This window comes from Diadema antillarum, unplaced genomic scaffold (assembly GCF_040938485.1).
Source record: "Diadema antillarum isolate AM-2024a unplaced genomic scaffold, OU_Dant_1.0 seq00000507_RagTag, whole genome shotgun sequence".
Classification (NCBI taxonomy): domain Eukaryota; kingdom Metazoa; phylum Echinodermata; class Echinoidea; order Diadematoida; family Diadematidae; genus Diadema; species Diadema antillarum.
Genome location: NW_027271462.1, coordinates 259,876 through 317,144, shown reverse-complemented (window position 1 = coordinate 317,144; position 57,269 = coordinate 259,876). Strand labels below are relative to the sequence as shown.

General features: G+C 38.4%; 2 protein-coding genes across 2 annotated transcripts; one reads left to right on the top strand and one right to left on the bottom strand.

Annotated features, from left to right (window-relative positions):
- Positions 1 to 11,784: 11,784 nt before the first annotated feature.
- LOC139733954 (ATP-binding cassette sub-family F member 3-like) lies at positions 11,785 to 38,099 on the bottom strand. The gene is made up of 19 exons (XM_071644767.1): positions 38,026 to 38,099; positions 34,791 to 34,935; positions 32,728 to 32,804; positions 30,543 to 30,598; positions 28,656 to 28,753; positions 28,237 to 28,356; positions 27,783 to 27,887; positions 26,686 to 26,847; positions 25,529 to 25,618; positions 24,545 to 24,604; positions 23,611 to 23,746; positions 22,484 to 22,684; positions 18,925 to 19,001; positions 18,005 to 18,049; positions 17,477 to 17,609; positions 16,382 to 16,562; positions 15,888 to 16,020; positions 13,703 to 13,790; positions 11,785 to 12,014 (listed from the first exon to the last, which is right to left on the bottom strand). Exons 1-19 carry the CDS (start codon positions 38,096 to 38,098, stop codon positions 11,862 to 11,864), a joined length of 2,133 nt encoding a protein of 710 aa, XP_071500868.1. The 5' UTR covers position 38,099; the 3' UTR covers positions 11,785 to 11,861.
- Positions 38,100 to 38,411: 312 nt separating this feature from the next.
- LOC139733953 (lysophospholipid acyltransferase 5-like) lies at positions 38,412 to 52,685 on the top strand. Its single transcript, XM_071644765.1, has 12 exons — positions 38,412 to 38,523; positions 40,742 to 40,849; positions 41,688 to 41,794; positions 42,892 to 43,023; positions 43,643 to 43,750; positions 44,398 to 44,580; positions 45,512 to 45,598; positions 46,454 to 46,620; positions 47,864 to 48,011; positions 48,827 to 48,985; positions 50,551 to 50,660; positions 52,376 to 52,685. Exons 1-12 carry the CDS (start codon positions 38,412 to 38,414, stop codon positions 52,398 to 52,400), a joined length of 1,446 nt encoding a protein of 481 aa, XP_071500866.1. The 3' UTR covers positions 52,401 to 52,685.
- The last annotated feature ends 4,584 nt before the right edge of the window (positions 52,686 to 57,269 follow it).

Genomic DNA, 57,269 nt, shown 5'->3' with positions numbered 1-57,269 from the left:
CTTGACATATTGCAAATATTTATAGACAATGGGACAAGTAAAATGTACATGAATGTGATGATGATACCAAAATTCTAAATCATGCAGGATTACACACTTGTACTTAGCTTTTTAAGGCCACCGCACACTACACGATCAGACTGGTCTTAAAGTCTTGAGCCAAGCTGGGTCTTAAGACCAGTCGTACGACCGGACACCGCACACTATACGACCTGACTGTAAAGCGTGCGCAGTGCGCACTGCATGCGCTTGCATTTTACTGCATTGTGAATGGCTGGAAGCTCATGACTGGTCGTAGAAATTCAACATGTCAAATCTCTACGACTGGCGCTAAGACCCAGTCGTACGACTGGAAAATGGCAAGACTGTGACGTCACACGTACTTCTAGTCTTAAGGTCTAAAGACCGGTGAATCGGGGCAAAATCGTGTAGTGTGCGGCGGGCTTTAAACACTGATTTTATTACACACCAATCACATTCTACCGACCACTTTATAACAAAAACATGTGGTTTTCATTTAGTAAGACCAAAGAAGATTATACACTTTGATATGCTGGATGTATGCACTGAAATTTTAAAAACATGAAAAGTAGCTGTTTCCTAGAAGTACAATGGTTCTGTGAGTCCATGGGAATTAAATAAAGTACTCATATTGAGCTCTTGTCAGCTATTGACAAAAGTGGGAATAAAAATTTCAATATTAATCCTTTACAGACTGAATGTCTACTTAATAGAAATACAAACTTCTTTTGGGTCAACCTTTTTAAATGTAGATGTATGTATATGAAGAATGTGACAGCTCACAACGATCCCATAATCCTGCATATCAGCCACACTTTTATACCACTACTCTTCCTTGAGCAGAATTGGGATTGAGTTTGGAGGCTTACAGGTGTTTCAAACACGCAACATGGAGGGCAACACAAGGTGAATCACATTATGCAAAATTACCTCCCCCCAATTTCCTGAATGGTTTTTGTTTGATTGTTTGTTTGTTTGTTTGTTTGTTTGTGTATCTGTTTCTATCCACCCCTACTTGTAAGTGATGTAAGCAGCAAGAAAAGGTGAATGTGGAGATCGGGATGCTGTACTTCAAACAACTCGTAATTGCTCGTCCAAAGCTGTGTAGATGTTTTTGTCCAACCATTTCCACCAATAATACATGTTCCTTTAAAGGTGACCACTACTCTGCTTTAAAATGCATTTTGGAATAACCAATGAGAAGGAAACTACAGAGACTTGTTAAACATTTTACAATGATGCCCTTGGATGTGATGCATCTTGTACCTTAGACAAGTGAGTAAAGTGGCATGTTTCCCTCTGAAATTCAGTCCTTGCAAGTTTTACGGGGAATGATATTTGAAAGATTGATGCTGAGAATGATTGCCAAATCATGTCTTTTGAGACCAGTTACAATTTGCTTTGGAGCAGCAAATTTTGTTACCTCTAAATTTCACTACCTTGATCTGGTATTTTCTCTCAAAAAGTGTACTACACAGATTAATTTTTCAGCTAATCATGAAGGAGGCAATTAGACGTGTGGACTAAGTGTGCTAATTCACATCATGGTGATCATTTGTGTGTGGTTTGAGTCTCAAATGTTATAATCAATATTTATCTTGTGGCATCATATTAGTCTTGTGTGATGTCACAATCATCACTATTTTTTTTCTATTTGATTAGATACATGTCAAGAGTGAGATTTATTGTAGAAACAAAGTTTGATTATTTTAGATGGAGCCTTTGTCAGTGATGTGCCATCTGCAAAGATAGAGTGCTTGTTAGATACAAATCAGGATTGTGTTCATTGTGTTTGAAAAATATTATGCCGAAGTTAATCATTCTGGCATGAAGTCAGTGAAATGTTCGGTAATCATGACAGAATGAAATTCTCTGGCCTAGTGAGTAGACGGATGTATGATTAATGTCTACGTTGTACACAAGTATATTTCATTGTTCTTGAATTTTGATGAAGAAGGCTAGCACTTTTAGTCTACTCTTTTTTTATTCTCTGCCTTGAAGAAGAGTTGATCTGCAGCGAGCTTTTGATTTGTAACTTCAATTTTGTTTTCTCCCCTTTGTTGTTAACATGTGATATGCATGCACATTATCGTGCGTAAATGTAAACTGTACAGTACGTCAAGTACAGAGGCTGAAATACTATTTTATAAAGTATGCAAGAGATGTTCTTATGCTGAGATCTTTCAGATGTGCATCCAGTGATTCAGTGCTTGTTTGTCATCCCATGATTCAAAGTTTGTATTCAAATTCATCTATTCTTCATTCACCTTGATTACTATTGATTTACAAAGAAAGAGGAATCAGATTTAATCATATCAAGTATGAAATTTGCAGGACAGTATTGTAAGATGTGTATAAACAATGATCAAATCTTGCCCAGTTGTAGAAACACTATTTATTGATTATGATTGTGACAAATTCATAATTGTATGCACAGACTGCTGTATAGAAATAATAAGCTATTTTGTGAGATATTATGCACATTTTCATTGTTCTAACTTTTCTTTTTCTCAAGTGTGGTATAGCATAGCAATGAAGCAATTATGTAATTAACATGCAGGTACATGTACAGCTTTGGCCACCATTACTAGCTTCTTTAGCCAGCAGTCGTAATAATTTGTGGACAATTGATTTGTGGACAATTAGCCCTCTTCATTGTAACAGTAATCCCTCTTCATTGTAACAATAATTTTCTCTCCAATCAGTATCTTTGATCATGCTGAGAAAAAGTGTATTTGTTGCATAACAAAGTGAGTCTGATTTGTTGTCATTTCTTCTCACTGCCAGATAATAGAGTCAACACAATTGAGGTTAGTATTTTCGCTGAGTCTGTTTTATGGTAAAATGCGTGTATTCTTCCCCATTCCTAAGACTATGATTCCATGTAGGATATGATGAGTAATGAAATCTTGGGGAGAAGATTCATAGAAAAAAAATCATCAGTCTCATCATTTCCCTGAAAACAGTTTATTTGGATGAAATTTAAATCTGGTTAGAATGAATTTGCAACCAGCCATGTGGGAGGTGAATTAGAGTTAACTTTAGGAAGAGTTACATTGAGACCATTAGAGGTTTGTATTTCCACATAAAACTGTCAAGAGTTGAATTTGATATCATCTTGATTTAATCGTGGTGAAATGATCAAAAGGATAATTACAGCAATCATGAAAACCCTGGTTGTCCATGTACAAGAAGACTATGCAGTTTTTCGTTTTCATAATAGTAAAATTTCAGTTACAAAATGCATGATTTAGTTCTTGTATCAATCAACGCAATTGAACTGAACCTTCTGCAAATGAATGGATCATCATAATCGTATTAGGTGTAGCTGAACCTGCATTTTTAAGTACAGTCCAGCTTAATTTGTTGGAACATTAATTTTGTAATTAAGTTTCATGTACTTAGTTTTTAGTCAAAATGCCAACGAACAAATGAGAAAAGTCCATGCACCAGCGGCGCTGTGATAATGGATTTCTACACAGTACAGTACTTGACTTTAAAAGTTTCGAATGAGCTTCATAACATGCAACTAGATTCAGATCGCTATGTTACAACGTATCACCTTGACTTCCACATATTGCATTGTTATATTTACAAGATACGACCAGACGGCTTTTGTAGACTTTAAAGTACACTGTATGTAGTGGAAAGCTATCCTGTTTGTCCTTGATCTTGGTCAGTTTGCCTAACCAACGAAAAAGCAAGAGACAGGCGACTCCCATTATAACAAAGTCTGTGGGACTGGCAGTTTTCTTGTGTTAATTCGCAGTTAAGTTATGTAATCAGACAACACAGTCATATAAAGTGGAGAAAGGATGGAAGATAATTTTTGGACCTGAATTTTTACTTCACTGTAAAACAAAATTTTTGTTAAAACCATGCTTGTTAAAACAGGAGTGCACTGTAATGATGTTAATGACAGTGATGACACTAATGAAACAAAAGTCTAGAGCAGCCATCTTGTTGCTCTGTTTAAGAAAATCATTCAGAATTCTGGGCAGTACGACCTGTGACATGCAGACAGAAATTACACCAATGGTTATCAATTTCTTTATCAGTTGTATAGTAGTGGATTCATAATTTAATTTGGTTGGGAAAATAAAGACAGCCATGTTCTTTCTCCCCCTGCCCCCAAGGGTTGCCATTTTCGAGATTTGCCGCATATAAGCAGGCATGTTTACAACAGCAACATGATGGTCCAATTAATTCACATCGTGATATCCTAAAGCTCTATTTATCCCAATGTATTGTTTCTCTATGCAAGCTTGTCCAAGAGCCACTTACAGTCTACTTTGAGAGCAGGTACTCTACCGTATGTCCAAAAAAAAATTACAACGGGACCCTCCGTAATGATAACTTTAAAAAAAGAGAACCAATCCAAATACAATTTCAGGGTACGAAACTATAACTCATTGCGCATATCATTTAAAGAAAACCCCATCCGATTTGCTTCAGTGGTCAAAGAGAAATGAGGAAATTTGTAGAGCATGTCAGGAATCTCTTCCCTCCAAGTTCTATTGTGTACACACACAAGAGCATCCAAGTGCTAAACTTTGAAGAATCAGACTCATGACATACTTTACAACAATCCACATTTCTCTGTGACCGCTTAACCAAATTGAATGGGGTTTTCTGCAAAATAGAACTAAGATGTTATATTTTAAGACCCTGAAGTAGCATTTAGACAGTTTAATCATATTGGGCGTTATCAATGCGAAAATCTGATTGTAATTTTTTGGGGGGACATACTGTATACCCCCTTGATTTTGCCAAATTATCTTTTGGAAGGACTGTGGTGTCAGATTGGAAAAAGCAGTGAAGCAACAGAACATATTTTGTGTTAAACTGTTAAAGAGACGTTTGCAAATGTCCTGAACGTAGCAATGATGGCATACATGTACATGTACGTGTACGTCTGTACGTATCACAGCTTTCAAATCTAAAGCTACAGACTTTGTAGGGATGTGTAGCTATGAATTGTTTTACACAGAAATATGCCCTTGAGTATTTTTGCCCTAATTGAGCCCATACCAGTGAAATATTAAAAATTGAGTGCCCATTGCAGTTACGGTTGTGTGGACCCCTGCAATGGTAATTGTGCAAATTTTTGCAAGTTACTGTGGACATGTACAAAACAGCTTCTGTCCAAGTAGACAGATATTTATGAAATATTTTGTATGTTTTGCTATGAGTAGCAATAAAGGCAACAGAAATTGCTAAATGAAGAATAACTGTTTGTATTGTCATTGAGTGTGTTTTGTTGAGTGTTTGTATGTAAGAATATTCTGCGATCATGACTAGCATAATCATATGAAACATAATACAAATGTATATGTCTCTCTTTAATATTTACAATTATAGGTATCATCATCATTAAAAAATAATTGGCAAAATAATCACCATCGAATCCAAATCATCATCATTTATCACTATCACCATCATCATCATCACCACCATCATTACCGTCATCGTCACCATCATCATCACCATCATCATTACAATCATCATTACCATCATCATCATCATCATCATCATCGTCATCATCATCATCACCATCATCATCGTCACCATCATCATTGCCATATCATCATCATCACCATCATCAACAACATCATCGTCATCCTTGTCAAGCCAACAGATATCAACTTTGTACTCCTTGGCAAAGAGTCTCAAAATGTGACCCTGCACCTCAAAACAAACAAAAAGTCGCCAGACATGAATTTTTAGTTAAGACCATATTCTGAAAGAGCAGACTTTAAGCTTTAAAATGATGTTTAACTCAAATCAAGTGGACTCTCCTAACCTATCTAAATATTGGAAAGAAAGCACAAACTCAGAAAGTGCGAACTGAGAAAAGAGGCTCTGAAGTACAGTGTCTATTCAAGCGCTTAATCTTTACCAAACCGTGCTGGCTGTGCGATGAATGGGACAAAAAACAGGAAGTAAACCACCAGAGTATCAACAATGAAGGGATTATCAGATTAAACTGAAATTAAGCATGCCTCATTAACACATTCTGTCCATAATTAATGCCAACTTTCAAAGCAGTAGCGCTATCCTTTCAAAAGTTATTAGAGTTGAAAGTGAAGAGTGTGGACAAGGTTTTTCAGAAATGAAAAAGGGATTCTAAAGACACACCTAATCACACTATTCTACCAAAAATGTTCGACATAAACTGCTAAAAAAGCACACTTTCCTGCCCGTCTTATGATACCAAATTTTAGCATAATGTAAAAGAAGACCCGCTCTTTCAGAAAATATGAAAAAGTCAAGTTTGGCTAGGTTGACCTATTTCACTTATTTTCAGTCCTCACACAAAATCAGTGTGTGCGACTTTATGTTCGTTTTGAGGTGCACGGTCACAAATATTTGTCAGATATGTGACAGAGGAACCTCGTTATAATGAGCTGCTTCAGACCACTAAAATTTTCTCATCATATTGGGGATAAAAACGAATGGGTATGAAAGGAATGGGGCCTGTGATAGATCTGCAAAATTTCCTCATTATATCAGGTATCTCGCTACACAATTGTACATGTATATCCGACCTTGTTATAACAAGGTTCTTCTGTACTTACAGTATGTAAAAGATTGATTTCAGAAAATAAATTGAAAATCAGGGACAAGTGTCACAAGTTTTACAAATCTACACAAAAGTGTGATACAGTACAGTCAACCTCACAAGGGTTGATGTCACATAAGTCAAAAAATTTGCTAAGTCAAAGAACAGTTCTACCCTGAATGGATAGAACTACAGGTGTATGTATTAAGTTCATTGTATACATGTACGTTGAAATTCACCTCATATTGTAAGTCGAAGGATTTTCTCATGTGCTTTTTGGAATCAACTTGGGCCAAGTTGACTGAATACGGCAAGCCTTTGTGTACACTGATCTTGCAGTTAATATGTTCATTCACACAATACACATCAGGGTAACTTGCATTCAACAAAAGTTTTCTATTCCCACATCATCTTGTCCAACACACACACAAACCAACACAGAAGCTAGCATCAAGGATCATTCCACAAAGAAACACATAGACATTTATGTTTTAAGACATTGCTATTTTATAATTCTATTCACTTGTAAAGTAAATACATAAAGTAGTCATACAGTACATATATATCTTTTTATATACGTATGCAAAAGATGATGGATAAATATGCTAGCATTAATTCTATCATCCCATTCTGTCAGCACTAGAATTTAATGCCCCACCATCCTCTCACCACCATTTGCTCCATAATGCAAACAGCCATCAATTTCAGAATTTAGAAGAAGATCAAAAACATAAAAATTAAACAAGAGACCCGCGGGTCTAGCGCTCACCTGAGTATCGCAAGTTTACCTTTCACGCAGTCACTAATCTAAATTATTCACAGCTCTACTAAAATTTGACCAGGCATTCTCAAGAAGATGAAAACGTACAATAAGGGCCCAAATTTTAAAGATTCCTTAATTTGGGGGGATTGGGGCCCCCTCCACGGGGCCCTCTGGGTGGGGCATGGTGCCCATTTTGATAAATTGAGATCCTGACCCCCTAGGGATGCTACCTGCCAAGTTTGACGAAAATCCATCAAGAGGTTTTCAGGAAGAAGATGAAAATGAACAATTCAGGCCCCTATTTTGACCTTCCCAATCTCTCCCGCCCCCAAGAGGGGCACCCCTGGATCTGCTATGAACAAACTTGAAACTACAGTCATTAATGTACTCACTCATAGTATTATCTTAGCTCTATAACTTCTGATTCTAGAGAAGATTTTAAAAGATTCCTTCATTTTGGGGGGTTTGGGCCCCTGGGGGCCCCCTGGGTGGGGCATGGTGCCCATTTTAACAAATTGAGTTCCTAACCCCCTAAGGATGCTACCTGCCAAGTTTGGTGAAAATGGGTCATGGGGTTCTCAAGAAGAAGATGAAAATGTACAATTTAGGCCCCATTAGGACCCCTCCCCACCCCCCTCCCCTGGGTCCCAAGGGGGGCACCCCTGATTCTGCCATGAACAAACTTGAAACTACAGTCATCAATGTACCAACTCATAGTATTAACTTAGCTCTATCACTTCTGGTTCTAGAGAAGAAGATTTTTACAGATTCCTTAATTTTGGGGGGTTTGGGCCCCCCTGGGGGCCCCCTGGGTGGGGCATGGTGCCCATTCTAACAAATTGAGTTCCTAACCCCCTAGGGATGCTACCTGCCAAGTTTGATGAAAATCGGTCTTGGGGTTTTCAAGAAGAAGATGAAAATGTAAAAAGTTTACGCACGACGGACGACGGACGACGCACGACGCACGACGCACGACGGACGCCGGACGAAGGGCGATCGCACGACTGGGACATCTTTTAGACAGGCATCTCTTATATTTTTGTTTCATAAAATTGAACAGACACCCATTTCAGTACATGTATTAAAAAAAAATGGACATGCTCTATCATGCGTCTCTTGGATCTACTTTTCGATTTGAACAGCCACTGTTTCAAAATGCGCTAGAAAAAAAAAGAGTGACATTTCAGGACATGGTAACAAGGCAACCACTCCCTCAAGCTTGCATCTATATGCAGGATTGATTTCAAGCGATTCAGAATTGCATTGGCTGCCTTCAGAGAATGTATGAAACTGTTCATGGCTGTGCAGCTTCTGGGACTGAAGTGAGCCATGAACGTGCATGGAAGAGAGTTTGAAAGCTGCTTTGACTCTTACAATGTACTTGAAGTCAGAAATGTTTTGAGTAACAAGGAGTGCTTCAAGCTTCCGTAAAGAGGAAATCAACCACCAAAACAAATAAATTTAAAGAGAAAGAGACAAAAATTCTCCACAGACATTTCAAACATGACAAAAATCAGATAAGAAATAGAGAAGATATGATGACATTTGAAATTTAACATTTCTTCGGAAAGCATTTCTTGACCAGTCGTTATGAATATTCCATGAACAAATTGATGATGTCATGCCCTCACAATTTTTTATCATGTGTGTTATCTATGAAATTCAGAAAAATTGTTATTTCCAGCTCATACAGGTAAAAGCATATTCCCATACCAAAATATATCAGTTAACATTTTTGTTCTTTTTTATTTTGGGTGGTTTTAAAGCAAGTTTTATATTTATACAGCTGAAATATGAGATCTTTTTTGTCATTTCTGTACATGAAATGAATAAGGAATTGTGAGAGCATGACATCATCAACTTGCTGATTGAATATTCATAACGACTTTTCAAGAAGTGTTTTCCAAAAAAAAAAAAAATCAAAATGTCATAGCTTCCTTCTTTCTCATCAAATTTTGATTGTTTTTGCACTGTTCTACAGGGATTTTTTGTTCTCTTTCTTATGAAATTGATAAAATTCTGGCGTGGATTTCTTCTTTAAATCCATTTCCTGCACTGGCTGATTCTCGTCTTCTACAGAAGATGGGAAAACAAAATTAAGTGTTAAAGTAAAGCGCTGTATAGGCAAGAACAAGAATTCAATGGGGTTACCACATACCGAAGTTGGCATTACTCCTTTTAATCTGTACAAAACTAAATTGTCTTGTACAAGAAAAAAGGATTTAGACAAAAAGGGGAAGGTGGAAAGTGATAGTGAATTACATTTAGAAGTTGGTATTTTGTGCTTTTGGGGGAATAAGTCGCTGTTCAACACCAATTTCAGTCAGTGTAAGAGTAAAGCTGTTCTGCTGTATAACCACTGATTGATTGCATCCTTACAAACAAAAAAGAGGGGAACAAGCAAAGGGAAGTTTAAGTCATATAGTTTTGAACAGGATGCATATTAGCCTTTTGACAAGGCCTCGTGGCTGAAGATTGAGACTAACTCGCCACACCGAGCACTGTGAGAAAAGGGTGAACGCCAGACCGAGTGGCGCAGCCATGAGGCCTTTTGAAACCTGGGTTTTTTTCCCTACCGCCTCCCAATGAAGGCGAGTATGAATCATTCATATATTCGTACGTCAGATCACAGTTGGTATACTAATAAGGATGTGTCAACACTGCCAATGCAAGGCAGGCAACGCAGGCTGGATACGGATGAGCGAGCTGCCGACATGCATACTTATGCGTATTCATTAGATGCGACGGCGTGGTGAGCAATGCGGTCGCTGATTGGCCGCTACCTTTTTGGTAACAGAATCGGCTAGAAACAACGCTCAAGATAAGAAATTCATGTCAGGTTTCAAAAGGCCTCGCGGCTGTGCCGCTCGGTCTCGCGTTCACCCGTTCTCTCGCAGTTAGTCTCTTTTTCAGCCTCGAGACCTTGCCAAAAGGCTAGATGCATATAGATATGTGAATTAAAGAGTACACTCATCTGTCACGATCAAATCCAGTCCAGATTCTTTGGCTGTGTGTGTTCTTACATAGAGATCAGAGAACTGTTCACTATTTCGAACAGGGATTCCCAGATTTATTAGCCTTTCTATCGCATGGTAACCCCATGATACCTGGTCTTTAATATTTTTAAGTCTGTTTCTAATGAAATGTCTACCTTTCCTTTTGTTTAATTTCATTCAATTCTTCAAAGCCAACATGGAGAAGAAGGGCAGCCCCTTTAACAATTATTTGTTCCGATAAAGTAGCTGCATCCTAGAAATGAATTACAACATATCAGATAGAAGCAAGTCAAATGTTTCAACAGAATGAATTAAAACTCCTAACCAAGGAGCTCAATGTCTTCTTTTTTCACATTTCCATCCTTCAAGAGGAAAATGAAATACATAGTGTAAATGCTGATGGAATCAGTTAAAGGCATACGATCGTCATCCCTTATGGTACGTAAACTCCAAACGACCGAAGTTTGTGCATGCAATTGCGCAATGCCAGACTCGGTGCTATATCCATAAACGTGCGGGACAATGCTGCCACTGAGACACGTGTGTGTGTGTGTGTGTGTACGCATCATACACAAACATTGTCACCGCGAGCTGCGGTGATTGGAGGAGAGAGGCCAGAAGACGCGTGGATCTTTTGGCCTCTCTTCATGCGCACGCGCACTGAGAGTGTGCGTCCATTCGGAAGCTCTCGTGGCTCGCTCGGACAGCCATTTTGGGTTAGGAGATTTGTAGCACAGAGCTCTCATAGTCTAGAGTGTTGTTCACTGACCCATTGAGACTGCACTATTCTCATTCTCACTACATTTGATACAGAATGGGGGAGGCAGCGTGTTGCGTTCGTCTCTGTGCCGCACAAACCACTCGCCATGATTGTATGCCTTTAAGTACTCTCACAACCAATATATTATCATTCTGACCAGTCACTATTGCACTGAATCACAGGAATTATGATTGTGCTATTATTCCACGATAAATTTGGATCTGGTATCTTTGCAAGACCCCTAGATGTTCATGAACTTTCACTTGAAGCCAATACTAACAGTAGTCTTTAATATAGAGACAGCTTTTTGAGACAGTGGTCCAAGGTAAAACTACATTGTAACTGAAAGGTGATTTCCTACCCTCATTTTAAATGTCCTAGATATATCTCCAGCTGCTCTAAGATGATTGTGGCAGGTTAAGTCACTCCTTACCACATTCTGACATCCCCATAGCCATTACACAGGATTAAGCAGATTTCTGTCGGTAACAGGCTAACTGTTAATAATGGCAATGTGACATATGTAATAAATCAGATTGTGATATCTTTAACAAATGTCATGACTTCAAAGCTGACATGAACCTATTTCTTTTCAGGCATTAGCATTGCAAATAGAATTAAAGCACAACACTTAATATCCTAAACAGAGCATGGTATGGAGGGGAGGGGAAGAGGATGATGTTGGCTGTAGTCCCATCCATAGCATTATGAGTTGGAACGGCTAGGCACGGTTCATGATGGATGACTCCCCATCATTTCCTATCTCTGCTGCTCAAACTCCTTCTCCACCATCTTCTTGTACTCGTCCAGACCACCCTCCATGGCCTTCACCGTCCGGTCCCCGCATACCCACAATTCCTTGCACACCATTCGGATCAAACTCTCGTCGTGAGATACCAGTATAACTCCACCCTGCGATGGGTACGAAGGAGGAGAAAAAAAGTCATGTGACAACTGCAATGCACTTTAAGTAACCCTATTCTGAAAGCTATTTAAAGGTCTGAAAAATCACAAATATGCCACAATTTTTCCCTCTGGCCATAGTCTTTCCTGATACTGACGGTAATACTTGAAATTTTAGCGTGCATGAAATTTTCAAAAATTTCACAAGGAGAAAAAAAATTGTGAAATTCAAATGCACATGAAAGTTCTTGTCTACACTATATGCAATAAATGCCAGGAGCAATTCATGAAAATTTTGTGCTGCGAAAAAAGCCATCGTCTCCAATAAAAGTTAAAATTTCTGGTGTTACAGTCATCTTCCAGTGGATGTCATAAAATACTAGCAGAAAATGTAAGATGCAGAAATGTGGCAATGACAGACAGTAATGGACATAGGCTATCAGTCTATGCTGGAATTCTAACATGTGAGTCCAGGCCAGTGGAAATCCATTGGTATGGTTTTAGAGATACTGTGATGACAAAGTCCAAGTACAAGTGCAGTGACTATGAGACAAACACTATAAAGACAGATAACAGCACACCATATGTGACCCTGCACCACAAAACAAACAACATATTCTGAAAGAGCAGACTTTAAGCTTTAAAATGATGTATAACTCAAATCAAATGGACTCTCCTAACCTATCTAAATATTGGAAAGAAAGCGCAAACTCAGGATAAGTGTGAACTGAGAAAGAGGCTCTGAAGGACAGTGTCTATTCAAGCACTTTAATCTTTACCAAACCGTGCTGGCTGTGCGATGAATGGGACAAAAAACAGGAAGTAAACCACCCGAGTAACAACAAAGAAAGGATTATCATATCAAACTGAAATTAAGCATGCCTCATTAACACATTCTGTCCATAATTAATGCCAACTTTCAAAGCAGTAGCACTATCCTTTCAAAAGTTATTAGAGTTGAAACTGAAGAGTGTGTACAAGGTTTTTCAGAAATTAAAAAGGGACTCTAAAGACACACCTAATCACACTATTCTACCAAAAATATTCGAGATAAACTGCAAAAAAAACACACTTTCCCGCCCGTTTTATGACCCCAAATTTTAGCATAATGTAAAAGAAGACTTGCTCTTTCAGAAAATATGAAAAAGTCAAAATTGGCTAGGTTGACCTATTTCACTTATTTTCAGTCCTCACGCAAAATCAGTGTGTGCGACTTTTTGTTCGTTTTGTGATGCACGGTCACATATAGACAGGTAGTAAACAAGGGAGCAAGGGAGAGAGACATACAGACAGACAGACATACAGATAAGACAGACAAATAGATAAACAGACAGATACATTGTGGATAGATAAAATACAAGATAGATAGATAGACAGACAGATTAACAGACAGACAGAAAGACACATAGGCAGCCACACACATGTACAGTTACACTGACAGATAGATAGATGAATAGATAGACAGACAGGCAGACAGATAGATAGAGATGGACAGATGACCGGGCAGATAGATAGACAGATAGACAGAATGACAGACAAGACTATGAACATATCCACGAGAGAACCTTCCACAGCAAGAGAAACTTAAAACTTAGGTACCACTCCTAAAACACAGTAATCACAAATATGGACTACTACAAAATGAGATGCTTTTGACAGTACGTTCAAGAATGCTGCATGTTCTAAAACACTTTTACCTTGAATGCAGTCAGGGCTTTTCCAAGGGCTTCCACTGTTTCAATGTCCAGATGATTTGTAGGTTCGTCAAGTATAAAGAAGTTGGGACTGCGATGCAGAAGAAAACCAGGATCAGCGTTTGAAAGAAAAGACTTCATCTATATTTGCTTTCACAATGATCTGGCACACGTGTTTAATACAATAACCACATGCAATGGTCATTGTATTAGATTACATTTCTACTCATAATTAGCTACAAGACTAGGTGTGACTAGAAATATTAAAGGTGAAAAAAAAATTCTTTAAAAATGAATTTGTATAATAGTTTTGTCAGTATTGCAGCAATAAAGACCAACTACCAGGAACGATTCATGAATAATACTATCACAGCTTCATCAAACTGTTCTTGAAATTCATCCTAAAGAAATTACAATATTTTGGAAGAATAATGTAACCACTGCCTGAAACTCATCCTCTATCCACACCATGCCAATCAGATGAACTAGATTCTTCTCAAACTTGGTGTTGCTATCAAGTTTGATGAAATTAAACACTCCTCAAAGTTTCGTGCAGGAAAATAATTGGTAAATAGAAAGATGGAGACATCACCGCCACAATAAAATGTCTTAGCAGTGATGAACCATATTGCAAGACAGAACTATTGAAGTCCCATGCTATATATGTCATAATACAGAGATACTCCTGTAGGAACTTTCAGTGTTCTAAAGCATCATACCACAAGCTACCAGTTGTCACATATCTACACATACGTGTATTTCCTGCCATAGTAAGTAGATATCCTAGTAGTACAGCTGCTGCAACCAAAGAATAAGTTTCTCATTGAAGGAGTTTGCAGTTTGCAGTTTGCTGTTTTGCTGTTATATGTGTTTATCGTCCATGCACAAACAACAGTGTTCAACTCATTGTTAAATCCATCCTATGAAAACAGGACTAATACATTATTAAATAAAATAATAAATAAATAAACAAACAAACAAACAAAGAAATGAATGAATAAATAAACATATAAATAAACAAGTAAACAAACAAATAAATAAATAAACAACTAGATATATCGCTACGGCTACTGATATGCCTCTGCCATAATGCATGGTTCTCCTAATAGGTCTATAGTACAATGTCTTGACAATGTGTGATGACAGTTTCACACAATTGGCAAAATATTAAAATGACAGGTTTGACACAAATGTGCTGAATGTTCACTTTTTCTAGAACTAGGTTCAATTGGATGAATGATTAAAATGTCAGAGTGCAGGTATTTGGGGAACTGATGATTTTTACTTGACTTTTGACCCTTTTATAAGTCTATGCATTGAGTAATTTTCAAGGTATTGAGAAAAAGCATAATTTCAGTATCAAATGGGAAAATAGCATTATCTAAACCTGGTCTTTGACCTTTGATCTCACAGTTCCAAAGAGAATCACTGTTAGGTTGAACATGCATAAATATGTACGTTTCATGACGATACCTTGAGTTACTTTCGAGATATGGAGGAAAAAGTGCAATTTAGCACTTTCACTTGACCTTTTACCTTTTGACCTTTGACCTTTTGGCAAGAAACTTCCCCAAAAATATATATTGGGTAATACATGCCATACATCAAGTTTGAAAAAAAAAAACCCTTCAGGCATATTGCATTTTAAGGAAAGTAGTGATATTTTGAGGAGTTGACCTTGACCTTTGACCCCCTGACCTTTGACCCATGACCCCAACTTCCCTAGATAATCACTGCCCATCGGTACAAGCATATATACTAAGTTCCATGAAGATACCTTGAACCATTTGCGAGATATGGAGAAAAACATGAAATTTCAATTTTTTTTTCCACAAAATAACCTGTGACCTTTGACCTTTGACCCTGTGACCTTAAAATCCACACAAAGTATCATCCCCCAAGGATATACCCTCATACCAAGTTTGATGTAAAACCACCACACGGTTCTTGAGATATCGACAAAAACAAAACGGGACGGACGGACGTACGGACGGACGGACGTACGGACGGACGTACAGACGTACGGACGTACGGACGTACGGACGTACGGACGGACGGACGGACGGACGGACGACCCGAAAACATAATGCCTCCGGCCACTTCGTTGCGGAGGCATAAAAAACAAATAAATAAACAAATAAATAGATAACTAACAAGCTCCTTAAGGAAGGGGTTTCCCGACACTCACTTTCCAGCACACATGAGGGCAAAGACCACCCTGCTCTTTTGACCTCCTGATAAACTGGACACTGGACGTGTGGCTAGGTCTCCGGTCACTCCAAACGAACCGAGCTGCTGCCGATACTGCTCTACATTCTTCCCTAATGAATATGAAGATCAGTACAGAAATGGTGGATATTGTGGAATTTGGTACTTAAATTCAGCATGGATCTGAATGCACATTTCATCCTGCTTTAGATCCATCCATCCACCCACCCACCCACCAATCACTCACTTAATCACTCAATCAATCAATCAATCAATCAATCAATCAATCAATCAATCAATCAATCAATCAATCAATCAATCAATCAATCAATCAATCAATCAATTTATGACTCACTCATTAGAAAAAGAGCTGAAATCTCTTGCAAAACTGCTTACTTATGCCACGAACAAGTTCAAGCTCTATGGGTCCATGCAAAAGATATAAAAGACAGAATAACAAGTAACGCAGTCTACCTGGAAATCTCTGGGCCATGACCTCAATGGCCGTGAGGTCAAAGTTCATGGTATCTATGTGGTGCTGGCTGAAGTAGCCGATCTTCAGGTTGCGGTGACAGTGTCTCACCCCCGAGGTGGGACTGAGCTCACCCAGGAGAATCTTGAGTAGGGTGGTCTTCCCTGACCCATTCTCTCCCACCTGTGTTTGAGAGGAGAGGGGTGAGAGGGAGGAATGAGGAGTCAAAGGTCAGATTTTAAAAAAAAAATCTGAATGCTTTTCAGACTTTTACCATTTAACACTTGTGAAATAATTGGTTTTCCTAGGTAAATAATTTCAGAATTTTTTTTGTTTGGGATGCGGAATAAGAATGTTTTCAATATTGATAACAAATCACAATGAACAAAAATGATGACATACATGTAGCAGCTTCACCATAAGAATGCATGATTGGGTGCTCAAGGAAGCAGAACAAAGTGTGCATAAATTCTACCACGACAGAATTTTCGAGTAAGTGATGCTGTCATGGAATTACCTTGCTACATTACTGAAATATGTGAGCCTCATATGTCATCATCTTTGTTCAGTGTATCATATTTGGGGTTTTCAGAGTATGGACTTGTCTGCTTTGGGACCACAATAGATTCCACATATCTATACAAGGATCTGTCGGTTAATGTACTACATGATGTTAAATTATATAAATCGTCCGAATGTTGCTTTAACTACTGAGTAAAAAATCTCAAAACTTAGGAATTCTAAACTGCCCTACTTGAGCAAATAGAAGCAAAAGACACAAGCGCTATTTCTTTGATAAAAGCTAAATATGGACAAGTTATTTCCATCGATGTCAGTGTAAATGTTAATTTGTCTTGACACAGGTATCTCTCAATCTCAAATGTAACCACTGTTGAAATTGTATTTACAGTTTAACGACACGTCCTGCTTCCAAAATGTTTGCCATACAGATACAATAATTATAGTATGCCAATATGCGATAGGCACTTTCTTTTAGTCAAAACTATTCACAACACTGTGGGAAGGGTGGAGATATGGAGGTTTCTCATGCCAAAATCCATCCTAAAGCTGCTACTACAGGCAAAGGTTTCACCTACTATGCATATTCTTGATTCCATGTTGGCTGAGATGTCGACCTTGCTGAAAATCCGGGCATCGGGACCGTAATTAAAGTCCACCTCATCCAGCTGGAGGATTGGCGGGGAAAGTTTCTGGATGTCCGCCGGAAACCTGGTCAAGAGGTCCAACCAAAGCAGGTAATAACGTGATTAATGCAGAACATCAGTGTGCATTTGACAAGGCAAAGTGCAGTCCTCTTGTACGAAGGCTACTACTATCAATCCAGTTCAATTTTAGATTTAGTTCTATTCTTTAAAAAAATTGAATAAAAAACATTTGCACAATTGTAAAATTCATTCCAAATGTACATACAATTATTTGCATGGGTGACATTCTATGTAGGTTTTATATATGCCTCAATCTCACTGACATGTAAGCTGTAAAGTGTTTTGAAGAATGTAAGGTCTTAATCAACCGGAATCAGAATCAAATCTTTTGTTTTCATGTATCAATACTAATTCAAAGTACAGATAACACATATAGAGTATTTCATACATTGGTCTCACCTTAGTATAACATCACTCTCCTTCTCAACAGGAATCAGCTTAGGTCTGACGATGATAAATGCAGAAGGAAAAATAGAAATAATTTGTGACAAACATTCAGATGGCAAGACAATGCAACTACATATCTGTAGCATACAATGTGTAAGTCAGCATTCAATTCACCTTGACAATGTGAACAAGTCACGCTTCAAGTTTCTAGTATGCCAGGAGACTCCGCACGCAAAATTTGCAACATAATTCAGCCAGATTCTCTGAAGGCCAATAATGTTCAACGAAAGACGGAATTAGAAATTTGAATAAGTAACAATTGCTACTCACCACTACTATATTATGCTTTGGATATACCATACATTGGCTCTTTTAAATATGCAAGAAATTGTAATGGAAACAACTCTCATATAAAGACACGAACATGAATATGAGACACGAACATGAATCTCTGGTAAACAAGGAGTTGCCTAGGTAGGAAATTGCCATTTATATTCAGCAAAGATAAGCATATACAAGATTATATACTCTTTTGGATAGATACAGGGCTCCATATTAGTGGTGGCCTGGTGGCCCAGGGCCACTAAAAACTGATGTTGGGCCACCAAATTTTTCTTTTGGTGGCCAAATTGGGCAGCTAAAATCGAAATTGAATTTTTATATTTCCTATTACATCAGCCCACTGCATTTCTTTTTCGGGCCACCAAAATTTTACAATTCAGAGATTTAAGTGGCCCGAATGGGCCATGAGAGAAAAAAAGTTATCGTCAAGCGCTGTAATGAACACACATTGGTAACCAAAACCACCACCTTTTTTTAAGTCAAAGAGACCAGTGACTCTAAATACAATGTCCTACATGTGATGCATACTAGAGCAATTTACTCAGAATGAAATCATTAAAGTAAAAATGACAACGAATACCATAACTCACAGTTTTTCAAGTTGTTTGATTTTGCTCTGCACCAGGGCTGCTCTATTGGCATTGTACCTAAATCTGTCGATAAAAGTCTGTCAAGAATAAACAAGGAAAAGTAGAAATTACGCGGTGCGTAATATATGTCCCCGCCTGAAGTAGTATTTTGTAGCAAAATGTGCAATATAGGTCAAAAATCAAGGTCAATGGTCAAAGAAGTCAAAGGTCAAAATTCTGTGTAGAAGTTTTGAAGCCCTCACCTAGTGCCATCACATTAAGCAAACGGAATCGAAATCGGGTTAGAAATGGTGAAGGAGTAGCATTTTGTAGCAAAATGTACAATATAGGTCAAAAATCAAGGTCAAAGGTCAAAGAAGGCAAAGGTCAAAATTCTGTGTAGCAGTTTTGAAGCCCTCACCTAGTGCCATCACATAAAGCAAACGGAATCGAAATTGGGTTAGAAATGGCGAAGGAGTAGCATTTTGTAGCAAAATGTACAATATAGGTCAAAAATCAAGGTCAAAGGTCAAAGAAGTCAAAGGTCAAAATTCTGTGTAGAAGTTTTGAAGCCCTCACCTAGTGCCATCATATAAAGCAAACGGAATCGAAATCGGGTTAGAAATGGCGAAGGAGTAGCATTTTGTAGCAAAATGTACAATATAGGTCAAAGGTCAAGGTCAAAGGTCACGACTGAAATACTGTGTAGAAGTTTCAAAGCTCCCATGTAGTGCTATCATATAAAGCAAACAGAATCAAAATTGGCTCATAAATGACAGAGAAGTAGCAAATTGAAGATTTTGATCACACACGGACGCACACACGGACACACGGACGGACGGACGGACGGACGGACACACGGACGGACGGACGGACACACGGACACACACACGTACGGAGCCCGTTTCATAGTCCCCTGCTCGAACTCGTTCGGCGGGGACAAAAATCACAAACCTATAAAACTGAACAGATATCAGGTTATTTGACAGAAGGTTTATTCATACAGTGCACTTGCTGAGGAGTTGAGCAAGATCTGATATGACATCGAGGGTGACTTCTGAAAAGAGAGAGACCTTACAGGCAGAATTTCCATTAAAAAAAAAATCATTTATTTAGAATATCTTCTTGTAAGGACTGAAGAAAGACTACATTTCAAATTCATGAATTTCTTCCGTCGAGAGGTTTGTTTTTTTTTTTTTTTTTACACAACTGATTGACAAACTGCGCTACATCGATGTAAATAAGCACTAAATTAATCAGTGTTTTAATAGTAGCCATGATAAAAGATCACTGGTCACTGATCAATTTAGTGCATATTTACGTCAATGTAGGGCAATTTGTCAAACAGTTGCACATCTTATCAAACTTGCACAACGGTGATCAATATAATGGATTCACAGAAACATACATACATTGTAACTTTAGAATTCCAAAGCATTTATCATTTTCTCATAAATCTTGTAGTGACATTTCTTAGTGCTGTTTGATATTTTGTACACTTTTTTAATTGACATTAACTTGAATATGGAGCTGACTTCCCTTTCTCAGGATTTGTACTTCGGTGATAAATACACACAACAACAACAAAAAAAACAAGAGACCCGCGGGTCTAGCGCTCACCTGAGTATCGCAAGTTCACCTTTCACGCAGTCACTAATCTAAATTAAAATTTGACCAGGCATTCTCAAGTAGAAGATGAAAATGTACAATAAGGGCCCAATTTTTTTAAGATTCCTTAATTTGGGGGGATTGGGGCCCCCTGGGGCCCTCTGGGTGGGGCATGGTGCCCATTTTGATAAATTGAGATCCTGACCCCCTAGGGATGCTACCTGCCAAGTTTGACAAAAATCCATCATGAGGTTTTCAGGAAGAAGATGAAAATGTACAATTCAGGCCCCCATTTGGACCCTTCCAACCACCCCCCCCCCTACCCAAGAGGGGCACCCCTGGATCTCCTATGAACAAACTTGAAACTACAGTCATTAATGTACTCACTCATGATATTATCTCAGCTCTATAACTTCTGATTCTAGAGATTTATAAAGATTCCTTCATTTGGGGGGTTTGGGACCCCTGGGGGCCCCCTGGGTTGGGCATGGTGCCCATTTTAACAAATTGAGATCCTAACCCCCTAGGGATGCTACCTGCCAAGTTTGGTGAAAATGGGTCATGGGGTTTTCAAGAAGAAGATAAAAATGTACAATTTAGGCCCCATTAGGACCCCTCCTCACCCCCTCCCCTGGGTCCCAAGGGGGGCACCCCTGCTTCTGCCATGAACAAACTTGAAACTACAGTCATCAATGTACTAACTCATAGTATTAACTTAGCTTTATCACTTCTGGTTCTAGAGAAGAAGATTTTTGCGGATTCCTTAATTTTGGGGGGTTTGGGCCCCCTGGGGGCCCCCTAGGTGGGGCATGGTGCCCATTTTAACAAATTGAGTTCCTAACCCCCTAGGGATGCTACCTGCCAAGTTTGGTGAAAATGGGTCATGGGGTTCTCAAGAAGAAGATGAAAATGTACAATTTAGGCCCCATTAGAACCCTTCCCCACCCCCCTCCCCTGGGTCCCAAGGGGGGCACCCCTGATTCTGCCATGAACAAACTTGAAACTACAGTCATCAATGTACTAACTCATAGTATTAACTTAGCTTTATCACTTCTGGTTCTAGAGAAGAAGATTTTTGCGGATTCCTTAATTTTGGGGGGTTTGGGCCCCCTGGGGGCCCCCTAGGTGGGGCATGGTGCCCATTTTAACAAATTGAGTTCCTAACCCCCTAGGGATGCTACCTGCCAAGTTTGGTGAAAATGGGTCATGGGGTTCTCAAGAAGAAGATGAAAATGTACAATTTAGGCCCCATTAGAACCCTTCCCCACCCCCCTCCCCTGGGTCCCAAGGGGGGCACCCCTGATTCTGCCATGAACAAACTTGAAACTACAGTCATCAATGTACTAACTCATAGTATTAACTTAGCTCTATCACTTCTGGTTCTAGAGAAGAAGATTTTTACAGATTCCTTAATTTTGGGGGGTTTGGGCCCCCCTGGGGGCCCCCTGGGTGGGGCATGGTGCCCATTTTAACAAATTGAGTTCCTAACCCCCTAGGGATGCTACCTGCCAAGTTTGATGAAAATCGGTCTTGGGGTTTTCAAGAAGAAGATGAAAATGTAAAAAGTTTACGCACGACGCACGACGGACGACGGACGACGGACGACGCACGACGCACGACGCACGACGCACGACGCACGACGGACGCCGGACGAAGGGCGATCGCAATAGCTCACTTGAGCCTTTGGCTCAGGTGAGCTAAAAACATGTTAAAAAATCAGAGCGTAAAGAGGGCATGAAACATGTCTTGCAAAAGGCAAAAACTTTTGTGCAGTCAATTTTTGCACTGAATGAATTTCAGTGAACCTCACTCATTGATAATTGGAAGGTGTTTCAGTGTACATATTGATACCTATCCCCTAAAATAATGCAGGCCTTTTTGTTTTTGTAGTAGTTTGCAACAGCACGAAATTCACTCAAACAAGTCCTACACTCATAAAATCTACATCTTTTACATTTACAGCAACCCCCACCTGAGCGTGCGCCCTGAACTGCATCTGTGCTTCATACTCTCTCTGCTGGTTCTTCAGCTTCTCCGTCTTGGTTTTGAAGAACTGGTCGTAGTTTCCCCGGTAGGAGTCAATTCTCCTGGAGTGCTGGTGGAGCATGTCGGTCGCCACTTCGTTCAGGAACTTCTTGTCGTGGGACACCACCAGGATGGTGGTTGGCCAGTCCTGGTAAGGTACCAGCAAAAATTTCATTTCATCTCTTCATCTGTCCTTTGTTTTTTTCAACAAATTTTCGTAGATCATACACATTTCAGATGTTGCATTTGATCGCACGTCAGAAAAACAATGTACAGATACGGAAGAGTCGATGACAATGTGATTGTTTTGTTTGGAGCGACAGGAATGCACACAATTAAAAATGACAGCACAAAGGGGAGGAAATGTTGGACAATTTGGGGATAAACAGTAAGAGAGAGAAAAAAGATAAGGGATGGGTAGGGCACATTCCAGGGAAGAATGCCGAGGATGCAGGTAAGGAAGGTGACACTACAAATCATAAAATATAGTACATACTTTAAATGGAATTGCAGTTTTGAAAGTTTGTCATCCGACGGTGACACAACACTAGTGAAAACACACTGCAAGGCTGCAGCAAATTCATTGCACACACCAAGGAGTCTAATAACTCCTTGCACACACACAAATGATTTAAACACGTGCAGGTCTGCCAACGCTCAAACTTTTAAAATCAAGGAGATTCCTTGGGTATTCTCTATGACATATTGCAACATTGCCACAGGCAAAACCTACTCCTAAATCAGGGAGGCTTCCAATATCCTTTTGTCATGACATGGAAAAAAATTTCCAGTTTTCAGGAAGCCCTCCTGCAGAACTGGGAGACTTTGTAGCTCTGTGTTATTTTATGCGATAGCGATTCTGATTCATTAGCCTTACAGCATCATACCAAATCCCATCATTACTTTCACTTGGGAACTTCCATCTCTTGCTTATTTCCTGGTATTGTTTTCAAGACATTTTTGCACACTAAGAATATACAGTACATACACTACAAGCAGTTAACAGCAATCACACTTCCTCTTTGAAACACACACATGCATTTTATCTTTCTATGTTTCACACACTACTCTCACCTGTAGGTAATTCTCCAGCCACAAAATGGCTTTGATGTCCAACATGTTGGTGGGTTCGTCAAGGAGCAATAAATCTGGCTTGGAGAACAACGCCCTCGCTAGTGCTATCCTCATTCGCCATCCACCTGAAAATTCCCTGTAGGATGAGAAATATGGTGAAGAAATGTCTTGAAATCATACATCGTTTGATAGACATGAAAATTCCCTGTGGGATACGAAATATGGTGAAGAAATGTCTTGAAATCATACATTGTTTGACAGACATGAATTTATGCAGAGGTGTTGAAACAGGACATGATTTTTCCTTTGTGGGGAGTTTAGAAAGTTCCAGCTCGTTTACTGGCCTAATGGCAAATCTTGTTACTTTGGCTTCTGGATGATCCTTTAAGTCATAATATCACATTGAGGGTCATCTTTTCGTTGGTACAGAAAGAGCGGATTGAAGGTGTCGGTCTGCATTGATACAGACAGGGATTGTGACAAATAGAGTATGGTTTACTACTTGTACTCAAAATTGCTCAATAGAATACGGACTTAAATCAACATAATCTCTACTGCTGGCACATTTTATCTTGCTTCAATGACCTGTAGTGTGTATAAAGACCACATGTCCAAAAAAAAAAACCCATACATTTTTTGTGTGCAGATTTTTCTGACCCCACAATGCATGAGTGCTGTTTGAATACATTGTGACACATTACTTGCCAACTGTAGTATTCAAGCACCACACAGACTGGACTAGTTTGAAATCACATACCAGTCCACATCTTATAAATCTGGAATAATTTGATTCACTGAAACATTAATTCACTCAAACCACAGTAAGAATGAATGATAAATCAGCATCAGGTTGCTTTTGAAAAAGCCACAGGCTTGAAATGAACATTCCTTTACAAAATATTCATAGTGCAAGAAATACATTGTATCTTCTTACTTTGTACTTTGGCTCTGCATGCTGGGGGAAAACCCAAGACCATTCAGGATCATGGCTGCCCTGCACAGAGGAGACAAAATTTTAACGGAAAAACAACAATGTAAAAGAGGTAGCACACAGTCCTTGCACTCAGTTTCGGTTTGGAGCACCATGATGCCCTATCACAGCAAGTGATATGTACACGCACAGCTGAATACATGGACAGCACTAATCATGCCATTCCTTTGGTTAAATGAAATGTATGTACTGTAAAAGTGGAAATTTTCGCAGTGTTGACATTTTCACGCATTTCGTGCAACCAGAAGGTAGCTCCAGCTATGTTCCATTCCAGTTAGCTGATGTCTTGACTCCGCAGAATTAAAACATGCGAAACTCTTCTTGCCTGGCCAAGCGTGAAAAATTAGTCACACGAAAATATCCACTTTTACAGTATAAGAGATGTCAGAAGTTTTCATATAGCTTCCAGCGAAGTCTCATAGCTTTACACTGACCTCCTACAACTTTGTACATTTCCACTGGACACACAGTTTTGGTAAGATCAATAGTTTCATCTTATTTCATAAAACCCTTTGATGTCAAAAGAATCATATCATATCACTGCTACAGTAAGATTAAAAGGCAAACTTAATCTGTGAATTAGAAGAAAAAAAAAAAAACATTGCAAATCAATTTCTGTGATGACATGTTAATTAATCTTAACTCTTAAGGTATGAAAATGAATACTACAGCTTGGTCCACTTGCTAACTTGCCTGATGTATAGTCTGCCATATAGTTATTTCCTACATGAAAGAGCATTGCCCTTGCCGCATTTGCTTTAGAAACTACACAGTCCAAATACAGTTTATGTTCCTATCACTGACATGTAACATCATACAATGTACACACACAAGCAAACTACTGGGTACCTTCAATGCTTCATATGTAAATGGAGATAAAGATGAAGCATTTTGGCCATGGAAATGAGAACAGTTTTTTTAACTTACTTTGATGGTGCTTTGTCTGCCTCAATCTCTTCCAGCTGGGCATAAACCTCGGAGAGCTTGGAACCAAGACTAGGATCACTAGAACCAGAGCTACAATACAGGCAGACCAAAAAAACCAAACAAACACAAATCAAAACATTGGAATGCATGAAAATGATTTAACAATCCATCATTCATATTTGGTAACAAATGTCTAGGGCAGTCTTACATTTCAATTTTAACCACTACTTTGTACCTACTGAATAAAAAAAAAAATATGTTTATGAGGTTTGTACAGTGTATTCCACTTATCAACTGCACAATAATTCATATTTTACCTTCAGTTCAAAGAGATGTGCACAAAATTGCAGAACACCGTTCCTTAATTTTGCTTCATTACAAAGCCCAAAGTATGTTAGCATACCATACTGGATCAGCTGGCCTCACTGGGCCTTGAACCAGGGACTTCCACGTGTGTGATGTAGACACACTGTCCATCGAGACAGTCCATTGAGACAGTCCATTCCCCTTGGGTGAAAGACAAGGTCCCCATTTCATTACAAGTTGCTGTGACAGCATCCCTTGCAATGGCAAGTGTTATAGTAATGACAAGTATTCTGCTTCCTGAATGGCTGTTGCCATTCTAGAGAGCTGCTATCAGGGGGGCATTTCATGAAGCAGTTTGCCCTACAAATTTGTCGGACAAATTTGCTCTCAGCCAATCAGGTGCAAGGATTTCAGTAGCTTATAACAATTTGTCAGGACAAATATCTGACAAAATGCTTCATGAAATGCCCCCCTGAACAGCTTTCATAAAATGGGACCTAGAAGGTTACAAGCTACAGAAGCTGTCTCTCTCTCTCTTTCTATCTATCTATCTATCTATCTATCTATCTATCTATTCATCTATCTATATGTATCTATCTATTTATCTATCTATCCATAGAAGGTTACAAGCTACAGAAGCTGTCTCTCTCTATCTATCTATCTATCTATCTATCTATCTATCTATCTATCTATCTATCTATCTATCTATCTATCCATAGAAGGTTACAAGCTACAGAAGCTGTCTCTCTCTTTCTATCCATCTATCTATCTATCTATCTATGTATCTATCTATCTATCTATCTATCTATGTATCTATCTATCTATCTATCTATTTTTTATCTCTCACTGACCTGTTACCATGGAGAGCATCATTCAGCTCCTTCTCCTTCTTGAGTAGTCTTGTCCTCTTCTCGTCACACTCCAAGACGCTCTCGAGGGCGGGCGTGTCGTCACCGACCACCTCTTGCTCCACATGCAGGATGGAGATGTGAGACTGGAACTTGAGCTCCCGGCTGAAGAACATATTAATTTATTTCTTGGTCAGATAACCAAATACAGTGGAATCTCATTAAAAAGAGGTCAGATATAACAAAAGTATTTTATAAGAACATGATTTTCCAGGTCTCAACTCTTTCCAATTATTTTTTTGTTTTTGTTTTGTTACCCTGATATAGTGAGAAACTTGATACAAGGCAATTGTTATGACTTTCAGGTCCTCACTATAACAAGTTTCCCCTCTGACCACATAATGAAAACAAACCGGCAAGTAGGAATGCTCCAAAATCGTCTCTCTTCTGTGCTCAATGTATATATAAAACCACATTTTTATTCACATTTTGTAGTGCCATCGCAGACAGTGAAATTTTGATGTGACCTTTACGAAATAATATCTAATTTCATTCCTTCAGATGCATAATTGAAGAATAAACTTTGTTGTCCAGGCAAATCTCCATTTACATATTTTTCACCCATATCATCTGATACTTTTTTATAATTTTGGGATCTGAAATTTCATCACAGTCAAATATGGTGATGGTTCACATAACACAAAGATGTCATTTTCTATCACAAGCAAAAAAAAAGATGTGCATCTGAAATGAAATTGGAACAGAATATACTGTACATAGTCTCAATAGATGACACAATTTGTCTTTTCATTTTATCACTGGGACTGGTTGTTGTTCTCTTTTTTTTTTACAAAAAGAATGAACACTGAAATTTACAGCATTGTACGCAATGCAAGATTTAAACACTCATCAGGATATGTCGTCGCTTGCGGGCAGAAAAGCCTTAGCATGAAATTTTACCCCAAAACCGAATTTTTGTTCCTGATATAAATTGACAGTTTTGAAAGCTTGTTCACATATCAAGCAACCATTATTTTCTGTGATTTTTTGAGTCCACAAGCATTAGGCCCCTTCTGCCGGGCAAGCAACAATGTTTTTACCTTCCAATCATCCGTAGTAATGTACTCTTTCCAGCTCCATTCCTTCCCACGAGGCCATAGCGCCTACCAAATGCCAATGTGAGGTTTGCTTCCTTCAGCAGAATTCTACATAAAACAGATAGGAAAAAAAAAAAGAAGACACAAAAAAAATAGAGAACTTTGGGACAAGCTAAAGAACATCACCATATACAATCATCTGCCTTCCAATCTCAAGAAAAAGTTCAATTCAGAGCTGTAACATCAAGATCATCACACACAAACACACACACACACACACACACAAATGCAAATGCACACTCACAAATTTGACTCTGTACAATACAGAACTCCAATAAAATCATGTCACTAAAAGCTTCTGCTCTTTGCACAAGTTTCTTTACTACGTTATTCTTCATTATGATAAAAAAAAAAGAAAAGAAAAAGGGAATCAAGCAGCCATGCGGTCAAAACTCACTTTTCGCCAAAGGCCACGTCAAAGTTCTCTATCCTGATGTCCGTCGCTTTGGACGCCCCCGCCTGGTCAGCTTTGACATCTTTCCTGCTCACCGCCTGGCTGGCTGATGCACTGATCACACTGTAAGATGAAGAAAGGGATATATACAACAGGTTCATGGGAATAGCAATTGGCAAAAACAATTACTGGGCACCGTGCCATGCATTCACTTTCACCTCAAATGCATTTGGTGTAGGAAGTCCAGTAGCACAACCACAAATCAACCAATGGCATGTTTTTTCTTCAATGCGTTTGTTGATCAGATCATACCCACAGAGATAAAGACAGACAATGGACAAAGAGATAAAAGACACAGACAAACAGATGGACATAAGGACAAACCAGGAGACAAACAGACACAGCCACATGGCTTCTCTCACCCATTCTGTTTGCTGGACTGCTCAGGTTGTTGTGACCTTCTTTCCTGCTTCGCCTTCAGCTTTGCTTCTGCTTTTTCCAGTTTCTTCTTGTCCACTTGCTGATTTGGGAAGAAACACATCATTATTAAATGCCAGTACTCGACAACACTTCCGACTCCTAGAACACTTCATGAGGACATTTAAAGGACAAGTTCACCTTCATAAACATAAGGATTGAGAGAATGCAACAATATTAGTAGAACACATCAGTGAAAGTTTGAGGAAAATTGGACAATCGATGCAAAAGTTATGAATTTTTAAAATTTTTGTGTTGGAACCGCTGGATGAGGAGACTACTACAGCTTGTGAGTCATATGCGTACAACAGTATAAAGAAAATGTAAAAGAAAATTCAACATATTTTCACTTTTTTCGCATAATAAAAGAGCTCTTGACTTGCCTCTTTCTAAAGGCATTGGGAATAATATTGCCCATAACATTTGTTGGTAACGAGTCAGGGGAATGTGTACTTTTTTCAAAAGATGGAATTTTGTGAAATTCTCTTTATATTTTCCTTATATTGTTGCACGCAAGTTATTCATACACTGCAGTAGTCTTCTCATCCAGCGGTTGCTGCACAAAAATTTTAAAAATTCATAACTTTTGAACGAATTGTCTGATTTTCCTCAAACTTTCAATGATGTGTTCTACTAATATTGCTACATTCTCTCAATCCTTATGTTTATAAAGGTGAACTTGTCCTTTAATATACCTTATGTACAGCAAGAGAAGCGAGTCAAGGAAAGCAGTACGCACACATTAAAGGACAAGTTCACCTTTATAGACATGTGGGTTGAGTGAATGCAGCAATATCAGTAGATCACATCAGTGAGAGTTTGATCAAAATCGGACAATCCGTTAAAAACGTCATGAATTTTCGAAGTTTCTGCTCAGTCACAGCTGGATGAAAAGACTATAACTATAGCTTGTGATGTTACACGAGTACAACAATATAAAGAAAGAATTTATAAAGAAAATTCAACATATTTCCATTTTTCTCGCATAACAAAAGAACACTCGACTTCTCTCTTTCAGAAGGCAGGGGGAATAATATTACCCTTAACATACGTACATCAGTAGCAAGTCGAAGAAATGTGCACTTTATTCAAAAAGTACAGTTTTGTGAAATTCTCTTTTTATTTTCCTTATATCGTTGTACGCATGTGACATCATACACTGTCAGTCTTCTCTTCCAGCAGTGACTGCACAGATACTTAAAATATTCGTAACTTTTGAACGGATTGTCCAATTTTCCTAAAACTTTCACTGATGTGTTCTACTAATATTGCTGCATTCTCTCAATCCTTTATGTATATGAAGGTGGACTTGTCCTTTAAATCTAGAGGTGTGATGCACAAGATAACCGAAGCTTTCATGGAAGGTGAGAGAAATTGAGCCTATGTGTTATCATATTGTAGTAATCTTTCAATGCAGCCAAATGTTTTAAATTTTAATGTTTCCAAGATCCTCATAAAAGTGCGCAAAAGCAGTGCAGCTTTTAAAACTAGAATTTTGCAAAGTAAATCTGATGACTTGCATCTAAAAAGTTAAAGAAGACAGAGGTGTAACTGGGGCACAAAATTAAGAACATAAGTTGGCAATATGTAAAAAAAGAAAATGTCGGACTGTTGAACATGACGGTGATGATTTCATTTCAGATGTGTTAAAGCGCCATGAGCATCATTCTTGATGGACTTCAGCGCATTATAAGAGGCCACTTTATCAAGACTGAAAGGGTAACACCCAATACATAATTTCCTCTTCCACAAGTGGCAATACATGCAGTGTGCAAAAAAAAATTGACTGTTATTTAAGTGTTAATTCCCTGACAAGGGATGGTGACACTCACCGACACATTCTCACGAGTTGTCATCCATATCGATCTGTCATCATTCCCTTTTATATCTGCAGAAAAAAATACAAAGCAGCAGACATAGGCACATAGACTTTTGTAAAAGGAACAAAGGATGCTCAAATAAACAAAAAAAGCACTCAGAGAGCAAAGATCTCTGCACCAAGGAGCTCATTTCCACCCACACACGCATGATGAAAATCGCCCAATTTCCCAATAGAAGCCTTTTGTAAACATCATCAGCTTCCAGCTGTGCAGTGCTTCTCTCTAGTGTGCGCGCATGCAAACCTCAAATACAATGTACGTGCAGCTTGTATGAACTCCCAAGTTCATTGACCCATTATGCCATTAAAAAACAAAGTCCGTTAAAAGTTCATAAAAGCTCGCAGATCCCTACCAAAATTTAATCGTCTGTTCTCTGTGTCATTATCAATTTTTCCTGCTAGTTTCATCCAAATCCGTTCCCAACTTTTTGAGTTACTGTATTTCGAACATAGACAAACAAGCAAACTAACACCAATTACCTAACTAGGCCGGGCTATTTAGGTAGTTGATAGAGCCAGGGGGGGCCTCCCAGGCCCCCCCTCCAGATCTCGGCCGTCGAGAGCGCAATTGCGACGAAAATTGGCACACACATTGCCTATGATGTAATTTAAAATATCATGAAGTTACAACTTGTAATTTTTCAAAAAATTATCATTTATGCTAAATTATGCTAATTTATGCATAATGATGCATGAAAACAGACTATTTGGTATAAATCACAAAATAAAGCTCAAAACAGGCACATCTTTTGTGTAAATATTCTTTTTAGTGTCCTTAGCAAATGTTGTTAAAAAAAATTGTGATATCAGAAAAAATTCTAAAGTATTTTATTGTTTTTTGAATTTCTTAAGTATTTCCCTGTTTTTTCGACTTTATGTTTTTCATTGTTTTTTCGATGAAATTTGTCCACGACATCGCTCCGAACAAGAAAATACGTTATTCATTGATTTTAATCAATAAAACACCAAAATAATTATGCTTTTATGAAATTTGCCTGTAAGCACAGTTTGCATTAAAATTGTACACGAATTTACGTTTTTGAGCAATTTTTCGTCCGACATGCATGTACATATTTATGCGTAACTTCGGAACAGCGCGCCCGGGCGTCGCAAATTTAGTGTCAAAAGATGCGGGAGACTCGAAAGAAAAAAGTCATGAAACGTCACGGCGATAGCTTTTTGCGATTGCGATACATCGCGCGGAACGTCGAGGGGGGGGGGGGGCCTCGGAGGCCCCCCCCCCCCCCCCCCCCCCCCCCCCGGCCTAGTTAGGGTCAAAAGTTCATAAAAGCTCCCAGATTACTACCAAAATTTAATCATCTGTTCTCCGTGTCATTATCAATTTTTCCTGCAAGTTTCATGCAAATCCGTTCACAACTTTTTGGGTTACTGTATTTCGAACACAGACAAACAAGCAAACTAACACCAATGAAAACATATTAAATTCCTTCCTTGGCGGAAGTAATAATTCACTGTGCAACATGTGCTCCATCCATATTCACTACACTGTACAAAGATCAATGTTCACTGCACATTGCACATTGCACATTGCACTAGCTATCCAATCATATCAAAGTACAGAGCAAACAATGGACTCTGAAGACAGAGCTTTGTGAAGGGGGAGAGACAGATTGGTATAAATGTGGAGAGAGAAAGAGTGACAAAGAGAAGGAAAGAGGGAAAATTGCACCATTTTGTGCAATCTTCTTGTTGACATTCATCGGTAGAAATAAGAAATTAATATTTCTGGGCTGATGATAGCATGGCTCTTGAAAAGGTCCATGGAAAACAACACACACACAAACTGTAGCATTGTTACTTTTTCTGTTTCTGTTTTTGTTTCTTGTGTGTTTTTCTTGGGGTTGAAAATACAACAAAGAAAAATATCCCTTCAGATGAAATACCATAAAGCAGTGAAGCAGAAGAGAGTTACGCGGTGTTTTAATTCTGAAGGTAATACATGTATCTCATAAGATATTGCACTCAAAGGAAATTTATCTGTTTGCAATACCACAGGCCTTTGCTTTGGAATACACCATACATGTCTTAGCCCCTCATGGCCCTCACCCCATTCTTAGAGGTTTACGTGTATATACATATGAATCAACACATATGCATTGAATAAACTTGTCTCTAACCTGTGTCCAGTTGTCTATCGCTGAGCTGTACGGGAGCATCCAACAGGATTGCATTCTGTTGTGTGTCACCGCCGCTTCTACAGGAAAATTGAAAAGCGTTTGGGAAGAAGAAAGATAATCCATTATGATCGAGTACATGTATCTAAACAGTAGAAACTTGAAAATGTTTAGAGACCCATTGTCTTCAGAGAGCTGAAGGGAAATGACAACTAAAAGGATGTTGCCATATTTGAACAACAGCTGAGCTAATTATACAATGGAACATGGAAGAAAAAGTATGTAAAATGAAGTATGTCATTACATTATGTCATTACATTACTCCTTAAGGTTGCTGACTTGTTTTTATAGAACTTAGGCACACTTATGTTTCAGTTATCAGCCAACGGCTTGCCTGACGTATTTACCCACATGTTTCAGAAAAACTATGCCGTCCATGCTTACCCAACAAGACAAAGAGATTCATTTCACCTTCCACGTACTCGTACACTCCTTGCTCAAAAAACAATTGTTTTTACCGGACCTAAATTCTATGATCTTCCCACCGACTTAATCAATTGCTCTAGTATGTTTATATTCAAACAAAAATTGAAATCAAAGTTAATAAATGAATATAACCTGTCTGATTAGAATTTTTCTTTGATATGTTATCTGCAGTATCCTTATTTAATGTATGATGAATCAACCTGCAGTTTATGATTGTTTGCTTCTGGTTTATGCTCCCATTATATAATCACTGCATCCGTACCATTGTAGTAACATATTGAACTCGTTATGAATTTGATTCTAGATATGTGTGTGTATATACTTGTGTATCTATATGCTATATTAACTTTTTTACCCTGTTGTTATTCCTTGGGTTCTTGGTTTTTTTTTTCCTTTTCTTTTTCATTTCTTTTTTCTTTTTCCTTTGTACCTTGATAATTTAGTTTTTATATAGTTTCGTCATTATTACTTTGTGTCCCATCTCCATTAAATGCATATCAAATTTACACTGGTATATTTTCTTGGAACCTGCGTTTACAAGCTTTGCTTTTGCGGTTCCATCATATTTCACAAGTTATAGAGAATTGTCTTATGTACATTACATACGCTGACACACTTTCTGTCCATGCCCCGATTTATAACATATTTTGTATCTTGCTTGGTTTGTATTCTTTTTAGTGTATTTCGATGAAATGTATATCTCATGTGAAATATGAAAATAAATATGCTGGAACTGTTTACTGTGTCTCGAGTGTAAGACCAGTGCAGTTTCAGTTATTCAATTCAATTATTGCTGTTAGGTCAAGGTCACCCAACTGATTCATCATTTATCTGAAGTATCTTTTCATCAGTTTATCCATGTACTTCTCCAATTAATCAAACATGTACGTGCCTACAAAATACAGGAGCTCGCTGAATTTAAACGTATCTTTTTTTACTACCTTGCAAAATGTCATCCAATATGCCAAATGCTGATACACAAATTTGTCAAAAAACAAGAGCACTGGAATGCAATTATGACAAAGAAATAAGGACTGATATCTGAGATGTGTGGAATGTTTGATATGTAAACACTGGTGTTAGATCCGCTGGTTTTAAATCAATCTTCAAGGATAAACATAAAATATGACTATGCAGTGATGTTTATTATTCCAATTGAAATTTTGCCTATGGCATGGCACCTTGACCAATGTTACAAAAAACACTGTGACACCGGTTTGCCAATTTGACATGCTTCTTCATTCTCTCTATTCTACTTCTACGTCAATTAAGTATGAGAATATTGCTTAATTTGATCTCGGTATTGTCTGGGGCGAATTGTTTTCAATAGGGTCCCATTCACTTTTTCTTTTCATAAACAACAATGGATAAAAGTCACACATTAGTTTCTGATGAGATGTACACTGTACACATTTGTATATCTATGACAATGACAGACGTATGATAGAACTAGCATCCCCAGAGACAATTACAATCCATATTCAACTTTCTCATCCAAAAAACTGGATATGAAAGTGATAACTGTCTGCCATCCGGACGGACAGAAAAGAGGTTTGCCGCACTGGGCAAACTTCCCTTACATTTGGAGAGTTTTGAAAAGCTTCTTGCAGATCTTCCGGATCCCATCCTCATCTCTGTCGCTGTCCACTTCGTGGAGGAGACATCCGACCGCATCATAGACATCATTCTGGTCCTCAAACTCTCCACTACCTCCATCCAGCACTCCTACAGAGGGTCATGGGTTTGGAGAAAGAGAAGAACTTGTTAACTTGGTAACTTTTTATGTGGAACTTACTGCAGCCATTCGCAGACAAAATTTTCTACACACAGGCTGAAGACCACCTTTCATTCATGAAATTGGTCAAAAATCAGCCATTTATCACGCATGTGAGATTTATCCACGCGCGTTCCTAATTCATTAATTAATGCACTAATTGCAGATCAGAGCACGACCTACATTGTAACTTCAGCGTAAGTACACGACTGATGTGATTTTTTTAGCAACATTTTTCAGGTAAGTTTTTGCACTGTTACATGTTACAGTATGGCTTCCTGTAGACTCCAAAGCCAAGGACAACTCAATGATGATTAATGCTGGTAAGGTCTGGAGTAAAACCACCAGTTTTCGGACACTTACAAAGCTTTTCTGCAATATTTGTTCAACTCAATGTGTATACAAAACTATATTTCATAAATTTGAATAACAAAAGCAGTACCCGCTGCACGCTATAAGGATTAGAACCAACACTTGCTGTCGGGCGAAAGCTCGGTGGTCTAGTGGAGATGACGCCTGTCCGGTGATCAGGAGGTCGTGGGTTCGAATCCTGCTCGAGTATGTGAGCCCATGATTTTTTATCATGGCTACTACTAAAACACTGATCAATTCAGTGCTTATTTACGTCGATGTAGGGCAATTTGTCAATCAGTTGCAATGAAAACATCACGACGGAAGAACTTCATAAATTTGAATAACAAAAGCAGTACCCGCTGCATGCTATAAGGATTAGAACCAACACTTGCTGTCGGGCGAAAGCTCGGTGGTCTAGTGGAGATGACGCCTGTCCGGTGATCAGGAGGTCGTGGGTTCGAATCCTGCTCGAGTATGTAAGCCCATGATTTTTTATCATGGCTACTACTAAAACACTGATCAATTCAGTGCTTATTTACGTCGATGTAGGGCAATTTGTCAATCAGTTGCAATGAAAACATCACGACGGAAGAACTTCATAAATTTGAATAACAAAAGCAGTACCCGCTGCATGCTATAAGGATTAGAACCAACACTTGCTGTCGGGCGAAAGCTCGGTGGTCTAGTGGAGATGACGCCTGTCCGGTGATCAGGAGGTCGTGGGTTCGAATCCTGCTCGAGTATGTAAGCCCATGATTTTTTATCATGGCTACTACTAAAACACTGATCAATTCAGTGCTTATTTACGTCGATGTAGGGCAATTTGTCAATCAGTTGCAAAAAAAAACTATATTTATCACAATGTAGGTTAGATATATCAAGCTACTTTTTCTCAATGTTGATTTTGTTAAAAACATCATAAAATTTCACAAAATCCCCAAATATTATCACCTCGATAATTCCCCAGAATCCGTCCGGCCTGTCAAGAATTCGGACGTGTTCAATGTCAATGCATATACAAGGCCGCTGAAAAATGCCCCGCACCATACCTTGCTGGCGCAAGGTTGCATCGGGGACGTTGCGGCGCCCGTTGGTGTCCGAATTCTGGCGAGTCAGCACTTTCATTCAACCCCTGTACACTTACAAATAGTCACTGCATCGGCATGTACGGAGATTTTGTTTTGTCTTTTGTGTTTTTGAGGATACCATCACACTCTGAGCTTGCGATAAGCAAAAAATCTCGCAAGAGATCGGCATATTTCTCAATTTTTAGCACTTTTTTTTTTACCCCAATTCTTAGCACGGGACTTAGATCTAATTCGCGCGCCTTGGGGAAAAGTTGCACCGATTTTGCGTTTTTGATGACAAAATTTGAGATTTTACTCATTATAGATGGATTTTGGGGGTGACTATTACAGGCAGTTTCCTGTTGTGAACAATTGTGCCAGTGTGTGAAACGATGGGATATGCATGTGTTGTGACAATAGAATTTGCTGGCTTGTGATGGATGATACTGATTGGTGTCCAGATTCTGGAGGCCGGCCGAAAACTGGGAGTTTTACTCTATCTCTAACGTTAGTGAGAATTGCAACCTGTAAATATTCTTGCAGACGTATTGTCATTACCAGGCCATAAGCAGAGACTCCAACCCCAAGCACCATCTGATCTGGAGATTCTCCCGCCTGCACCCCTCACAAACGGGAGACTCCAACTTGATGTGCGCAAAGTCCCTTGGGTTATAGGGTTCTATAGATGCTCTCTCATGCTATCTCAGGCTATTTTCAACATACGATGGCACTAACGTGACTAAGTAAGTAATAATTCAATGAATCAAATCATATATTTTGGCTTAATAAAACTTCATTTCATATATATCATGTGCTGATGCTATACATGCATGTGTATTATAAAATTGACTGGCATCTACAAAACAATACAAGCGGGAGACACAGAGCCAGGGCGGGAGAAATTAAATCTCAAGCGGGAGAAAGGGAGATTTTGTGAAAATGGGTTTTCGGCGGGAGATCTCCCATCGAAAGCGGGAGAGTTGGAGTCTCTGCATAAGGATAGGATAGTTTCAATTTTGACTCTGACAGTCTCAATTCCTCTTTTATTGTGCCATTTTAACATTTCATCTCGAAATTCTAACCTGTGCTGTGCTTGCTTACTTAATGTTAGACCAACAATCATTGACCAAGATTACAAGAATGAATGAACACTGATCATGACTGTTGTTGTTGTTACTCTTAGTGTTACATAGTAAGTTTATCTTCTTGCATCTGGAAGACTGTTTTTGTTCATTTAAAACCATTAACTGAATGATAACAACCTGCCATGATTAGGAATTCTGAGTACAATATGATACTTTCTTTTCACGCTGTTGAGTGTTGCCACACGTACGCAGCTGCGCTGGTGGCCATGGTTGGCAGACAGACGCACCGCAGACTCATCTCACCGCCACCTGCTGTGTGCCAGTGGTGGTGGATCAAGACTCAAAGAAGATGCCACGGTGCCGGTGTGATGGTGCAATCAATCATGCAAAGCCAAACACGGCATTTCCTATCAAAAAGTCGCAACACGTGGAGCTGCGAGTATTTCCTTGGTAACATACCATAAATCTCATGTTTCTACAAACCAAGATTGTCTTTTTAACGTCATTAATTGTACAGGCTAATCAATGAACTCACCAGTAACGTATTCCAATAATTCGGTATCAATGGACGGAAACTCTGACGTGAGGATTTTTCTGTAGGCTGCCATCTTGAAGTGAAGATTGTAGCTCAAGTACAAGACGTTGTGTTGATAAGGTTTTGTCCCAGCTGTACTAACTCGTCTCGCACGTGGGACAAGGTTTGAGAGCCTACCGGAGATAAATATATATAATTGAATAATAGTACTGGTATTCTTTTCTTTGTGGCTCAACTGCTTTGTTTTCAATCTCGTTCCTTTTTGTTTTGACCACTTTGGAATAAAAGTCACAAGCCAATACATTAATCAAATGTAATCAAACAACTTGATTGCAGACTACATTTACACGCGTATCGTACCATTCTCACACTGCGAAATCTACGAAATGGCGTCGGCAGAAACATCACAAGATACGAGCATTGGGATTGTGGCGAGTATAGCAGACAGGGTGGGCATTGGTGAAGCAGCACTGCGATTGCTTATATCTGTCTTTGTTGGTAAGTTTGCAAAACTATGAAAGTATGGTTACATTTTGTATTGACTCCATCAGCACCGAAAGACGAGACTGCGACTGTCGACTGTTGACTACCATGTACAGTACTGTACGTACAATTGTACGTAGTGGGCCTGATCCGCCGGCGGATCAGGCCACATAGCACAATACATGGTACCGCCGCCCTCCGATGCCGGATCGGCATGATCGGTGTTACCGTACCGTGTTGGGGTGAAATTCTGCGGGCAGTGGGACAGAGGGCAACATGCAGACTAATCGCTGCCGAACATAGCGAAAAGGAGAATCTGACATGGTCAAACAACACAGAAGAGTTCTCTGTTTGATATAAAGTTCTACCTCATTTCAGTTCGGGAAACCCACTCACAAGGCGGCCCCTCCTTATAAGTAACCCGTCCCCCTTATAAGTAACCCCGTCCCCCTTATAAGTAACCCCCGGGGCACCCCTTATAAGGAGTCTCCACGCTTTTTTGCAATGCAACGCGAAAATGAAAGGACTGCGGCAATTCGCTTGATTATGTCCATAAAGCTTCACAAGTTTCCTAGTTACTCACGAAATTTGAGCAAAATCGGTTCGAGGCATCATATCTAAAATCATGGATTCAAATGCGATGTCAAACAACCCATGCGAATGCTGAAATGCGAGCGATTACTGACGTGAGTGTCGCCAGGCGCGGCCCAGCTGAAAGCCACCTGAATGAACGAAAGTCTCCGTACTCAGTCGCCACGTCTGCACTCAAGCATTGCCGCGCCGTTCATTTTTTTTTTTTTTAATGAATAGAATGCCTCCAATCTCATTAACAGTGAAAATTGAATAATAGACTCACAATGTTGTCTCATTAAAAGAGAAACTGTTGAAAAAAGTGGGGAAAAAGGCAGGATAACAAAAAAGGGGAAACAAACTAGAAGCAGGAACCGTTCATATAAAAAAAAAAAAATGAAAAGATAGGTGATCATCTAGAATTTGAAACTCTGTCAAGCCACAAACAGTAAAACGATAACTCACCTCAGAAGCAGTATGGTTCTGTGAGTCTTACCAACAAATGATTTATCCATGTTTAGAGAAGTCCATCACATCATTCTATCATTGATTCATTTCTTGTGTCAAACATCATGGATTCACACTTCTCCCTGTGAGCCCTTAGGTGTAATCATTGATGTAGTCAGGGCTGCACAGTAATCCATTTTTTTCTTTTTTCTGCTGGTCCAACCTGTCTATCGGACTAGTGGCAGTAGGTACCCAGTTTTTTCCATTTTTTACTGGTCCATTCCTGGAAAAGGGCAATTCTGCGAATAATGTTACTTTTCCTAAAAATCCTAAATCTGCAATAATTTGAAAAATATATGAGCTACAGGGACAAATATAGTATCAAATGCTAGAACTTGTCAAGTTCTTTAATTTGAGTGGTATGTTGATACAATTGAAGTGCATTTAGGCATTCTTTTCTTCAAAAAAATGCATTTTGGGGCAAATTTTTTGATAATTTTTGTAAAAACACAATCTTTGACTCTCATTATTCCATATTCAGCAACACTGAGCAGCATTTGTTTAAAAGTGGTTTATGCTTAAGAATGAACCAAAAACACTAATATTAGCCTTGTCTGAGATATGAACTTTGTTAAAATATGAATATTGGGACTTTAAAAAATGGACAAAGTTGTAATGTCCGTAACGCTAAAAATGTAATGTCCGTAACGCTACATTTGTGAATCTGTAGAGTAAATGCTGAATGTGTTTCACACAATTATCAATCTACAACTTAAACGGGACCTGAGCATTCATTTCAGAAGAAAATTGCTATTACTTGATGCTCTTATTCATAAATTTCTCAACATATCCACATGGAGGTAAATAATCGTGTCCCAAAAATGTAATGTCCGTAACGGCAAGCATTTTATGTAATATCTACCAAATGATTTATATTAACTGATCAAAACTCGGACTGTTAACATTTCATGATGACTGGGTTAGAATAAACCATGAATGGATTAAGAATGATTATGCTGAGTTGTTGAAATAAGCCCATAAAGTCACAAAAAATTATCTAAATGTAATGTCTGTAACGCTGGAATTGCCCAAAAGTTACTGGTCCGACAGTGATTTTTACTGGTCTTGGGTTGTTTGACTAGTGCTAGTGGGCAGCGTTGATGTAGCTGAGACAGAATGCATTTTTGGCATATTTTTTTTTTGTCTGTCTCCCCAGGATACCCCCTAAGTCTCTTCCTACGTGACAATCTCCATGGGACGTCGGCGGTGACCAAGCACCTCTATGTGATCGCAACAGGGTTGGCCATCGCATATTTCAATTATGGTGAGCCACCCTCCCTACACTAACCCTTCACAAAATGTGTTTATGAGAGCATCTTACAAGTAAAGTTGACCCTACATGATATGTAGAGGCTCAGACTGTGGCCAAGCTAGTCTAAGTAGAAATATAGATGAACTTGGTTGATTTTTTTTTTTCAGTCAAATTTTCTTTATTTGTACATCTACCCAGCAGCTGGGATTAATTTATTAGCTCAAACACACATCTCATCCTGTGCAAATGTGGTAGATATTTGAACATACATGTATTGATTGAAATGATTTTCAGTAGTGTGTAAGTGCTACACTTGTACATGAAACTTGAAAGTTTTTAGGTGCAGACCAGGGATCAACCGGCAATGCAACTAGGAGAGGTTTCTACTCCAAATTCTGAGGTCTTTTGATGAAAATTTGTTTTTGAAATGGCTGAAATATCCAAAAACAAAGGTGTCCTAATAAAAGATCTGTGGGACCCACCTTTGATTAAGACCCCTTTGTTTTACTTTGTTTGTTTTTTATATCTAAGCCATTTTAAAACTTATTTTTATCAAATAAACTTTGAATTCCTCTTAGAATTGTATGCTCTGTAATATTTCATAGGTGGTGTCTAATTATCTCACAAAAAAGTTAAAATCTGAATCCCCCATGTCAACCAAAACTATACCATCCCTTTAACAGTTGCTGTATCATACGTGTAGCATCCCTTTAACCATCAGGGTTTCATAGCATTCCTCTCAAAACTGTGGAATACATACATGGAATTCATGGTGTCATGGTGTACTGTTAAAATCTACAGAACTTATTTTAGACTGCTGTACATGTTTCCCATTCTTTTTCCCATGCAGGGACGGACATCTCGTACCTGTTATTCTGTTGCCTCGTCAATTATGTCCTGCTCTTCTTCATCGGAGGAACAGCGACATCTGTCTTCCTCTCCTTCCTTTTCAATATGGTGAGTTGATTTTCCACCATGCTCTGGATTTAAGCTGTTTTGGGCATTTTGGAGGTGGAGGGGGGAGGGTAGGGGGTGACTTGATCAGGACATCCTGTGAAGAGTTGATATATGGGATTACCAGGTATTGATAGTTGAATGAAAAACACTGGAATTAGACTCACTTGTTGCGACGTTTCGCCTGTTATCAATTTGCTTCTTTCTGGGCAAGTGATCGATTGTCCCATTGATGGAACGGCCCTTATATAATGCAAGATTGTGCAGATCTACAAAACTTTGTAAAGCGCACTGGACCTTGTCTAGTGTTCAAAAGAGTGCTTGGAGTCCTGTGAACAGCCCTGTCCCACGTGTGTGATGAACTGAAGCGGAGGCCTCCTGTCTTGTTGAGTGTGGGTCTCTCCACTCATTTCAACATGATGAGTTGTTGTTCACAGGATTCCAAGCCGTCTTTCGCGCAATGGACAAGGTCCACTGCACTCTAACTCTGCACAATCTTGCACTATGTAAGGGCCGTTTCATCAACGGGAGCATCATTCACTCGAAGAAGCCAATCGATAATTGGCGAAACACCGCAACAAAAAAGTGAGTTTACATTGTAATTCCAGTCTTTTTTTTTTTTGACTAATTATCAATCTTATACTTTGGCTGGATGAGATATGAGAAGAATTTACATCAGATTACCAGGTATGTTCTTCAGGGTATCTTGTGAGGAGCATTCTGTAGATGCAAATTGAGAAATTTAAAGATTTGAGACATTTGCAGAATTTCTGTAAATACTTTCTGGGGGTGGTTGTCGTGGTTTGATGGGTAGAAATGGTTAAAGGTACACCGAATGTCTGTATATAATTAAAAACCAAATCATTTACATTGTATGCGCTTTTCTGACAAACCCTGCAGCATAGCAGTTGTGATTTCTTCCTAGTCCCCAAAACACGCACAATTTATGGCAACTCTGAAATATTTTCATGCAGCAAGGAGCAAGTGCAAGGTGTCAAGGAGGAAAAGAAATAAATACGGAAGTTGACAAAAAGAGTGTGTTACATTTGACTGTATTGAAATGCATTATATTGCCTCTAAACCTGTAATATCTGCATCAGGGATACCTTGTTGGATCGTACATTGTCTTTGCGTCCGATAACTACGACATGAATTGGACGACACCGCAGTGCATTCTTACCTTGAGGATGATCTCCGTGGCCTATGACCTCTACGACGGTCATCGGCCTTTGGTAAGTTGACCTCTCTTTCATTACACATTTTGTAGTTTGAATGTGAAAAAATCCAGGAGGATTGCCTCATTTAAAAAAACAATAATGATAATGATAATTGAATTTCGAGTTTCAAAACATTCTGAGGCATGAGAATATAGCGCTGTATAAATAACCATTATTATCATTAAAATCAGTGAACTTTTGAAGTTTAAAAAATGTCAGATTTCATTCTTGTGTTTTTGCCTAATCACCTTATCTGCAATTCTCTGAACTTTAACTTTATCTGGACACATGATGACAAATGCTTTATAGAAGGTTTGATAAGTGTGAATACAAGTGTATCTTCCAATTTTTTAATTTTTTTTTTTTTTTTTTTGGGGGGGGGGTTGTTGTTGTTGTTGTTTTTGTGTGTGTGATTTTTTTTCACCACCTTTTTATTATCTTTTTTTCTGTCTAAAGGTGATAGCAAAATGAAAAAAAAAAGAAAATAATTATCAAATATTTACTTCTGTCTGTTTATAGTCATCACAAGGTTTGTTACTTCCACATAAATAAATAGATTGAAAAAAAAATACTGGCTAATATTGCTTCCTAAGATTATGCTTTGAATTGGGTTGTTTGTTTTTGCTGATTCCAGGAGAAACTGAGCTCTGAACAGAAGTCACTGTGCATCAAAGAGGCACCTGGCCCCGTTGAAATGATCAGCTACTCATTCTTTTTTGGCTATTTTCTCAGTGGCCCTCAGGTGAGGATTACATAACTTTTTTGATTTTTTTTTTTTTTTTTTTATTCCTTCTTCACCAGTTTGTAGCCTAAAATTTACTTTCTTTTCCACTGGCATGATGTAACAGGTTAAAGCATGTATGTGCCTTTTTTTAACAAGAATTCCATACTTTACCAGATAATGAAGTGATTCTTTACCTCTAAAACAATTGTTATTTTGTTTGGTGTCATTTGCCAGTTGTGCACACAGAAATCTTTACCCAGGGATGAACTTTAATAGCACAATGTCCTGCCCATTGGACGAACATTACAGAAAAACAGTCTCCTGTGATTTTGTTTACCAGTGTCCAAAATGCTGACTGGTATTTACCTAACCCATATAATGCTTTAGAACTTCGCTCTGAAGAGCTCGGATATGTAACTATAATGCCTTCTTGTAACAACCAATTTTATAGGTGCCAACTCTTTTATACTTCTTTGTTTTTGTACCATGATAAAATAAGGTGATTGTCATGGTTTTAAGAGCCTGGTTATAATAGGATTCTCATGTAGAATGAAATGCATTACCTTTAACACTGATATTTACCCCCTGTTCTCCCAAGAACCACCTGTTCATAACAACCGGTGCCTCTCTTGTATCCTTAATTCTACTCCTTGTCACGGGCGTAGTACCCTCTGCGCAATTACCGAGCCTACATGGAGGGCAAGTTGTTGGACAACGAGGAAGGGCGACCGTCCGACACCTTCCAGCCAGCCATGCATTGCCTGGGGCTCGGAATCTTCTACCTCATCGTAGAGGCCACCATCTCACCTCTATTCACCGAAGAGTACTTCCTGACATCAGAGTACGCTGTGAGTAAAATACCTCCACACAGGACCGGTCCTAAGGCCAGATGAGGTGGGAGGAGGGTTTGGATGCGGCACAGCAGCCACACCCTTAAACTAATAAAACAATACAAAACAAGACAAAAAAGAAATAAAACAAACTTTAATGCTTTGGACAAATCAAATTCCTGCTGTTCAATGCACAGTATAGGCCTCTCTGTGTACCTGGAATATACAAAGTTGTAAATGTACCTGGACTTAAGAGGTATTGTTTACTATTGGGAGCAGTGATTTAAAAACTTTTCGAGTTATTACATTTGATGCATATTGATGTGTAGGTAAGTTGTATCACAGAACATCCTACCATACAAGAGTTTTGCAATAAAGCTTGAAATAAAAGGAGATATGACTGTTTTTCTCAATAAAGCATAACTGTAAGCAGGTTATTCTAGAAACAATTTTATTGTAATATTGTTCACATTTTGTATATATTTAACAACAACTAACATTGATTTTACTGATTAAAATTTTTGCATGGGTGTTTCTATCCCTTACTCTCATTTTAGAACTATTTTGAAGCTCTAAAGCTGGGTTTTTGACTCATCTGCAAATGGTATAACACCTTTAAAAACAAAAACTTGTATTAGATACATAATTTTGCCTACCCATATCCTTGCTAATAGCTGTTAGATTTCTTCTGGATGATCAGATTTGTGTTAATACCTGTTATTGATTCTACAAAGCCCCTCAAAACAGATCAGACTGTGCATGACTTTAGATAATCATGAGGTTGGGGAAAATTCACTATTTTCTTTGGGGATATACTTTTATCACATTCAAGGGCTTTTGCATCATAGAATAGTGTCAATCCTATGCAGTAGATAATAACCTAGCTCACTGAGGTGGAATTTGTGTTGGTGTCTGTTAATCAAGTCGACATTTTCTTTGTATCTTGCAGGAATCATCCTTCTTTTACAAGCTCTTTTACATTGCCCTCTTTGGAAAGTTCATTCTCAACAAGTACCTGCTTTTCTGGCTGCTAGGGGTGAGTTGTCTGCGACTGAAGCATCTCATTTCAATAAAAGTATTTGTCTCATCTTTTTGGTTTCATAGAGAGAAATCATGGTTAAGAATATTACAGTAAACACTTTATGCATAAGGGGCACCTTTTATGTCCTTGAAATAAGTTGGGGATGCGCCTTTTACACGAATGCAAGTACATGTGTCCATGTTTGTTTGTTTTTTTGTTTCGTTTTTGTTTGGGGGTTTTTTCAGCCTGGTGTCCAAGGTTGGGGTTTGTGTTATAATTTAGTGCTTACGGTAATGGGGGGGGGGGGGGTTAGATTTGATGCTTGTAAATATTTGTGGTACAACTGACATATACAAAATTGGAGATAGAGAGGGAAAGAGAATGGTGGCCCTGGGTATGTATAATGGAGGGCATAAGGGGAAATCTGCCGTGGAAATTAGTTTGTGTGAATTCAGAAAAATAGCTGATCAGGACTGTAAAAGTGTGGCCAAATTCTGATGAAGACAGAGAAAGTTATCATTTCTTGAACTTGTGATCAGGCAAACACAAATTAGCAATTTTGTGATGTCACATGCGAGCTCACCGCCTGTTTGCTCTCCCACAATGAAATAAATGTTCATTGTCCCATCAATTGAATTTCCACTCCTACATACTCCCATAATATTATCATTGCAAGTATTCTATCTTAAATCCCTGCATACAAAATATATATTCTGTCATCAATAACGAAAAAAGAAGAGAGGTTTTACATTTTGGATTTGTTTGTTTGTTTGTTTCTCGTCATTTTTCTGCTTTTCTGTTTTTAATACCAAAACTAGTTTTCAGGGTAGACTTCCCCTTTAAATGTTGTCACATTTTTGAACCACGCAGGAAGGTATCTGCATCTTGAGTGGCATTGCGTACAACGGGAAAGACGAGTCTGGCAAGGTCAAGTGGGATGCCTGCATTGGAATCCGCCCTCTGCAGTACGAGTGTGCCCTGAGCGTCCGCGACATGGTGACCACGTTCAACCTCTCCACCAACACTTGGGTGGCGCGGTGAGCTGATATCTTGTTATTTTGTCCATGTGCTTTTGTGTGTGTGTGTGTGTGTGTGTGTGTGTGTGTGTGCTTTCTTGCCATTTGATGGGATTAGCACATTTAAGAAATATTAATACATGATTTCTGTTGTCTACATATGGTCTGAGAGACGCACACACCATGCAAGGCATTTTTGCTGTGCAGATGTGCCTTGCTGGCGCTCTTGTGCTCTGCAAAGTTTGCAACACTTGTGTTTACAATTATGTACATACACCGTGTATGTGACCCTGCACCACAAAACCAACAAAAAGTCGCCAGACATGGATATTTAGCTAAGGACATATTCTGGAAGAGCACATTCTAAGCTTTAAAATGATGTATATCTCAATTCAAGTGAACTCTCCTAACCTATCTAACTATTGGAAAGAAAGCACAAACTCCAGAGAAGTGTGAACTGAGAAAAGAGGCTCTAAAGTACAGGGTCTATTCATGCACTTAATCTTTTGCAAGCTGTGCTACTTGTACGATGAATGGCACAAAAAACAGGATGTAAAACACTGGAGCAACAACAATGAAGGGATTATCAGATTAAGCTTAAAATTGAGCATACTATTACAACATTCTGTCCATGATTAATGCCGACTTTCAAAGTAGTAGCATAACCCTTTCTAAAGTTATTAGAGTTGAAAGTGAAGAGTGTGTACAGTGTTTTTAAGAAATGAAAAGACACACATAATCACACTATTCTTTCTTTAAAAAGTGTTCAAGAAAAACTGCTAAAAACACACTTTCCTGTTCATTTTATGATCTCATATTTTTTTAGCATAATGTAGAAGAAGACGTGCTCTTTCAGAAAATATGAAAAAGTCAAGATTGGCTAGGTTTACCCATTTCACCTATTTTCAGTCCTCACACAAAATCAGTGAGTGCGACTTTTTATTGGTTTTGTGATGCACGGTCACATATTATGTTATTTATGCCTTTGTATAATTGCTGACCTCACTCCACAGGAGCCATAGGCTTGCTGTGAATTTGTCATAAATATGTTGATTGTGTATGAGTGTGTCTCCTTTTGATGTAAGTTTCCAAAAAACAAAAAACAACAAAAAAATGTTTGTGAAGGTTAGTGAAAGTGCAGGAATAGTGGGAAATGTCCTCAGTTTCTGTAGCTCAAAGATGTTAATTAATGTTGGTCATTCTCTTGAGTTACACTGTATACCTCAAAAAAATAATGCCTGTATCTGTCTGTAATGCACCACAGGTATGTGTACAAGAGGCTGAAGTTCCTCGGTAACCGCTACGTCTCGCAGGTTGCCGCTCTGAGCTTCCTGGCTCTCTGGCATGGCCTACACGTCGGCTACTACATCTGTTTCATGCTGGAGTTTGTTATGGTTCTCTTTGACGTTCAGGTAACGTTAACAGAACCAATGACTATAGTCCAGTCTGTTAGATATGAATGAGATATGTGCGTGTGTCCCAAACCATTCTAAAAAGATGTTCAAATTTATGGGAGATAATGTTACAAGGGCAGCGACATCTTGCAAGTGTTTGAGTTGGCTACAACACTCCCTGTAAATAATTTGTTAGTTTACATGATACCAGCAATATGCTTGTGAAAGATTTCACCCAGCACATATCTGTTCTTATTGTATTGTGTTATTGCTTTGATATGCTATAAGTGAAGGTGGCTGATGAATTCACTTTTATTAACCTTTTGAGGACAGGCTGATTTTGCTACAACACTCATTTCCCATAGACACCTGCTCGAGTATATTCGCGACTTGTCCTCAATGGCTTAAAAGGAAATGTAAGGATTTCAAAAGGATGTTTTCTTCATACAATGTACTCCCATTGTAACAAACATAGTTATAATGAATTTTGTTACCATGAAGCAAGAATTTTGGTCAGAAAATTGTAATTTGGATATTTTCATAAACTCTATTTGTTTTGCTATTTTATGAAATTTTGATGTTAACCAAAGAAAAATGCCAGTCTCTCAGACCTCATTATGATGGGAGTCCCTTTTATTGTAAATCATGATATACTTTGTAGACTTTTTTTTTTTTTTTTTTTTTTTTTTTTTTAAGTGAGAAACCAATACATTGCAACAACCTGCAACACAATCCGAGAGATATTCAATGCAGTGCTATTCTTATCCAGCATGTCAAAGTAGCACCGAAAGTAGAGTGTCAAAGAAAAAGCAAACATTTTTTCCATGTCCCAGGCCACGGAACTGTTTGAGAAGGTGCCCGCCCTACGTGCAGTCTCCAGTCACCCCCTGATGGCGCTGCCCAAGCTGGTGTTCCGAAAATTCACAGTACTCTTCCTGATGGGCTATGCCCTGATCAGCTTCACGCTAATGAAGTGGTCGAAAATTCATCAGGTAACAAACTCCTCCAATAGCCCTCTTTATTTATTATTATCTTACCAACAATTGGTATTGGTTGCAAAAAAAAAAAGACTGTCAAGCCCAGAGTTTAATGGGCTTTATCTTGATTATGACCAGTTTCACCCGAATAAAGAATGCATCATTTGAGCAATGATTCTAGTGTACATCACTAGAATTGTCATTTAATGACACATTTGGGCTGTGTGTACGATGTAAGCTAGAAGAAAGATAATTTGAATTGGGCAAGTCATATGATGGGTTAGCGGTGTGTTCCCGTGAGGGGTCAAGGGCAATTACTCCCTGCGCAATTACCCCGGACCCTTCCCCTGACCCTTACCCTAATACTGATCCTGAACCCAATCCTAACCTACCCCTAGGGTGGTATTCTGAAATCCTTCCTAGGAAGAAATTTCTTCCTAAGTCAGGATTTTTTCCTAAGTGGTATTCTGAAAATCTTCCTAAGTTTCTTCCTAAGTAGACTTAGGAAGAAACTTAGGAAGGGGGCAGGGATATGCAAATTTCTGACTTAGGAAGAAGTTGGTATTCTAGAATGCACTTAGGAAAGAATTTTAGGAAAATATTTAGGAAAGCTCCACCCCTGTCCTAAATACGTTGTTAAGAGTAGCAAGCTGCAAGCATCATGATAGGCGCGCTTGTCAGTCATTGTGCGCACATGTACTTTGATGCGCGAAATGAGCGTGAGAAAGGGGACATGCCGCGCACTCGTGTATTTGACCCTACGTCATTGTAATATGCGATTGTCATTGGTTAGTTCCTTATGATACGGCATTTCAACATTGGCTTAGGAAAGGACGTGGGCGGGGATAATGATGGCCTAATTTGCATTAAGAAGTGCCTAGGAAGAAATTTCAGAATACCAATTTTGTCTTTCCTAGGCACTTCCTAAGTTTCTGACTTAGGAAGAAACTTAGGAAGAAACTTAGGAAGATTTTCAGAATACCACCCCTAATCTTTACTCTAACCTTATCACTAACCAGTATTTAGCCGGGGGAAGGGGGGGAGGGGTGTAATTGCCCTCAGGGGGTAATTGCCCTGATACGGTGCCGATTCTCTTGAATGATGGAATGAAACAGTTATGTGTATGGCTTGACCTCCAAATTCTGTTTTTGGGGCAGAGCTTACAGTGACTTATTATTATGGAGTTTGAAAGTCTTAAGAACCTTGATAATTCATGATCAATTCGTCGTGCGCATGGCAGATTGTCGTTAGTGCGCTTCCCTGCGCCTGGCAGATTGTCGTTACAGTGTGGGAGTGCGCATGGCAGATTGTCGTTAGGGTGTGGGAGTGCGCATAGGGTTAACAACATTCTGCCATGCGCACGGAAGTGCGCTAACAACAATCTGCCATGCGCATGGAAGCGCGCTAACAACAATCTACCATGCGCACGACGAATTATGATTTTTTTTTGTTTGTTTTGATTTTAATGATAACCAATCATTTGTAACAGTCAAATTCATTGTGGATTACCCATTTGCAGTTGAAATCCAGAAACACTGTAACCCCATGTTTGAAATACTATCATATCTTTTCTCTCACAGGCCTACAAGGAGATTTACTACATCTGCCACATCTTCTTCTATCTCTGGCCAGTGTTATCCTTTGGCCTTATCATGCCCTGGCTGAAGGCACAGAAGAAAAAAATGAAAGAGTGAGTATGATCTTCTCTTCCTTCATGTCTCCATTTTTGACAGTGTTGAAAGAGCTCATTGGGCTTTTCAACCCTTGATACATTTTACTTGCCAGTTGGCAGGTTGGCTAGAATACTTTTAATCCACAATTGGTGCATATGTCTAGAGAATAAACATCACTGAGAGTGATTTATTAATCCCCTTAATTCCCTTAATCCTTACTGTGTCACCATGTCCGTCCTGTTGGACTGAGGCACAATGCTGCACCTACATGGACTGGCTAACTTGACAACTTCGTAAAATTTGGAGGAATTAAAGGGATAGTCCAGTTTCGGTTGAGATGTACAATGTAGCTTCAGGTTTTTAATTTTTTTATGATGACTTTTTGAGAAAATGAAAAAGAACACCTCTTTTGAAAGATATGAAAGATCATATAATTCTAAGAGGAATTCAGAGTTTATTTGATGAAATTTGGTTTTTAAGCGGCTGAAATTTCCAAAACAAAACAATCCTAATAAAAGGTGGGACCCACCTTTTATTACGATCGCTTTGTTTGACTTCGTTTTTGGATATCTTAGCCACAACAAAACCAATTTTCATGAAATAAGCTTTTAATTCCTCATAGAATTGTATGCTCTTTAACATTTCATAAAGTGGTTTCTAAGCATCTTGCAAAAATTAAAAGCTGAATCCTCGTCTCAACCAATACTATACCATCCCTTCAAAGTGACTGTTGATGAAAAAGCATGGCAAGTTATGGCTTCATCTCTGGAAACATGTAGGGTCGATAAACCACAATAAGACATATATCGCTGTTGGGGCGACAAAATCTTGTATCTCCAAAATGTCAAATGTTGAGAAGAGTGGAAAAACATGACAGCCAAAGGGCTGTAACAAATGGGATTATCTTTCCTTTGACATGCCGTGGTGGCTTCATTTTTTTTTTTGGGGGGGGGGGGGGTGGTAACAGCTAAGATTTGGACAGGACGTCACTTAACTGATTATCTTACAGTTAATCAAAAAGAGTGATTTTTACCCAAAATTTGGGAAACAAGGTCTTGTCATCCAAGCGATGATATGATCATTTATAACATTCAAACCATTTGCTGTGGAATGTGCGAACTACAACTGTACCACATGTTGTAGTGTTGAGTCAGCAGCAGTTAAAGTTGATTATTGAGTGCAAACTTTGAAAGCATGTGCCTAAAGACATGAAACTTTGTATTGGATCTGCAATGTGCATTTGTATGGCATTCACATACAACTGCCTTGTGACATTAATCTTTGCCTTAATTCTTTGTCATTATGGAATGTATGCCACACCTCTCATGGCTCTGGAAATTGGCATGTGAAACTTTACTTTTCAGCTTTGGCAGTAAACAATGCATTGCATGTAAGGATTTCTTGAAAAAAGTTATACAGTCAAACTTGCTAAAGTCCATTGCACAAAAGTCGAATAATCGCCTAAGTCGAAGGTCTTTTCATGTCCTCTTCTCTATATATACTATTGATTTTAATCCCTCATAAGTCAAATTTTCTCTAAGTTGAAGCTATTTCTTCAGTCCAAGTAGATTCCACTTAGGCGAGGTTGACTGTATTAACTAAATAAATGCTATATTAACTAAACATCAAAAAGTTATATACATTTTGTGTGCTGATATTTTATTATTTCCATGCAGTAGTCCTATTTCAATAATTCCCTTCCTTCTTTTCTTTCTTTCTTTATACTATCCAGGAAAGAGGACGGAAAGAGCAGTTAGGTAGAATAATCTGGAACAAATTTCAAGGATAATCTGATTTTGACAAGCATCAAGATCCTATGTGGTGGTGAGATAGATGTTGTTGATAGGGAGATTATATGAGGTTTCACTATTTTGTCAAGAATTATTTTGAATATGGTACAGGCATTTACAGTGTTTTTGATGCCCCTTTTCTATTTCGTTTACCCATATTTTTACATTCTTGCATCTATCCCAATAAAGCACAATCGGTTTTGTTTGCACAACTTGCAATAAATATAGTTGGAGTGTTGTTTGACAGAGTGTTCTTGCAGAGTATTTTTGAAGTTTCCTTTTAGTAATGTCCTTTAATATGTGTGTGTGCTGATTGAATACAGTAGGTGTCACAGTGAGGTGTCATACCTTTTTATGAATTTTATTCTTGGCACAAAGACACCCTGTCATCATCATCCAAAAAAGATTTGGTTCCACCGGTAGGATGTTTTGAACAAGTGCAGTAATGTAATTTAGCTACAGAACAGATTAGTAGAACAAATCAATAATTCAAGCGAAGGGTCTCTCATTTCTCAAAAAGTAATTGATAATGATTTTTATTCTTTTTAGTGTGATTAGCCCAGTATTCCGATTTGTAGATGACTCTGACATATCTTCGGAAGTGCTCAGACATCCATTTGCTCAGCAAGCAGAAAGACCAGAAATCAGATATTTTTCAGAATTTGGATGAAAAAAGTGCTTCTTCCCCACTCAGTAAATGACTAAGGTGTGGCTGATGCCAGCCCACAGTCTAATTGTTTCACCCGTTGAAGACTAGTCCTGAGTATAGTCGGGTAGGTGTCTTTGGGAAATGCGCGTTGTAGTAAAATCAGCCCTGTCTTCAAATCGTTCTTATTCAAATTAATGATTCTTGTGCTGGACAGCATCTTTTATTAATGGTAATCTCAGGCTGAGATCGGTGTAATACTGAAATCAATGCAACATCTTATTGCGTGTGCATGTTTATATTGGATTTTATGTTCGGACACAATTTTTATGTGATTGCTTTCTCACGTAGAGGAGGAAGGCTGTTACGTGAGTTTGCATTGCTTTGCTTTAATTTCAAATTAAGATGAAAGGAGATATTATAGAAAACTTGTTTGAGGAGCAGTGGTTAGATCTTCCTAACTCTGACATCAATATTACTCCGGACAGGGACAAATTCAAAGTTAAGAGTACTCAGTCCTACATATCCATTTTCATGTTGGCTGGTTTGAGCATGACTGTGTCATCTGTTGTTATTGGAATATAAGGTTATCTAGTTTGTGATAGAAAACTTTGAGTAGAAAGTGATTTGACTTAAAGTATATTTATGATGGTTCTATCTCAGGTTTGCACAAAATTTATACCATACTAATTGTATAGTCTTTGTCTGTTTTGTTTTTTTTCTCTCTCTCTTTCTCTCTCTTGTAAAAGATATCATTAATGTGTTTTTGATGCCATAACAGGTGAATGCTATTGTAACTAGTAAAGCACTCTGAGAGCGCAAACCTCCACCAAGCAGTTACTTTCCACCCATGATCTTGCTCTTCCCAAAGAGATATTTTCTCCTCTCTACCACTGGGGAAAAGCTCTTTGGGCTCTTCCATAGAGATCAGTGATTTCCACCCATAGGTCTACATGCTGAAACATTGCCTGATTTCCCAATATAGAAGCCTTTGTAACGTCATAAACCCTTAGCTGCATGGCGCGCCTCGCCCTAGCAGAAACTAGAGCACGCACTGTAGTGCGCGCATGCAAACCTCAAATACGCGCAGCCTGAACTCCCAAGTTCATTACCCCTACCTGCCAAAATATCAAAATCCTTCATAACTTTTGTTCGCACAAGAGGATTTTATATGTAAAACTCTCCTTATTTCTCTTGTTTACTTTTCTGTTATAACGAGACATCATTACCAAACAAGAAAATTCTGACAATCCTATGTCATTATGGGGGAGGGGGGCATGCATGTTTTTTTTCTTTTCTTTTCTTTTTCCCATGAACCCCTCCCCTCCCTATTGCCACACCTTTTTTGAAAAGTCACCCCTACGTATCATCTGCAAATTATGCAGCCACCTTATAACATGCCATATCTGCTTTCCCCTGCCCAGTTGTTCAATGCAATGTGAAATGTGTGTGTCGAAGAATAAAAATGTGAGCAAATATGTGTACCGGTATGTATGTATGTATGTATGTACAACTATATGTACATGTGTGTATGTATGTGTGTGTACTCTGAATTGTCAATATAGAGAGTTAAGAGTGTTTTTATAAGACAAAAATGGTTTAATTCACAATTGAATTGCAGTGTATGATTGCATCACTTGTGTTCATTTTCTGTGTTTTCCGACATGTTCCTCTGTGCACAGAAGGTCAGGTATTAAAAAAGGCAGTGTTCACAATTGGGACAGTTTAGGTGCTGTAGTGATGTATTACACTGGAAGTGAGAATACACACATCACTGAAGATTATGTTTGTAGGTCTCATTCCAGCCTTTCCTTACTCAGATTAGGTTCAAAGTTTAAAGCTTCTTTCTAATACCAGAAGGCATCTTTAGGGATAGAGTGAGGTGCAAATACATATTATTCAGAATTCAAGATGACTGTGGCAATATGTAGTAGTTAAATGGAGAGTGCTGACATTATTATGCCACATTGTGTAGATAGGGATTGATTTCTTTTTTTAGGATTTTTTGCTTTGTTTGTTTGCTTAAAAAGTGTACATGCACATTGTGTGAATGTATGAAATTATGTGAAATAGGGGAAGGTTATTTTCAACTTAATGTTTTTCCAAATCAAAATCTTCCCCTATCACACAAAATCTTCCTTTAAAAAAACAACAACGACAAGGCAGTGTAAACATGAAGGTTGTGTATTTCTTCATGAGACGTGAAGATTGTTGCTCACTAATGATTTTTTTTTTCCAGTGGATCTGCCCTTCTAAGAACTTGTCCATGTCTTTCCCGTCAAATCTTCAAATAAATAAATAAAAAATAATATAGAAATGAAATAAATTTTCATTGTTTTGTTACTGTTCATTGGTCTGTGCAGTAGATGCATGTTGTAGATGTACTTCATGTGAAAAATTAAATAATTGAAGTAAAATGGAAAAAAAAAATGTCCAAGTAAATGAGAACAGGGGAATGTTATCTTTTTCCAGTCAGATCCTCAGGAAAGGCATCCATAAATTTCAGTCACTTACATTATTGAACTGGCCTATTGCTGGGTTGCATTATGAATAAAGTCAAAAGAAAGACATTTTATCGTAACCCTAGCAAGCAGTTATTTGTTCACCCAGACTTGAAGCAGAATTTTTGTGTCATTGTCCATATCCGGTGGCATGATCAATTATGTATATTAACTGTTGCTGGGGAGAGCAAGACTACTACAGGTTGAGCCATTGACCAAGCCCACTTGACTGAGTGTTGATATGAATATGTACATACAATTTATGAGTACATAGTGACATATGACCAGTGACAATTTTTTGTAACAAACTGCCCTAACTTTTTGTTTGTATGTTAGATGAATCCATCATTGTTATTTCTCCTTCTCTTCCTCCCACTTTCACACATATTTCATCACATTCATCAGAGATGTCTGCAATTTAAATCGAAGTGTAAGAAATGGTTGTGTACCTTTTTGTTTTCTTATGCAAAAAACAACAAACAATAAAAAAGTAGCAACTTATGTACTTGATCTTGCCTTGAAACAAAAATGAAATATACACTGTACATGGTTACATTTATAATATTCAGCCTGGGATTGTGGGATTCTACTGTGTACAATGTAGCATAGATTTGGTTACGTTGAATTTGTTATTAAATTACTGCAAAGCATATTCTGTAGTTGCAGTTCTATATTTTTTCAATCAAGAATTCGCTGGCTGAAATTCCACTTCTTTCCTGTTGTTTTGTTGAAGTGAAAACTCTGTACAGGAAACCCCATTAGAACGAGTTTGCGTACAATGAAGTACCGCTTGTAAAGGGGAATTCCAGACCAGTTGAAGAGGAAATCCACCCAAAAAATAAGTAAATTCTAAAAGAAAGAGGGAAAAAAAAATCCCTGCAGAATGTTCAAAAAATTGCAAAAATCAGATAGGAAATAAGGAAGATACAACATTTTGAAATTTTACATTTCTTCCGAAAACATTTCTTGACCAGTCCTTATGAATATTCAAATCAGCAAGTTGATGATGTCACGCCTTCACAGTTTTTCATATATGTTATATATGAAATTCGGGAAAATTGTTGTTTTTAGCTTTACAGGTGGAAGCATATTCCTATACCAAAATACAGAGTTAACATTTGTTTGTTTTTTATTTTGAGTAGTTTTAAGGCAAGTTGTATATTGTTAAACAGCTGGAATATGAGATTTTTGTCATTTCTGTATATGAAATGAATAAGAAATCGTGAGAGAGTGATATCACCAACTTGCTGATTTGAATATTCGTAACGATTGGTCAAGAAGTGTTTTCCGACAAATTTTGAAATTTCAAAATGTCATGACTTCCTTATTTTTTGTCCAATTTTGATCTTTAAGGAATATTTACAAATCTTCTTCTCTAGAACCAGAAGTGACAAAACAAAGTTAATCCCATGAGTTTGTACATTGATGACTGTACATAGTTCCAAGTTTGTTCATGCAGATCCAGGGCTGCCCCCCTCCATTGGAGTCGGGGGGGGGGGGGACCCAAATGGGAACCTAAATTGGGATTTTCACCAAATTTGGCAAGTAGGGGATAGGATCTCAAGGTGATTGATTGGGCACCATGCTTTCCTTGGGGACCCCTTAGACCCCCAACCTCCTTAATGAAGGAATATTCAATAGTATTCTTCTATAGAATCAAGTAATAGAGCTTTAAATCTTTTTTTTTTC

What these genes read in the sequence shown, in the direction of transcription:
- LOC139733954 (XM_071644767.1), bottom strand. Translation starts at nt 38,098, where the DNA reads ATGGCAGCCTACAGAAAAATCCTCACGTCAGAGTTTCCGTCCATTGAT. An exon ending in CAACTCGTGAGAATGTGTCG is followed by an intron (nt 28,754 to 30,542) that starts GTGAGTGTCACC and finishes TTCCCAAATCAG; the next exon opens with CAAGTGGACAAGAAGAAACT. An exon ending in GAGAGTGATGTTATACTAAG is followed by an intron (nt 17,610 to 18,004) that starts GTGAGACCAATG and finishes CCTCTTGACCAG; the next exon opens with GTTTCCGGCGGACATCCAGA.
- LOC139733953 (XM_071644765.1), top strand. Translation starts at nt 38,412, where the DNA reads ATGGCGTCGGCAGAAACATCACAAGATACGAGCATTGGGATTGTGGCG. An exon ending in TCTCCTTCCTTTTCAATATG is followed by an intron (nt 41,795 to 42,891) that starts GTGAGTTGATTT and finishes TATCTGCATCAG; the next exon opens with GGATACCTTGTTGGATCGTA. An exon ending in TCCTGACATCAGAGTACGCT is followed by an intron (nt 44,581 to 45,511) that starts GTGAGTAAAATA and finishes TGTATCTTGCAG; the next exon opens with GAATCATCCTTCTTTTACAA.